This window comes from Schistocerca gregaria, chromosome 7 (assembly GCF_023897955.1).
Source record: "Schistocerca gregaria isolate iqSchGreg1 chromosome 7, iqSchGreg1.2, whole genome shotgun sequence".
Lineage (NCBI taxonomy): Eukaryota > Metazoa > Arthropoda > Insecta > Orthoptera > Acrididae > Schistocerca > Schistocerca gregaria.
The window spans coordinates 497,928,135-497,995,060 of NC_064926.1; the positions used below are offsets into that span (position 1 = coordinate 497,928,135).

At 42.0% G+C, this 66,926-nt stretch overlaps 2 protein-coding genes across 2 annotated transcripts; both read left to right on the plus strand.

Moving 5' to 3' along the window:
• Window positions 1-5,628: 5,628 nt before the first annotated feature.
• LOC126281653 (armadillo repeat-containing protein 7-like) lies at window positions 5,629-21,141 on the plus strand. Its single transcript, XM_049980789.1, has 4 exons — window positions 5,629-5,848; window positions 9,488-9,655; window positions 20,203-20,340; window positions 20,435-21,141. Exons 1-4 carry the CDS (start codon window positions 5,740-5,742, stop codon window positions 20,584-20,586), a joined length of 567 nt encoding a protein of 188 aa, XP_049836746.1. The 5' UTR covers window positions 5,629-5,739; the 3' UTR covers window positions 20,587-21,141.
• On the plus strand, window positions 20,663-21,130 carry LOC126282448 (hydroxyacyl-thioester dehydratase type 2, mitochondrial-like). Its single transcript, XM_049982104.1, has one exon. It carries the CDS (start codon window positions 20,663-20,665, stop codon window positions 21,128-21,130), a length of 468 nt encoding a protein of 155 aa, XP_049838061.1.
• Window positions 21,142-66,926: the final 45,785 nt, after the last annotated feature.

The window sequence follows — 66,926 nt, forward strand, 5'->3', positions numbered from 1 at the left end:
CAGTGATTCTGTCGCCATTTCAAGTTTTCCAACGCATTCTGGGTGTACCGGTAACGCTAACCATAGCGCAATCATTTCGTCGTCTTTAGTAATAAATTCTCCTGCCGTGCTCCAAAAAACGGTAGGCCTATCTACAAAAGATCAAATCGTCCACCATCTGAAAGAAAAGCCTGTTATTAAGCAAAATGTGGAACCTCGCCAGCCAAAACCGTCACTCACAAACAGAAGCAAGGTAAATTCAACATTCAAGACGACAGTTAATTTAACTAACACCACAAATGCAGCAAGAAACGTATGTTTAATGGGTGATAGTCATCTTAGAGGCCTTGCACTCGAAATAAAAAGCGTAAACAGTGAAGTAAATGCTTCAGGTTTTATTAAACCTGGCGCTCGTCTTGACCAAGTGCTTTCAACTGTAAACAATATCTCTCGAAAGCTAATGAAGGAAGACTTCATTGTAATATGTGGTGGTGCAAATGACGTCGCACACAACGATGGTTTCCATTCTGTTAATGCCCTAAAATCTGCCCTAAACCATCTAATTGACTCAGACATCACTGTTCCCGATATTCAACACAGGTATGACTTGCCTCAATTCTTGTGTGTAAACAGGGCAGTAGCATATACAAACGGTCAATATGCAGAAATTTGCAACCGTTACGCAAATGTACATATGGTTAACATGCAACATTTTAGTAGAGATCTTTACATCACTCACGGCCTTCACCTCAATCGGTGCGGAAAAAGTCGCTTAGCGTCCATTATTTGGGAAATCGTCGTAAATGCTAGGAACAAGGTATACTGAAAACACACACATTCGAAGAATGTGTTCTCCACAACACAAGAAGACTGCAGGAATGGGTATAGACAGACGACATTGGACAAATGGCTGCTGAAAGCATCAGGTAAAACTGATTCTTCCCAGGCTCCCAGTACATGGAAACAGACCACCTTGAATAAATGGGTAGTGAAAAATACCAAACCCACTCAGTCAACCGATATTTCTTTTTTAGGGATAAATGTGTAAGTGGTTCTGCTAGTGAGACATGTCCATCAAGCGTTCAACAATCCAAACTCACTTTCAAATTAATTCAGCAGAACTTTCAATGTCTTGGCAATAAACACAAGGGGTTGGATACCATTGCAGTAATTGATAACCCTGATGTTTTAGTTATAAGTGAACACTGGTACACAGATGAGCTAATTAGTGTTGTAAGCCACTTTCCATGAACTTTTGCTCTGCCTTCAATATAAAAGAGAAACTTGGTGGTGGGGTAGCTATCTTTGCAGCCAGTGGTAGGAATTATAGTGTAATAGATGTAGGTGCTTTCAGCATTGAGGGTGTGATAGAACTAGCAGCAATTAATTATAAGTGGGGGAAAGAGAACTTAATTATTATAGGCCTATACAGACCCTCATCTGGTAGCCCAGATAGTTTCTTTGATGTTCTTAATGGCCTGCTTGTTGACATTGACAGTAAACACTGCAATAAAAATGGCTGGGTTAACATAATACTAACTGCAGATATAAACATTGACTTGCCGTCCAATGACTCTGTATCTAAAAAACTAATGCTAATACTAGCTCAATTTAACTTAATATTTCTGATAAACGAGCCCACTAGAGAGGTCAATAGTGTAAAATTCTTGCATTGACAACATTATAACTAACATGTCTCACTTTACATGCAGTGTATCAGTTCTAAAGCTTGCCATTTCTGACCACCACGCAGTACAGGTATTGATAGAAGCTGAAAATCTTCATGTCATTAGAAAAGAGAAACAATATGTGACAAAAAGAATGACCAATGATGACAATGTTAAAGATTTCAACAGTTTGCTAAAAAGCTTACAATGGGGTGAACGAGAAACTTAGACTTTTCCAATATGCAGTGATAAATAATAACAATAATAATAGACTAAAGGTAGAATTTAAGAACTATCAGGATTACTATAAATATCTTCTGCTAGAAACTAAAAGTAAATATGTAGCCACAATGTTAAGAAACTCTACTAACGCAGGTTTATCTGTTTGGAAAGTAATAAATAGCTTTAGGGATTGTAAGGACAGATCAACAAGTGATTTTACCATAAACCATAAAGGGCATATCATGAAATGTCAATGTCAGATTGCAAATGTTTTAATGAGTACTTTTCTTCTGTTGGAAAATCTGTCAATGACCATTTTAAGAATCTTCAGCGTAGATATAGGGGCATTCCAATCAAACAAAGCATATACTTGGCCCCAACCAATAACAAGGATGTCAAAAATATAGTAATGTCATTAAAAAATACAAAATCAGCAGGCTAATATGGATTGTCTATCAGTACACTGAAAAGATGCATAGACAACATATCTGATGCCACGGCCACAGCAGTAAATGACGTAATTGCACCAGGTTGTTTCCCAGATAGTCTAAAGACAGCACAAGTTACCCCGATTCACAAGAAAGGTGATAAACCTAAAATTGAAAACTACCGCCCCATCTCAATCTTACCTGCATTTTCTTAGGTAGTTCAGATAGTTATTTATACTATACTAATGACATTACTTAGTCGACACAATTTAATATTTGAAAATCAGAATGGCTTTATGAAAAACAAGTCAACATCAGTAGCAGCAGTACAATTAATAGAGAAAATAATAACGGCCATAGAGAACAAGGAGTATGTAACTGGAGTGTCCCTTGATCTAGAAAAAGCTTTTGATTGTGTCAACATCGCCATATTACTTGACAAGCTGTGGAACCTGGGTATCAGAGAAACTGGCTATGAAGTAATAAAATCGTATATGAACAATAGAAAACAATTTGTCTTGCTTAAAACAAACAGTGGGTCTTACAAATCTAAAATTACAGACATCAAATATGGAGTGCCTCAAGGTTCTGTCTTGGGACCCCTTCTTTTCTTGATTTATGTTAATGATATACAGTATCGTTCTCCTAACTGTACAAAAATTTTGTATGCAGGTGAGACATCAATAGTGTGTAAACACAAAGACTATGAGAGTCTGTAGGTACAGTGCAACAGTGTAACTGATGAAATAGTCAAGTATTTTAATGAAAGCCATCTAAATGTAAGTGATTCAAAGACTGCAATGATGGAATTTAAGACAAGGAAACAAACAGAATTTGACATGAAATTATCTATAGGAAATGCCATTGTAAAAAAGGAAAAATGGACAAAGTTCTTGGGAATTACAATCCAAGACAGCCTCAAATGGGAAATGCATATTGATTCCTTAGCATGTAAGCTGTCGAAGAATGTGTTTGCTATAAATATGATTAGCAAATATTGTATGGACATGGGTGTACTAAAAACTTCTCATCAAACTTAAACTATGCTGTAGAAATATGGGGTGCAACAACTCAAGCCAACCTAAGTACATTATTAATACTACAGAAAAAAGTTATCAGAAACATGTCAGAATCTGTCCCAAAAATTAGGTGTGCTTACCATTATAGGTGTGTGCATATTGAAAGTTATATTGCTTGTGAAAACAATAAATCCAAATTTCAACTCTGGCCTGCACCAATATGATACAAGGCAAAAGTTCAGATACCATGTAAATAGCCACAGAACAGCTTTATATGAAGCTAGCCAATGCCATACCAAAAAGTCTCACAACATTTCCTACTAGCAAATTAAAAGATCAGCTAAAAAGAATTCTAATTGAAAACCCTTTTTATTCCCTAGACGAGTATTATATCTGTATGAAAAGTGTTTCATAAGTATGTCAAGCTCATAGTTTTAAGTAACCTACAACTAATATAATGTTGATAAAAACAATATTTGTAATATCGTGATTGTATACTACCAGACGTAAAATCCAACAAAATGTAAAATTTATTAATACAAACAAATCTTTAGTTTGTAATTTATAAACTGACATATTCAGAAGAATAATCTGTATGATGTCCTGAAACTGTATTATTTCTAGGGATTGTATCTGGTTATTCGATGTTTAATAAATATTGTTATTATTATTATTATTATTATTATTATTATTATTATTATTATTATTATTATTAAAGATAATTATGACAAGGCTACATTCTGAAAACACATAATTCTTTCCATTTTTCAAGCATACTAGACCACTGTGGTAAGCAGCATTCTGTGTGCAAGAAACTTACACGATGTGAATTACAGTATATTGTTTACTTTTGTTTATTTTGTATATATCTGAGTATACTGATATGTCTGCTTAGGACTACAAAGGGCGAACTTATTCTCGAAATTAAGTGAGAAATTATTTATGCTTGAAAAAACACTGTGTAACAGTTAGAACTAAGGTTGAAGAAGTACAAAACTGCTGAGAAGAAACCAGCCACTGACTCCAGCACTCATGCTACATTTAACATTAAGATTTTGTGCTACAGATGACGGCTGGCGATTTGTTCAAACAGATGTTGCCACAGCTTGCAGAGTTGTCCCAAAGGTATCAGCCTGCGTTGCCTGACCAAAGAAAGATTTCATCAAAATACATATGGAAAAAAATATCATGACGAAAACGCAGCATGGTTTTTATCAAATATAGCGTTTGTATTTTAGGCGCTGTGGACTGTACTAATATCCCCATCATATCCCCTAGTGACAAAAGTGCAGAGATATTTAGGAATCGTCACTGATACTTCTTGTTAAACATACAAGCAATCACAGATGCTAAGCTAATTAGGGACCACTAAAATGTATCAAAGCATCGCACATAACTTTAGGATGAAAATCTTTCTATGAAGGAAGTCCAGGACCAACAGAGAATGAAGCTAACAGGAGTTACAATGCAATGAGTGCAAAATATACACTGAAGAGGCAAAGAAAGTTGTACACCTGCCTAATACCGAGTAGGACCCCTGCGAGCATGCAGAAGTGCTGCAACACGATATAACATGGCTCGAATAATGTCTGAAGTATCGCTGGAGGGAATTGACACCATGAATCCTGCAGGGTTGTCAATAAATCCGTAAGAGAAAGATGAGTTGGAGGTCTCTTATGAACAGACCATTGCAAGGCATCCCAGATATGCTCAATAATGTTCATATCTGAGGAGTTTGGTGGCCAGCGGAAGTGTTTAAAATCAGAAGAGTGTTCAAATAAAATCTCAAAAACACTTTAAAAAACCTTTCTCTTATTTCCATCAAGGTGGACTAAAACTAAATCATTATAATGGAGTGAAATAAAAATAACTTTTAATCATCAGGATTAAATGAGAGTGGCAAAAACAGGGAACTTCCGATGTTAAAAGACGACGACGCCGTCAAAATTTCCTTCCCAAGAATCATTGACGCGAGGTAATGTCAGGTGAAAGTTTGTTGGCGGTCTGTGTGAATTCCGCCGTATTAAATGCAGTTTAGAATGTTCTAACGTGACGTGACAGCGAGTGTTAAGTGGCCGTTATGACATAACATTTCAAAAAGTTTGTTTACTAAATCCAAGCGAATTACTCGGTAATTACATGCACAGGATTCGAAATACCAAATAAAAACATTTACTTTTCTCATTCATTCTAAAAGCTTATGTATTCATACCCGGGTACAGGCTTGTTAGCATCGACAATTCTAAATCGAATAAAACCAAGGATGTTAGATTCTTCATATTTCAACTCTAACATACATCAAAATGTTGTCTTCTACCACTATTAAGGTCATTGGAGTGTTGTTGTTTTTGTAGGCGCCTGACAAGTAATGTGTGTAGGTTGTTGAGGTATGACAAAGGATAATTAGGCTCAATCGTAAGTTACATGTTTAGTACTCCAGAAAAACTAGCGAAAAGAACTGGCAAAAAAGATGCTAATAGACAGGAATATTTAGGACAATTGGTGAACGAATTCCGAACCACCAAATCGAAAGGTACTGTATTTTCGTGTAAGCTTAGCATATTGCCCGATTTTTGTTGATTGAATTGACTTTTTAATCAACACCAGTGACTTCAACATTGTGACTAGTAAAGTGTCGTCTTTAAATCATGTAGAAAATACGTTGAGAACTCTCACTAAAATGGTTAAAACATTTTTTTTTAAGTCACTAGAGCATTCAAGTCATGTAGAACGAATTGTGCTTTCTTAGGTGGAAGCAGGCACTGTGTTCAAGAATTTCCGATACGCACAATATGGATATATGAAAATACTTAAAAACCAACAGGACTGAGAAAGCCAGCAACCCAGACATTGTTTTTGCTGACATGAAAAAGGCTGACTCTGTTGTGTTGTACCTGTTAGAATCATTCGGTGTAAGCATAGTCGGGGGGAAGGGTACCCGATGGCTTGGGGTTGTCATTGTGGTCCATAGGGTGCCGGAATTACAGGCCAGTCAGTCCAACCGTAACTGGTCAAACAAAATGATGACGATACTAGTAACTGTCTGTGTACATCTACACAATGTGCAACACAACACAATGGCTTAAAGAATCTAAGCAGTTTTAAATTCTGCGCTCTTATCCGTACAATGCTAACTTTTTTTTCTCCTGATGACACCATCATCAGGTAGACTGCACCAAAGAATGGATTGGCAATCAATACACACACTAGGTCTTAAGAATTCAGATAGCTCCTTTGTTGCTTTCAGTGTGAGCCCTGTAGATATCACTCCACTGTTGGTAACATCAGCCTCCTGGAGGGGACTATACAACAGGCTTTCCTGTACAAAAATTAACATGGCAGTACTTGACAGCATAATATCTTCCTCTCCCCCTCCTCTGTTATTTTAGATACCCTGTTGGGCATGTGTTACTAGGCCATTTTATACAAAAGTGTGTCCATACAACATTTTAACTGTGACCCTACTTTTACGATGTATTATGTATACTGTGAAGAGTCCTATCAAGTGCTGTTTCTTTGTGGACAACTTTTTTTAATTTTTAGTTCATTTTCCAGTCTTGCAGCAAGTCTACTCTTGCTTCAAATGACAATTAGAAGGCAGCAGGGGTGTACACTAAAAACTGGTTTTAAGTGTGTGTTAGTTTTAACTGTTCCCTTCATACTTTGTCTTCCAAAATTATATTTGGGGGTCACCATTTTAAAGAATCGATGAGGTATGTAGGCCTCACTTTTGTGTAGAAGCTTACAGTGCTGCAGACCAGGTATCTTAAGGGGACTACGTATACCTGCTGTTCTATAAAGCTTTAGTGCAGTCCCAGGTGAGTATTAGTGTTTTACACCAAGGGTAGAGTAAATCACCCAGAAGTTTTTATGTGGAAAAGAATGCACTCCAAATGTGATTTTAAACTTCGTTTCAAAATTTTGGTGTCTGTTAAAAAAAAAAAAAAAAAAAAATCTATACATTTGAATCAGTACAGGGAGACTAACTTGGCTGCTAAGCCTTTTTCAACAAACATGTCTTTAGGATACACTTACCAGATGTTTACAGTGAACCGTGCTGAGTTATATGTGATTCTGAAAGCACTGGAGCAGATGATTTGAGACTAAGTGAAGGTATTACACATCCTCTCCAGTTCTTTATGTTTCGATGGGAGGACGATAGACAGTGGGTGAGGAGCAAAAATGTTTGTATTGTGAAACCAACTGTCTGTGTCATACTTCCGTGTGGTCATAGAGATAAAATGAAGGCTCATTCAACCTTCTCCTTATATGTGCCTTTTTCCTCCATTGGAGGAGCCCACTCATTTTTGGTGCCTGTGATTATAAATTTTGAGGAATCATATTTTAGTGCAATTTATATTTTAACAAGATAGCCACTAAGAATTTACGAAAAGGATAGTTTCTACGTGCCAAGTAATGGAGATGCCGAGTCACAGATAACCACCTGCCGATTGCAGATAACAACGACAAAAAGACTGTCGGAAAGTGAGCTGTTGGCCAACAGGGCGCGCGCACACACACACACACACACACACACACACACACACACACACACACACACACACACACACACACACAAAGACCACAGTCTGGCAGCTGGAGCCAGACTGCAAGCAGCGGCACATGATGGGAGAGGCAACTGGGTGTAGGTGGCTGGGAAAGAGAGGGGGAGGGATACCAGGGTAGGGGTGGGGACGGTAAAGTGCTGTTAGTGGAAGTGTGCAGGGACGAGGTGGAAAATAGAGCAGCCAAGTGCAGTTAGGAGGTTAGATGGAGGATGGGGCAGAGAGGGAGGGTAGCAGAAAAGAAGTATAAAGACTGAGTGTGTTGGTGGAATAGAGGACTGTGTAATGCTGGAATGGGAACAGGGAAGGGGCTAGATGGGCAAGGACAATACTAACGAAGGCTGAGTCCAAGAGGTTTAGGGGAATGTGGAGGGTCCTGTTGGAGAAAGCAAGAGCATGAGATAGGTGTGGCACACACCCAGAAGGGAAGACGTGTGGTAGAGGAAAGAACATGCTGAGAATAGGCAAAGGATCAGTGACTAGCTGAATAGGGGTATGGCAGGACAGGCTAGATGCCATTGAAGACATTCAGAGGTGCGCAGTAAGTGCCGAGAAGCAGTGCTGTCTGACCATTGTCACTGAACATTGCAGAGTCAACTGTACAGTGTTCTAGGTTAAACGGTACAACTGCTGTTGATTTCCAGTGAAGAGATGCACTCACTGTGGGGCTGTACAGTCCACTTTGAAGAGATCCATTCACTGTGGGGCTGAACAGTCCACTTCATCATTCTTGCATCTTGGCTTTTTTGAGGTGACAAGGATGACATGTAAAAATGTTGGTCCATAGGTTGCAATGAAAGGAATACTTTGTTAGTAATCACATAAATGAACTGTTCAGTGTTCTGACGTGAATCAGGAAATAATATCTGCTTCTGGTAAAATGATTGTGTCTCACTGTAGAAGATAAAGTCTTTAATTTTTATCCAGCTTGATGTGCTGGCTCAGTGTCCAGCTTGGTTAGTACCTTGGTTGGAGTGTTGTGCTGCACTGGATTGATGTCCAATCAGTGATCTGGGCGACACTGAAGACTGCTGCAGATGATGCTACTGACAGATAAGCCACAGGTAGCAGCTGGCATTGACCTGGAGCATAAGCGAGTGCTGTCGACTAGCGCATGTGCAGTGTCCTAAGTATCTGGCAGAACGACATCCGGGCAGTGTTATGTGACATGCAGAGTTATGCCACATGGCGTGTGGATGAAATGTAGTGCCATATTCCCGGTGCTGTATTTGTCTGCACGCACATCTGGCAGGTGATGCAGGTGTCTCTCATGGAGCCCACTGGAATCTGGCATGTATTCAGAATGGTATGTTGCTGTTGTTTTTTGGCATGTATGCAAAGTGATGTATTGCTTTTGTACAATGAGAATTGGAATTTCTGCACGTTTCTGGCTTTGTCCATGGATGTGCTCTGTAGTGACGATGTCCAGATACTACACAAATGATAATAACAATCAATTGTTTTAATATGATCTTTGATATCTCCAGCCAGCAATGAAGGAGTTAATGTGATATTTCTGCTTGTACTTAAAAAAGGTATCTCATGTGTTACTTGATACAGATTTAGTACATTTAAAGTATTGATTGTGTGGTTGCAATTTTTTCCAGAGGCTAAAGAGCAGGTGCTTGCTAATTTGGCAAATTTTGCATATGATCCAATAAATTATGAATACTTGCGCCACCTGAAAGTGATTGATCTTTTCCTTGATCAGCTTTCAGAAGCCAATAGCATCCTTTTGGAACTTGCTCTGGGAGGTCTTTGTAACTTAGCTTTAGGTGAGTAAATAAAAAGTTTTTTCTTGGTAATAATTAAGTGGAGTACCATGACTCACCAGTAAGATGAATTATTATATATAGGATAGGTATGTGAAAAGTAGAGATGACATGTAGATGTACTTTCCTCTCTGCTTCAACAGATTCACAGTCCAGACAACTTTAGTGCTCTGTGTTTTTGTAAGCATCTCTCAGCTTTTTTTGTCATACAGAGAGAGACCAGCCCTGCGACCTACAGATTTTGATGAACTTGAGCATGATATTGGGAGCCACTCGAAAATAACTCCTGTGAAAGGTTTCTGGATCACTTTGTGTTAATTTCAAATAAATTAATCTCCTTGGCCATGATGCAGAGTCATTGTTGGATCAAATACAATAGGACATTAAAAATAAATAATTTATATATAGTCAGCCTGCAAACTGTAGTTTCCAAAAAGTTGAAGGGTTAGTGTTTTTATGTGCTGTTATTGATCTAACTGTGGTGGCAGCTGTGTGGTACAAGGACTCTGTTCAAATCACAGTCAACTTTCATTTGTGTGAGTATGTCAGGTGGCGGCTCCTCTTACACAATGCTTTCATAAACATTGTGCATGTCTGAATTAATTGCCAATAGAAATGTCTTCGTAAATGTAAACGAAGTTTGCTTTCCTTTGCATCCTGGGCTGCAAATATGTGCCTGCAGGGAAATGGTTTGTATCCAGTGCGCTTGGTGCAGAAAAATTTTCAGCATTCATACTTTTGTTATGAAAACCAAGAGTAGAAAATATTCCAAGTAATGTGATTCAAAGAAGCACTCACAGAAGTTGGGATCTAGGGTGTTCATTTGTCCCGTTTTTCCCGGGACAGTCGCGTTTTTTACCAAAATGTCCCGCTGTCCCGAAAGTTTTTTTTGGGGATGCTCAAATCTCTCATTTTTTGTTATGATTCTGTTTGGTTAGAGTATTTTATGCTGCTGGTTGTTTTACTTGCTATTAACTGCACAATTATTTATGCTAGGAAGCGTGTGATGACTGTCAGCATACTCCAAACATGTACTGAACTGTCAGAAATCGCAAATAATTTTAAATGCCCCATAGTTTACGACGCAACCCCCCCCCCCATGAACCATGGAACGATACAGATAGTGCCGTACCGTAGGTGCAACCACAACGGAGGGGTATATGTTGAGAGGCCAGACAAACGTGTGGTTCCTGAAGAGGGGCAGCAGCCTTTTCAGTAGTTGCAGGGGCAACAGTCTGGATGACTGACTGATCTGGCCTTGTAACACTAACCAAAACACCCTTACTGTTCTGGTAAGGCGAACGGCTGAAAGCAAGGCGAAACTACAGCCGTAATTTTTCCCGAGGGCATGCAGCTTTACTGTATGATTAAATGACGATGGCGTCCTTTTGGGTAAAATATTCCGGAGGTAAAATAGTCCCCCATTCGGATCTCCGGGCAGGGACTACTCAAGAGGACTTCGTTATCGGGAGAAAGAATGGCGTTCTGCGGATTGGAGCGTGGAATGTCAGATCCCTTAATTGGGCAGGTAGGTTAAAAAATTTAAAAAGCGAAATGGATAGGTTAAAGTTAGATATAGTGGGAATTAGTGAAGTTCGTTGGCAGGAGGAACAAGACTTTTGGTCAGGTGAATACAGGGTTATAAATACAAAATCAAATAGGGGTAATGCAGGAGTAGCTTTAATAATGAATAGGAAAATAGGAGTGCGGGTAAGCTATTACAAACAGCATAGTTAATGCATTATTGTGGCCAAGACAGACACGAAACCCACACCTATTACAGTAGTACAAGTTTATATGCCTACTAGCTCTGCAAATGACGAAGAAATTGATGAAATGTATGATGAGGTAAAAGAAATTATTCAGGTAGTGAAGGGAGACGAAAATTTAATAGTCATGGGTGACTGGAATTCAAGAGTATGAAAAGGGAGAGAAGGAAACGTAGTAGGTGAATATCGACTGGGGCAAAGAAATGAAAGAGGAAGCTGCCTGGTAGAATTTTGCACAGAGCACAACTTAATCATAGCTAACACTTGGTTTAAGAATCATGAAAAAAGGTTGTATACATGGAAGAACCCTGGAGATACTAAAAGGTATCAGATAGATTATATAATGGTAAGACAGAGATTTAGGAACGAGTTTTTAAATTGTAAGACATTTCAGGGGCAGATGTGGACTCTGACCACAATCTGTTGGTTATGAACTGTAGATTAAACCTGAAGAAACTGCAAAAAGGTGAGAATTTAAGGAGATGGGACCTGGATAAACCGAAAGAACCAAAGGTTGTACAGAGTTTCAGGGAGAGCATGAACGTAACAATTGACAGGAATGGGGGGAAGAAATACAGTAGAAGAAGAATGGATGGCTTTGAGGGATGAAATAGTGAAGGCTGCAGATGATCAAATAGGTAAAAAGACAAGGGCTAGTGGAAACCCTTGGGTAACAGAAGAAATATTGAATTTAATTGATGAAAGGAGAAAATATAAAAATGCAATAAATGAAGCAGGCAAAAAGGAATACAAACGTCTCAAAAATGAGATTGACAGGAAGTGCAAAATGGCTAAGCAGGGATGGCTAGAGGACAAATGTAAGGATGTAGAGGCTTATCTCACTAGGGGTAAGATAGATACTGCTTACAGGAAAATTAAAGAGACCTTTGCAGAAAAGAGAAACATTTGTATGAATACCAAGGGCTCAGATGGAAACCCAGTTCTAAGCAAAGAAGGGAAAGCAAAAAGGTGGAAGGAGTATATAGAGGGTCTATACAAGGGTGATGTACTTGAGGACAATATTATGGAAATGCAAGAGAATGTAGATGAAGATGAAATGGGAGATACGATACTGCGTGAAGAATTTGACAGAGCACTGAAAGACCTGAGTCGAAATAAGGCCCCAGGAGTAGACAACATTCCATTAGAACTACTGACCGCCTTGAGAGAGCCAGTCCTGATGAAACTCTACCATCTGGCGAGCAAGATGTATGAGACAGGCGAAATTCCCTCAAACTTGAAGAAGAATATAATAATTCCAATCCCAAAGAAAGCAGGTGTTGACAGATGTGAAAATTACCAAACTATGAGTTTAATAAGTCACGGCTGCAAAATACTAACGCAAATTCTTTACTGACAAATGGAAAAACTAGTAGAAGCCGACCTCAGGGAAGATCAGTTTGGATTCCGTAGAAATGTTGGAACACGTGAGTTAATACTGACCCTATGACTTATCTTAGAAGCTAGATTAAGGAAAGGCAAACCTACATGTCTAGCATTTGTAGATTAGAGAAAGCTTTTGACAATGTTGATTTGAATACTCTTTCAAATTCTGAAGGTGGCAGGGATAAAATACAGGGAGCGAAAGGCTATTTACAATTTGTACAGAAACGAGATAGCAGTTATAAGAGTCGAGGGGCATGAAAGGGAAGCAGTGGTTGGGAATGGAGTGAGATGGGGCTGTAGCCTATCCCCGATGTTATTCAATCTGTATACTGAGCAAGCAATAAAGGAAACAAAAGAAAAGTTCGGAGTAGTTGTTAAAATTCATGGAGAAGAAATAAAAACTTTGAGGTTCGCCGATGACATTGTAATTCTGTCAGAGACAGCAAAGGACTTGGAAGAGCAGTTGCACGGAATGGACAGTGTCTTGAAAGGAGGGTATAAGATGAACATTAACAAAAGCAAAACGTGAATAATGGAATGTAGTCGAATTAAGTCGGGTGATGCCGAGGGAATTAGATTAGGAAATGAGACACCTATAGTAGTAAAGGAGTTTTGCTATTTGGGGAGCAAAATAACTGATGATGGTCAAAAGGATATAAAATGTAGACTGGCAATGGCAAGGAAAGCATTTCTGAAAATATTTGTATGGAGTGTAGCTATATATGGCAGTGAAACAGCGACGATAAATAGTTTAGACAAGAAGAGAATAGAAGCTTTCGAAATGTGGTGCTACAGAAAAATGCTGAAGATTAGATGGGTAGATCACATAACTAATGAGGAGGTATTGAATAGAATTGAGGAGAAGAGAAGCTTGTGGCACAACTTGACTAGAAGAAGGGAACGGTTGGTAGGACATGTTCTGAGGCATTGAGGGATCACCAATTTAGTATTGGAGGGCAGCATGGAGGGTAAAAATCGTAGAGGGAGACCAAGAGACGAATACACTAAGCAGATTCAGAAGGATGTAGGCTGTAGTAGGTACTGGGAGATAAAGAAGCTTGCACAGGATAGAGTAGCATGGAGAGTTGCATCAAACCAGTCTCAGGACTGAAGACAACAACAACAACATAGGGTACGAATAACAACGAAGATTCTTCTCTTCTAAATCGATCTACTGAAACTGTCCTTTCGTACAAAGATACTCTACACCACTGATACTTGCTCTCTGGCTTTCGTCACCACACTGTTAATGTTTTGCACTGTGCAATCACTGTTTCATTATGCCAAAACGAAAGTGTAATTTTAACAGAAATATAGAAAGCAAGTTTCCTTTTATCACTGGTACTGGAGAAACTGGAGAATGTACGTTGTGTAGATCAAAATTTGCTATTGCTCATGGTGGAAGGTCTGACATTGTGAATCACGTTAAGACAAAGAAACATCGCATGAGGAATCAAACAAAAAGAGCAAATAAATGCGTGAGTGACTACTATGTAAACTGAAAATCAGTAACAGAAATGAATAGGCAGTTGGCAGCACAAGAAGCTACGTTTTCATACCATAGTGCAATGCGTAACCATAGCTTTAAGTCAATATACTGTGCTACAGCAGTTGTTAAAAAAAACTTTTCAATCTTTAATGCACATGTTGACACACAAAATGTAATGCAATCATTTCAAATGTTATTGCACTGTATGCAGCTCAGCAGGTTTGAAATCAACTGAAAAGTGCTCGATTCATTTCTGTAATGACTGATACATCGAATCATCTGGATTTGTAGTTGGTTCCTCTCCTTATCAGGTATTTTCACCCTGAAAATGGCATCATGGTGAAAGTGCTTGAATTGGTTAATTCAGCTGGAGAAACTTCAGATTTACTTCAGGATTGTGTGTTTGAGGTTTTAAAGAAATATGATCTTGAGAGAAAGGTGATTGCAGTTTCTGCAGACAACACTAACACCAATTTTGGTGGTAAGCAGAGGAAAGGAAATAACAATTTCTTCTGTAAACTGCAACAGAACACAGTGAAGTAATATGGTAGATGTTGGCTGTCCAGCACATGTGGTGCACGATTCCTTACAAACTGGCTCATATTGCCTACCCAACGACTGCCAATTAATTGTAAACAAAATCTACCAGCATTTCCACATATATACAGGTAGGATTGAATCTCTGAAGTCATTCTGTAAGTTTACTGAAACTGAATTCAAAACTGTACCTGGGCTCAGCAAGACAAGGTTGCTATCTCTGCTACCAGCACTGGAAAGAATTGTAGAGATATTTCCTGCTTTGAAATCATATTTCATTTCCCTTGATAAGCGTCCTGTTGTCCTTAAACTATTCTTTGATAACCCTGTGTCTATTGTTCTTCTACATTTTCCTGTTAGCCAGCTAAAACCTTTCTCCACAACAATTAAATGTATTGAGGAACAAGAAATCACAATAGTGGAAGTTTATGAAGAAATAAACAAATTATTGGGCAAATTTCAATGTAGAAAATCTGAAAGATTTCTCACATCCTTTGTACATGAGACTCTAAGAAAGCTGGAAGAGGAGGGTGAAATTACTGTAGAACAATTTCATATTTATGCTGACATCTTCCATGACTCTTGCATTGAGTATATTAAAGAATGATGTTTAGCATTTCTCAAACCTTTTAAAGCATTTGACTGGGTTAATGCTGAAAAGGAGCAGCTACAGTGGAAGGATATTCAGGACTGTTGTGTTTTTGTTAAAAGTATTGTACCAAATTTTCCTGTTGATGAAGACGAACTGTTCGATGAATTTTCATGTGCACGGAACTTCATAAAAAGTGAAGGAGGAGACAAAGAAAGTGTTAGTTCAACAATGTGTAAAATATTTGCTTATTTCAAAAGCAAAAACATTAACATGAAAAACATGATTCATTTGGTGGAGTTTTGTCTCAAAATTCCTGGGTCAAATGCTGCTGTGGAACGTGTGTTTTTGTTAGTGAACTCTGGTCAAATAGACAGAATGAAAGTTGAAACAGTGAGGGCCTTGCTCAGTGTCAAAACACACTTTAATGGTGTATCATGTACTGACTTTTATGATACAATTTCAGATGTAAATGCACTTCTCGATAAAATACATGAAAGTGAAAATTACGGTGATAGTGTGGCAGAATAATTGTAAAAAGTGATTTGGGATCATCTGAGTGCACATCGTAAAGGTAAACTTGTATGTGTATTAAATTTAGTCAATAATTCTTTTTTTTGTCCCAGGTTTTTCTCAAATTTATTTCAAATGTCCCCTTTTTCAATGAAAATGAAATGGACACCCTACTGTGATCTAACACAGGCCTTATACTGGCTACCATCTCAGTTAGCAGACTTTCCTCCTTAGTGTCTCTGGTTTCGGGTTCCGCTGAATAGGTCAGGAGTCCACTACACCCAGCCGTTGGCTATATACGTAGCAGAGGCTGTGTGGCATGGACTGGGCAGTTTTTTAGGTTGGATGGCCTCGGGCAAGTACAGAAAGGGCAACAGCCTCAAAGGGTGAGGGGCAAAGTCAGGACATGTGGGGACCAAGCAGCAATCGGTATTGTAATTGTAAACTGTCGAAGCTGCATTGGTAAAGTACCGGAACTTCAAGCGCTGATAGAAAGCACCGAAACTGAAATTGTTATACGTACAGAAAGCTGGCTGAAGCCAGAGATAAATTCTGCCGAAATTTTTACAAAGGCACAGACGGTGTTTAGAAAGGATAGATTGCATGCAACCGGTGGTGGCGTGTTTGTCGCTGTTAGTGGTAGTTTATCCTGTAGTGAAATAGAAGTGGATACTTCCTGTGAATTATTATGGGTGGAGGTTATACTCCGCAACCGAGCTAGGTTAATGCTCCTTTTTCCGACCTCCCGACTCAGCAGCATTAGTGGCAGAACAACTGAGAATTCCATTTGGAATACATTTCACATAAATTTCCTCAGCATGTTATAGTCTTAGGTGGAGATTTCAATTTACCAGATATAGACTGGGACACGGGTGGTAGGGACAGAACATCGAGTGACATTATACTGAGTGCACTATCCGAAAATTACCTCGAGCAATTAAACAGAGAACCGACTCATGGAGATAACATCTTGGACCTACTGATAACAAACAGACCCAAACTCTTCGACTCTGTAAGTGCAGAACAGGGAATCGGTTGTCATAAGGCAGTTGCAGCATCCCTGAATATGGAAGTAAATAGGAATATAAAAAAAAGGAGGAAGGTATATCTGTTTAGCAAGAGTAATAGGAGGCAGATTTCAGACTACCTAACAGATCAAAACAAAATTTTCTATTCCGACACTGACAATGTTGAGTGTTTATGGAAAAAGTTCAAGGCAATCGTAAAATGCGTTTTAGACAGGTACGTGCTGAGTAAAACTGTGAGGGACAGGAAAAACCCACCGTGGTTCAACAACAAAGTTAAGAAACTACTGCGAAAGCAAAGAGAGCTTCACTGCAAGTTTAAATGCAGCCAAAACCTCTCAGACAAACAGAAGCTAAACGATGTCAAAGGTAACGTAAGGAGGGCTATGCATGAAGCGTTCAGTGAATTTGAAAGTAAAATTCTATGCACTGACGTGACAGAAAATCCTAGGAAGTTCTGGTCTTATGTTAAATCAGTAAGTGGACCGAAACAGCATATCCAGACACTCTGTGATGATGATGGCATTGAAACAGGGGATGACATGCGTAAAGCAGAAATACTAAACCCCTTTTTCCAAAGCTGTTTCATACAGGAAGACTGCACTGCAGTTCCTTCTTTAAATCCTCGCACGAACGAAAAAATGGCCGACATTGAAATAAGTGTCCAAGGAATAGAAAAGCAACTGAAATAACTCGACAGAGGAAAGTCCACTGGACCTGACGGGATACCAGTTCGATTCTACACAGAGTACGCGAAAGAACTTGCCCCCTTCTAACAGCCGTGTACCGCAAGTCTCTAGGGGAACGGAGGGTTCCAAATGATTGGAAAAGAGCACAGGTAGTCCCAGTTTTCAAGAAGGGTCGTCGGGCAGATGCGCAAAACTATAGGCCTATATCTCTGACATTGATCTGTTGTAGAATTTTAGAACATTTTTTTTGCTTGTTTATCATATCATTTCTGGAAACTCAGAATCCACTCTGTAGGAATCAACATGGATTCCGGAAACAGTGATCGTGTGAGACCCAACTCGCTTTATTTGTTCATGAGACCCACAAAATATTAGATACAGGCTCCCAGGTAGATGCCATTTTCCTTGACTTCTGGAAGGCGTTTGATACAGTTCCGCACTGTCGCCTGATAAACAAAGTAAGAGCCTATGGAATATCAAACCAGCTGTGTGGCTTGATTGAAGAGTTTTTAGCAAACAGAACACAGCATGTTGTTCTCAATGGAGAGACGTCTACAGACGTTAAAGTAACCTCTGGCGTACCACAGGGGAGTGTTATGGGACCATTGCTTTTCACAATATATATAAATGACTAGTAGATATGGTCTGAAGTTCCATGTGGCTTTTCACAGATGATGCTGTAGTATACAGAGAAGTTGCAGCATTAGAAAATTGTAGAGAAATGCAGGAAGATATGCAGCGGAGAGGCACTTGGTGCAGGAAGTGGCAACTGACCCTTAACGTACACAAATGTAATGTATTGCGAATACATAGAAAGAAGGATCTTTTATTGTATGATTATATGATAGCGGAACAAACATTGGTAGCAGTTACTTCTGTAAAATATCTGAGAGTATGTGTACGGAACGATTTGAAGTGGAATGATCATATAAAATTAATTGTTGGTAAGGTGGGTGCCAGGTTCAGATTCGTTGGAAGAGTCCTTAGAAAATGTAGTCCATCAACAAAGGAGGTGGCTTACAAAACACTTGTTTGGTGTATACTTGAGTATTGCTCATCAGTGTGGGATCCATACCAGATCAGATTGACAGAGGAGATAGAGAAGATCCAAAGAACAGTGGTGCGTTTCGTCACAGGGTTATTTGGTAAGCGTGATAACGTTACGGAGATGTTTAGCAAAATCAAGTGGCGGACTCTTCAAGAGAGGCGCTCTGCATTGCAGTGTAGCTTGCTGTCCAGATTTTGAGAGGGTGCGTTTCTGGATGAGGTATCAAATATATTGTTTTCCCCTACTTATACCTCCCGAGGTGATCACGAATGTAAAATTAGAGAGATTCGAGCGTGCACAGAGGCTTTCCGGCAGTCATTCTTCCCGCGAACCATATGTGAGTGGAACAGGAAAGGGAGATAATGACAGTGGCACGTAAAGTGCCCTCCACCACACACAGTTGGGTGGCGTGCGGAGTAGAAATGTAGATGTAGAACCAATGAAAATCACTGATTCTTCAATTTCTAGCAACTGGCCTCAACTTTCTTAGAAACGGTAGTTTCATACTGAACAGTAAACCCCCAAGTCTTTAAGAATCAAACTCCCATGTATAAAACAGCTTCAAACATCTGATTGCCTTACAAATGATTTAATGTATTAAATATTTGATTTAAGCATGTAAGCAAGAAAAAGTTTGAAATTATGCTTAAAGTTCGTTTGAAGTCACTGATTGGTCTCATTATGAAATGATCGATGAATATAGTCTCGGCAATTTGCTCTCCATTTTTAGCCAGAGCTAGCTTTTCACACATCTCAATGTGTGTGATATCTCCTGAACTGTTTGTTGTATAATGATACAATGTTGCAGGTACATTCAGTGGTATATGTGGATACTGTCTGTGAACAGTTTTGTGAATATAGTTGGTAATAGTGAAGTAATAAATTAAATCATCATATCTGCTGCTAACTTTTTACTGCATGTACAGCTAAAATGTAGTAAGCAATAAACTTTTATCCTTTCATCATTTTGTGGGGGTTTCAAAGAGAAAAAAGTTTCATCATATCCTTTCATCATCTTTCTCAAATGCTGGATGAATCAAGTCTGGGTATTTGCATGCCATCAGTTAATGCTACCTCAAGACAAACACACAGCTTTGTAACTAGTAATTGTCTTATTGTAGGAACTTTCAACATAAGATTACACCTCTTAATGAGTAGATTATGATAGCATTTTAAATTTTTAAATTTGGTCAGTGATTACGCAAAATACTGAAATTAAAATTTTTAGCCCCTTTGAAGTTATTAGGCAGGCAACCTGCAACTACTATGGGCTCCTGGATAGCTGTCCAGCAATATAGTTAGCCCTAGAGCAGTATAATGAAGTTCCTTGAAATCGGTGAGGAACAGGGTCTGGCCTCTCTTTGCTAAACATGGCCAAAATATGTCCTCTATGATTATTTAAATTTGATCCAAAACTTCTGAGCATCATACGCGTGTTCATATTGAGAAATTACTCATTATTATTAAAATTATAATTGCACTCACTTTGGTGTATAAATTTTTAGATGATGAGAATCGGGATTATATTTTGCATAATAATGGAGTCCATATCATCAGCTCCTGCCTGTCATCCCCCAGGGAGGAAACTGTCATAGCAGCCATAACAACTTTAATCTTCTTGGTAACACCAGAATCAAAACTAGGTAATGTATGATGATAGTGATTATGATGAGCTACTGTAATATACTTCCTGCTGAAGGCAGTCAATATTTTATATACTGCACTGTTTCTTTTCAGTTGTAGCAACACCAGAAGTGGTTTCTTGCATATCACAGCTGTGCTCAAGTCCCAATCCAAGAATTACAAATTTAGCTAAAATATTTATTGAAGACTATGTCAGTGAGCGCAGTCAACTAGAAGAAACGGTCGAAAATAGTCCGAGCAGTTGAAATCAAAAAAATTATGTGGAAGACATTTTTCGTTTGCAACAAAACTGTATTCAAGTGCAGAAGTGTAGTGCACAAAATGCTTTTCAGTGATTTACTGATAGAAACTTCTACACAACACAATTGTGTGTATTCCAGTGAAGTGAAAAATATCGAAAAACTAAGTTCTGCAGGGAAGATGACAAAGCTGGAAGTAGGAAATGAAGCATCTGTGAGAAGAACCATAACAGTTGAAGATTTAGATAAATTTGGCAGTCTTATTGGGGATTACAACACAGTACATAGTGGAGTGAGACCAATTGTCCATGGTGCATTTCTGAATGGCCTTGTTTCTGGTGTTATAGGGACAAAACTACCTGGTCCAGGGTCCATTGTAGTCCAAGAGCTTTTAAGGTTTCCTAATTCATGCCATGCAGGAGATACTGTAAATGTTACTGTTAGAATTACGGAAGTTAGGAAGCTTGTATCTTGCTCATTCTTGTGTGTCTGTGAATCTGACAACAAGGTAGTTATGGAAGGCACTGCAAAGCTAATAATAAAGAGTTAAAAGTGGTAAAATTTATTTCTTTTAAGTAAAATATATAATATGACCTTAAATCTATTGCTGAGTTTGTAAGAGGTTGCCCTGAATTTATGACAACTTATCATTTAGCTCCAGGTGTACCGAAATATATTTTGATTTCACTGTCATTTACTGGAAATTACTTCAATTAAAATGATTTCAATCATAATTCTTTTTAATTAGTTTATGTAGGTTACTTAGAAGAGCACTTCGGCAATAGCTTCTTCATAGCTGCAACGTACTGTCAACTTCCTTCTTAACATTAGACAGCAGATTTCTCAATATTTTTAGTAAATAAAAGAAAATAAATTGTTTATAATAGAGGGAAACATTCCACGTGGGAAAAATATATCTAAAAACAAAGATGATGTGACTTACCAAACAAAAGCGCTGGCAGGTTGATAGACACACAAACACATACATACACACAAAATTCAAGCTTTCGCAACCAACGGTTGCTTCGTCAAGAAAGAGGGAAGGAGAGGGAAAGACGAAAGGATGTGGGTTTTAAGGGAGAGGGTAAGGAGTCATTCCAATTCTGGAAGCAGAAAGACTTACCTTAGGGGGAAAAAAGGACAGGTATACACTCGCTCGCGCGCGCGCGCACACACACACACACACACACACACACACACACACACACACACACACACACATCCATCTGCACATACACAGACACAAGCAGACATTTGTAAAGGCAAAGAGTTTGGGCAGAGATGCCAGTCGAGGCAGAAGTACAGAGGCAAAGAAATTGTTGAAAGACAGGTGAGGTATGAGTGGTGGCAACTTGAAATTAGCGGAGGTTGAGGCCTGGCAGATATCTAGATGAGAGGATATACTGAAGGGCAAGTTCCCATCTCTGGAATTCTGACAGGTTGGTGTAACACTGTGCCAAGATGTGCTGGCTGTGCACCAAGGCATGTTTAGCCACAGGGTGATCCTCATTACCAACAAACACTGTATGCCTGTGTCCATTCATGCGAATGGACAGTTTGTTGCTGGTCATTCCCACATAGAAAGCTTCACACTGTAGGTAGGTTAGTTGGTAAATCACGTGGGTGCTTTCACACGTGGCTCTGCCTTTGATCGTGTACACCTTCCGGGTTACAGGACTGGAGTAGGTGGTGGTGGGAGGGTGCATGAGACAGGTTTTACACCGGGTGCGGTTACAAGGGTAGGAGCCAGAGGGTAGAGGTGGTTTGGGGATTTCATAGGGATGAACTAAGAGGTTACAAGGTTAGGTGGACGGTGGAAAGACACTCTTGGTGGAGTGGGGAGGATTTCATGACTGACATATCTGCCCAAACTCTTTGCCTTTACAAATGTCTGCTTGTGTCTGTGTATGTGCGGATGGATGTGCGTGCGCGTGCGTGTGTGCACGCGCGCGCGAGTGTATACCTGTCCTTTTTCCCCCCTAAGGTAAGTCTTTCCGCTCCCGGGATTGGAATGACTCCTTACCCTCTCCCTTAAAACCCACATCCTTTCGTCTTTCCCTCTCCTTCCTCTTTCCTGACGAAGCAACCATTGGTTGCGAAAGCTTGAATTGTGTGTGTATGTTTGTGTCTGTGTGTCTATCGACCTGCCAGTGCTTTTGTTTGGTAATTCACATCATCTTTGTTTTTAGATATAAAATGAATTGCTTGTAACAGTATGCATATTATCATGCATTTTAATCACATATTCCCTGTTTAAGAAAAATATTTTAAAATAGCAGTAATAGACATCATCCAGAATGTACAGTTCATTTTGCAGTGCACCCCCAGGGGGTCCACAATTCTTTTGTGGATACAAGCATAGCGAGCACGGGACCCCAAGCTAGTGCAGTACTCTTTCCTTTCTGGGCTGCATACCTTCCGTTTCCACATCCCTCCCTGTCCCCGATCCTTCTCCTTCCCACCCCTGCCCCTTCCCTTCCCCTTATCCCTCTCTTTGGGAGTATGTTTTGTGCCTACATTTGGAGACAGACGCTTGTGACTGTGTGACATGGTTACTCTTCTTTTCTCTCTATACTGGTAATTCTCTGTCCTCACTTTGTCCTTCTCTTTTCCTTGATTCTTCTCTTTACCTTCTTCTCCACTGCGGCATTTGCGAGCTCTTCTCTTCTTACCTTGTCTTTGTTCCTCCCTTTCTCTTTCTTTCCTCCCTGTGCATGTCTGAAGGCTGACCCACGCTTAGCCGGTGACAGGGTAACACGTAATTCCCCGCCCTGGGTAGACAAGTAGGACACTTACATAATCCCTGGTGAAGGCCAGCCCCAGGGAGGGGTGAATACCCAAGCTGGTACCTTCTGAACATGCCAATTGATCTCTCCATCCATTTCTCAGGAGGTGTGACTGAAGGTGTGGACAATCCCCTAAGGCGGGAGTGCCCTCAGAGAGGGCCCCCCACTAGGAAGGAGCACGCCATCAGTCGTTTCTCGGTCTGACGAATGTCAAGACTTCTCCACAGTCAAGAAAGTTCAGAAAGTTGTCGACACAGTTGCAGGTCTTGTAAAGTCTTGTCCCTGGTTACAAAATACCACCTTGTTGTTAGAAACAGACAATGCCCTTCAGGCACATAAATTGCTTCGAACTACACTGCTACACACCTTCCCTGTCTGGGTGGAAGCTCACCGTCCTTTAAATTCATTGCGGGGGGTGGTTTATATGAGGTCACTCAATGGGTTATCCAATGAGGACATCCAAAATTACCTGTCTGACCAGGGCGTAACGGCCTTACATTGAGTCATGAAAAGAGTTGACAAGGAACTGCTTCCGACTCACTCTCTCTTCTTAACGTTTGAAAGAGTTCAACTTCCATCGAACATTAAACAGGATATGAGCTCATTTCAGTTGTGATCTCACCTTTAGCACCACAGTCGTCAGATCGCCCGTTCAACCTCCCAAGTATCACCTGCTCACTCTAAGGCTCAACATTTATCGGCTCCTGCTAAATCACAGGCTTCAAAATCAGACACCCGGACTTACAAAAAAGAGCCTACTCGCGAAGATTTTTATGTACGCAGCCCTCACAACCATCAGCTCCTCCCTCTTTTCAACGTCCTGCTTCCAAGAAGGCTCAGAAGATAGAATATTCCTCTCCTTCTCTGCCATGGCGTGTGTTTTCTACAGCGCCACCCTGCGGTAGCCACCCTCGGCTGTCTTTCGTGTCGCCGAGGCGCACTGCTGGTGGCCGATCAACCAGCTCACCACTGGCAGCAGGAGCTACCCCGAACAACCTATGGATCAGGATCTTCTGCCTTTGGCTGAGTGCCTTTCCACACTGTCGGCCGCCGGCTCTCAGCAGTCATTGAGTTCACGGCAACCATGTTGAGATTTTTCCCTTTTATGTCCACCCTATGTCAATTATCCATTTAATATCCACATAATTCACTCCAATCGGATGAATTGTCAATCCTCTTACGATCCTGCTTCCTGGTCGTGTTCTGTCTTCAGGAAACAAAGCTACACCCCCATGATCGCTTTGTCTTCCCTCATTTCCAATCAGGCCGGTTGATCTCCCCTCTGGTGATGGCACTCCAGCACATGGTGGACGTATCATTCGTCTCCATGATACTATTCATTATCACCCAATCCCCTTAAACAGTTCCTTGCAAGCTGTTGCTGTGCATCTTCCCTTTTATAGGTACACATTCTCTCATTGTACCATATACTTTCCATTGTTCACACCAATGGCAAGAGCCGATCTCCTTCATTTCCTTGATCAGCTGCCTCCCCCCCCCCCCCCCCCACCCCCGTCCCCTACCCATACCGCTGGTTGGGGGACTTTAGTGCTCCCCACCCGCTTTGGGGATCTCCACGTCCTTGTCTGAGAGGCTCCCTATTGATTGACCACTTCCACCAAGCGGATCTTGTTTGCCCCAACACTGGCGAACCTACATTTTTGTCTGCCTTCATGTAAATCGTCTCTTATTTGGACCTTTCAGTCAGTACTGTTTAGTTAGGTCGGCGCTTTGAATGGTTCATTCTTGCTGATACACACTCGAGTGACCATTTTCCATGCGTCCTTCGATTACACCCACAACTGCCATCTATGCGTCCAAGATGCTGGAAGTTTTCCCAAGCTTTTTGGACACTTTCTCCTCTCTAGCAACATTTGATTACCATCAATTTCCTGTCATTGACAATCAGGTCGAGCATGTTACGGAAGTTATTCCATCAGCCACAGAATGTTTAATACCTTGTACGTCTCCTTTGCCCCAGTGGAATAAGGCATGCCGTGACACAATACGCTAGCAGGGACATACTCTTCACTTTTTCTGCCACTATCCTATGTTGGCCAACTGTATCTGCTATAAGCAGCTACGTGCGCAATGCCGTCGCATCATCTGCAATAGCAAGAAGGCAAGCTGGGACTTCTTTACCAGCTCCTTTAACACTATCACTCCTCCGTCTGTAGTTTGGAGTTGAATTCGACTGTTATCTGCCACATCTAGTTCCTCCCCAATCTGTGGGCTAACTTTTGGGCAAGATACCTTAGTGGACCCAGTCGCAATTTCTAACTCACTGGGTCAACACTTTGCTGAGATTTCGAGCTCTTCAAATTTCCCGCCAGTCTTTCTCCCGAAGAATCAAGCAGCAGAAATGTGACCTCTTGCTGTCTCCTCCCAAAATCGCGAAAGCTATGATACAATTTTTTCTATGCGGGAACTCCAACAAGGACTCTCTTCCACTCCAGAACCTGATAGCCTCCATGTCCAAATATTGCTGCATTTATCATATTGTAGTACGTGTTACCTCCTTTGCCTTTACAGTCGAATTTGGACCGACAGTACCTTTCCCAGACAATGTCGGGAAGCTATCGTCATTCCTGTTCCAAAACCTGGAAAGGACAAACATCTCTAGCTATCACTGCATCTTTCTCACAAGTAGTGTATGTAAGGTTTTGGAGTATATGGTAAATTGCCATTTAAGCTTGTGGCTGGAGTCCCAAAACCTTTTAACACCTGCTTAATGCAGTTTCCAAAAGCATCGTTCTGCAGTTGACCATCTTGTTGCTCTGTGCCCTTGTAGCATAAACAATTTTCTCAGGAAACGCCAAAGGTAGCTATATTTTTTGATCTGCAGAGGGCATGCAATACCTGTTGGAGGACAGATCTCGTCCACACACTGTTCTCTTGGGGCTTTCAATGTTGGCTACCCCTTTTCATTCAAGAATTTATGACAGCGTTCACATTTAAGGTGCGGGTGAACACTACTGTCTCCCGTACTTTCTCCCAAGAAAACGGGATGCCCCATGGTTCCGTGCTAAGGGTTATACTGTTTATCATTCCCGTAAATCCAATTATGGATTGTCTCCTTGCCGGGATCCTTCTTTTTCGACGATTTTACACTCTACTACTGCTCTCAACAGACAGACTTCTTGAGCGTCTCCAAAGATGTCTTAATTGCGTCACTCGTGGAGCATTAAAACTGGCTTCCAACTTTCTCCCAGGAAGGCTGTCTGTGTAAATTCTTGGCACCATATAGAGTTTTATCTGCCTTCCCTTTGTCTAAGCCCTGTTCGCAGACGTCGCCAAATTCTTGGGACTTATGTTTGACAGAAAACTGTGCTGGTCTTCACATGTTTCATATCTTTTGACTCGCTGTCTGCAATCCCTCAACTTCCTCTGTGTTCTGAGTGGTACCTCCTGGGGAGCAGACTGAGTGGTCCTCCTCCACCTGTATCATGCCTTAGTGCACTCAAAATTGGACTGAGGAAGCATAGTTTATTCCTCCACATGGCCATCTATTTTTCAGCACCTAGAATCTGTCCACCACCGTGGATTGCGTTTAGCATCTGGAGCTTTTTGCACCAGCCTCGTGGAGGGCCTTTATGCTGAGACTGCTGTACCTCCAATGTCCAATTGGTGAGCTGCCCTTCTGAGTCGTTACACTAGTCATCTGTCTTCCATGCCTGCTCATCCGACCCACGTCCTTTTTCTCGACGCCTCCTTGGATTTAGGGTACGCAGGCCACCATTCCTCTCTACTTCCACTGGAGGCCCCATTTCGTCAACTGCTACATCCTCTTTCCTTCCAATTTTCTAAATTTTTCTTGACCAATAGGGTTACGGCGCCACCTTGGTTTTGCCCCCGGACCTGCCTTCTCCATGACCTGTGGCAGCGTCCCAAGGATAGAACCCCTCCTACAGTTTATTGTCGGGCATTTGATTCTCTATGTGTACAAATGGAGGATACCACATTTATTTACACCTATGGCTCTAAGACCATGTTTGGTGTTGGGAGTGCCTATATTGTTGGCGACACCCCTATTAGATTTCAGCTTCCTGGCCAGTGTTTGGTTTTTACCACGGAGTTTTATGCTGTTCTCCAGGCTGACGAATACATCCGTCACTATAAGCAGATACAGTATATTATATACTAGGATTCACTCAGCTCTCTTCTCAACCTCCAAGCTCTTTATCCCCCCCCACCCTCAGGTCCACCGAATTCAGGACTGCCTCTACATGCTCCACTTGGGTGTATCTCTGTGGTATTCCTCTAGATCCCAGGGCATGTTGGTATTTGCAGAAACAAGGCAGCTGATATAGCGGCAAAGGCTACAGCCTCTCTTTCTTGGCCCGCTGTTCGCTTGGTTCCCTTTGTCAATCTACAGAACATTTTATGTTGTCTTTTTGCTCTTTAATGGCACACACATGGTCTGCACTTTCTGATAATAAATTACGGGATGCAAAACCACTTCCCTGTGCTTGGACCACCTCCTCCTGGTCTCGTTGTCAGGAGGAGGTAATTTTAACTAGCCTCCAGACAGGGCACTGTCCTTTTAGCAAATGACATCTTTTAAGTGATGATCCTTCCCCATTTTGCCCCACTGCTCACAACCATGGATTGTGAGACACCTTTTACTTCAGTACCCGTATTTTAATCCGCTACGCGCCCATTTACAGCTGTCGCCAGATATATCTTCCCTTTTAGCAGATGACATGTGCTCAGTCGATTGTGTCCTTGAGTTTAGGGACCGATGACCAAGTAGTTTGGTCCCTTTCGCCCTCTTTTAAACCAACCAGCCAACCTTGAGTTTATCAGTGTCAGTAAGATGACATCAGTCATTTGAATCTCTTTTTCGGGGAAAACAACCCCTCTTCAATAGCGGTTTTCTCGGATTTCCTTTCGTTTTTAGTTTCCCTCCTCCGAGAGTCTCACTCCCATTGCTGCTTATTTACAGTTCGGTTTTTTACTCTTCACTAAGCCACATGACCATAGCAGTTTTGCGCCCTAAAACAATAATATTTAAAAAAAATTGCAATGCACTAGCTTTGAGCTCATGTGATATTGTGTCCTGGTTCTGATAGTGTGGCAATATGATATGTGGTGAAGATAACACAACATACGAAACTTTTGACCATTACTACCACAAAATTTGAAGTAATGTATAAAAAGAAAAAAAAATTGTCTGAAAACAAGAGACTCATATATCCTGCAAAAGGAGAGAATGGTGGGGGTTGAGATAATGAGATTAATTAGAAGCTAATTGTAAAGGGTAGACAGGACAAGTAGAAAACAGTTTGTTAATTTCCCTCGTATCCGTGCTGCTGCTCACTCATTGTCATTCTAGCTTTCCCATTCAATGCAAGTTTAAATAAAGATTTTTGCTCATTTGAATTAAAATTCACAATATGAAGCAATTGCATAACAATATAGTACTGAAAAAGCTGCCACTACCTGCATATCCTAAGGAAAGTGCTTCAATAAACTGTTTCACTCATAATAGAAAACATTCGTTTAAACCTCGTCTGGGCACGCCATTTTTTATAACACGAGTGGACACGTGGCATATTTTATATACACATATAGAGTAGCTGTCTTTATGTTACCAAGGTAAACATGAATGAGCAAAATCACAGTTTAATCTTAGTTTAATTAAACAATAATAAAATAAACTTCCACTATATCACTCTGTTGCCATGTGTAAGTATTATCGCACAGTAAGGACTCACTTGAAGCATTACACAGCACAATTGCATCAGACCCAGCTAACCACTTGTTTGATTGCTAATTAAACAACTGCCTCATTGTGGGTTTGTGTTGCTAGCTCAGAATCTGGGTCATTTTCTTGCTCTGATCCTAAATTTTTTCTCACCTACCTCATTGTGTATTCTATATTACTGCTGCTCACTTGGACATGTGACAGCAAACTCAGCACTTTTCTACCTGAAGCAGTAATGAAGGAATGGGTACAGGCTTGCAATTGTAAAACAACAATGGGACGGTACAAGACAATGTTGTTTGTGGATGATGCCTTCTATACATGCGCAGTAGCCTCTTGAGAGTTAAAAAGTAATACGTAGAATACAAATGGTTTTATGAGTAGCTACTCAACTTGATCTGTCATACATAATCTGATACAATAATAATTAAATCGGATACAAAGAAAGAGTGGCTTGCTTTTCCTGGATCTGTCAAGTGCACTTGGCACAGTTTGTCATGAAATGCTTCTTTTAAAATTGGAAATTTGGAGTACCAGAAGAATCTAAAACATATGTTTTGATCATAGCTGCAAGACGGCTATCAGATTACGCAAACCAATTAATGTTAGTGAGAAGTTCAGTTCTAGTTCAGCTTTTATAATGTTTGGTGTATACCAGCAATCAGTTCTGATGCCTTCATTCTTCACATTACATGGGTTATTTCAGGAGGAATTGAAAATATTTTAGGAGGCAGTAGTATAGACTAATTCAAACAAACATTACATAGAACATGAGTCATCCAAATCTAGTGGTCCAATAAAAATTAAGTTGGTTGCTTGACCATTTTTAAATATTTTAATTTGTTTATATGTGATTACCCTATAGTTGAGAAGTTCAAAACAGTTTTAAAAAAAAATTACCTTTCACCTTTACTGAATGGTGGCCATTTTCATTTGTAAAGCGCGTTCGACGTTGATTCAGTTTATAGACGTTAGCAAAAATATGAATCTCTCTGCACTGGGTTAAGTTACAACATTGCAATTGACATGATTGTTTTTAGAAAAGTGTCCTCTACAATGTTGTCTATTACACAAAATACCCTAAATTCAAAAATAACCAGTCAAAATTACCCCCAATGTTTGGTATCCAATTTTTCAAAAATCCACCTTTTAGGCCCAAAAATAACAAACAAGGGGTGATTTATGAGAGTCTATTTTTTTTCCTGTAGTTAGATATCATACACTGCTAGCCTCATATTGAGTAAGAACATTTGCAAATGTTTCCTTGATTTTTTATGAATTTTTGAACTTTGAAAATTGTCAAACTGATGATTGCAGGTGCAAAACTCAGTGATCGTAACTACAAAGAGTTACTAGATTTAATGGTCTGTCACACTAACAGTTATGACTGCATGATAGGTTTGTGTAATAAATGCCCTGGTAATGATGATGAAGTCCCATGCTCATTGACTGAGCATTGGGGAACGATGCGGGAGAGCTGCACCACCGTACTAAGCAAGGTCCTAGTGGAGGTGGTTTGCCATTGCCTTCCTCCGGCCGTAATGGGAATGAATAATGATGATGATGACGACACAACACCACCTAGTCATCTCAAGGCAGGCGAAAATCCCTGACCCTGGTAAGGGAACTGTTACTGAATTGTTTCATGAATGTGACGACGAAATGCCAAACAGTATTACCTTCAAACAGTGGGCCACAACTGACAGGGCAGAAATGATAACAGTGGTTAAATTTCAGAAGAGTACTTGGAATCTTTAATTTATAACTAACAAAAACTCTAAAGTCACCACTGTGTTTCTAAAATCCAAAGTAAGTTTTTGATGGACAGAAAAGTAAAACTTCATGAAACTGAATGCATAGTGCTAGCTGATTTTGCAGAAAATTTTACATTTGTGATTCCGGATGCAATATAAGGGTACCACTGGGTCAATGACCAGGCAACAATGCATCCATTTATTCTCTACTTTAAAAATGAGAAAGGTAAAGTTTGTAGTTCTTCAATTTGCATTCTAGGCGACTACTTGGAGCACAACAGTTTGGCTGTACATGTGTTTCAAACGTATGTAATAAATTACATAAAAGAAAATTTTCCCAAAGTTGAGAAACTTATATACTTTTCAGATGGAAGTGGTAGTCAGTATAAGAACAAAAAGAATTTTTCAAATCTGTTAACCACAAAGTAGACTTTGGGTTGGAGGATGAATGGCACTTTTTTGCATGTTGCCATGGAAAAAATGCATATGATGGAGTAGGAGGTACAGAAAAACGTGAAGTAAGTAAAGCCAGCCTACAAAGACCAATCACAGACCAAATTCTCACAGTAAAGGACATGTATATCTTTTGCAAGGTTAATATTAGAGGCATCACCTATTTTCTGATCAAGAACGAAGAAGTGGTTCTGCATACAAAAACAACACTTCAAATAGGATTTGAAAACTGCAATAAAAGGAACAAGGGATTTCCACAAATTCCTTGGCATTGCAGAAAAATTAGTTCGATGTTATGTTTATCAGAAACCGAAATTTATGAGGATCATTGTGTCAGTAAAATTACATATCTGTCTTTAACATTGAATGACATAGTGGCATGTGTGTATGATGGACAGTGGTGGCTTTCAGTGGTTGAAATAATAAGTTTGGAAAACAACGATGTTTCTGTGCATTTTTACCACCCTGCTGGCTCAAGAACATCATTCAAGAAATCTACTAGTGACAAAGTTTGGATACCAACGAAAAATGTTTTAAGGAAACTTTCAGTGCTTGAATTTACCACAGCAATTGGAAGGTCTTATTATGAATCACAGAAGCTGTCTGAAGAAATAAGTGCTCTTAACATTCACCACCTGGTTTAGGAACAGTCGCATCTCAAAGGATGTTAGTTGGAAATAATTATTTTAAGTATGTCAAAATAATATAAATGTTAATTTCAGTGATGTTTCCACTTTCTATATATAATTCAGTACCTTACTTCAATAATAATTGATTATATGCCACCAATATCATACATGAGTAGGCACCAGCCATAAGATTAGTTGTAGAGTAATGTGAATTATCTCCTAATTAAAAAAAATCATATCTTTGTTCACAGTCAGATATCAATGGTGAAATTTTTACAGTATGTTGCTATCAAATAGGTGTACAAACTGTGCAAAAATCATATTTTTATATTCAGTCCCAACTGAGATAACTAACCCCAAACTTAACAAAAAATGAAAATTTTCAAAGTTCAAAAATTCATAAAAAATCAAGGAAACATTTGCAAGTGTTCTTACTCAATTTGAGGCTAGCAGTGTATGATATCTAACTATAGGAAAAAGAGACTCCCATAAATCACTCCTTGTTTGTTATTTTTGGGCCTAAAAAGTGAATTTTTGAAAATTTGGATACTAAACTATGGAGGTCATTTTGACTGGTTATTTTTGAATTTAGGGTATTTTTTGTACTAGACAATGTAGTAGGACATTTTTCTAAAAACAAGCATGTCAATTGCAGTGTTGTAACTTAACCCAGTGCAGAGATATTCAAATTTTTGCTAATTTCCCCAGACTGAAAAATCGTCGCGCACCTACAAATAAAAATGGCCGCCATCCAGTAAAGGTGCAAGATAAATTATTTTAAAAACCTGTTTTGAACCTTGCATATATAGGGCAGCCACATATAAAAAAAATTAAAATATTTAAAAATGGTCAAGCAACCATCACTGGACCACTTCATATGGATTGACCCACTTGTGACCAATTTTAATTGATTGGAAAGAATAGCTGCTTACTGAGAGTAGTTTTCATTTCATGTGTTGGTAGTATAGTTCTGTGGGTCTAATTGTTGATTGTCATATTTGTTTTGAAGTTCAGATTGTAAAATTGTGCTTGGGATTCCGTAGTTGAATTTTTCAACTGTGATTGTGATTTGTTGGCCAATTCTGTGCTGTTTGAGCATGCCACACTCATTTACAAATGCTGTGTATGTCAGCATGGTATTTCTGTGTGGTTTTTTAAGAGAAATCCTGCCGCTGCTTTCGGATGATTTCCTAACTGCCAAGTATGAGAATCAGGGGTGTTTACTCGTGTTTTCACTAAACTTTGTGAGACGTGTGTAGTGCCCAGCTGTCATCCTTCATTTGAAGATGCAAATGAACAAAGTTTGAATGAAGTAGAAGACTTTGTTCAGTTAGTTGAAAATATACCTTCAACAAGCACACCCAGAAGTTAAACATTTATCTGTGTTTCAAATATAACAATTTGGCTGTGGAAGCTCTCTTCTTATCATCTACAATATATTCAACATCTTCATCATTGGCTAGTAGCTGAGAAATCCCATGAATCCTGTTTACTGATTAACCATTTCACTCATGATGCTATCAATGACACTCCTCATCCACATCAGTGGTCCAACAAAAACTCACATGTCTTTGTACACATGTAATTCCAAGAATGCTTTTCTGCAAATGTGTGTTGTTGTGTTAGAGAAAATTAGTTGACTGTGTGTGTTGTGTTGCTGCATCATCTCCCAAGGCTTCATTATCGTGACATTATTAGACAAAGTTCCTTTGGCTACAAGGATGAGTATATTCTTGCAGAGTGATGGGGCTCATGGAAATTTAGTTGTCAGGCGTCTCACCTAAAGCTGTTATTTCCTGGAAGATGGATCAGCAGAAATGGTCACATTTCCAGACCACCACAGTCCTCTGCCCCTACAACTTTTAATTTTTGCCTTTGAAGATGATTAAAAGGTGAAGTCTACAAAGAAAAATTAAATACAAGAGACAAGTTGACTTTTCAAATCATGAATAGTGCTGCACTCATAAAAGAATGCCAAGGTGGTCTCTGAAGATGCATAGTGTTGTCAAGAGGATTCAAAAGTGCACTGAAGTTGTATGTAGGATTTATGAAAATTAACTTTGAAATTAATCATTTGCATTTGGTTCACACCTTTGGTGTGTGTTTGTCTGGATTATAGTCTAACAGCTGTAATTTTGGAACAGATAAAAGCTGGACACATGTTACATGAAATGTATTCAAATTAGTATATTCCATCATCTCTTTAAAATATTTACTGTTCCTGCTGAAATACTGTGTACATCATTGGTAGCCACCAAGTTTCCCAGGGGAGGCTGCAAATTTATGGAACTTACTCAAAGACTGCCACATTGCTTAGAGAGTAATAGTTTAATAAAGAAATACTTTTGTTTCATTAATGAAGATACATTTTTCATTATTTTGAAGTAATCGTCATTGGACAATAGATAATTACATAAAAAGAAATAAGTTATTTTTATGAATGCTCAATTTAGCTGTTAGATGTTTGAAATGTAGTGATAACTGGGTGCACAGTTTAGGGTATTTAGATTTAATGAACTTGAGGGCCAAGTACAGTGATCCACACACAAAGTGATCCCAAAAGTCAGGATATGTTGTGTCAGCATTTAAAAGCCCTCACAAGTCATTGTTAGCTGTTGTAGATAGTGCATCTTTGTTAGCAATACTGCCAATCCTCTTGATAGGCAATTAATTTTCCCCTAAAACATCATCCAGGGCTTTAATGTCATAGTGTATAGTAGTAAATGTTACCAGGTCTAAGAGCTCTTCCACCACCTCCAAGTCATCTGATATATGTCTTATAAATATGGCAAGTTGTGGTTGCCAAGTCCAAGACCAGACTTATCACTGAACACTCACATATTTGTGGTGCAGATTACTTACAATATTGATATTTGAGGAGAAATACACAGGCTATAGGAATTTTCCGTATTTGCATCCCATTTAGAGAGACTTTGCTCATTAGTTGGAGTCAACTGCAAAAATGTATTGCCATTTACTTTGGGCACATAACAAAGAATGTTCCTCACACTAATGTGAAGATTGTCACATCATACTTTGAGTGATTTGTCAAGGCCAGGCTGCAACCTCCTGTTGAACATGGAAATCCAGAGCTTCAGGAATAACTCAACAGATTGGGGCATTTTCTCAGAAATGTGACTGATGCATCACCCTCATACAGTCACACCACACACGTGTGGTCTACATCAGTGTGTTTGTGGTAAATGGTTACTTGCATAAATAATATCCAAAAGCATTCAGTGTGACGAGAACAGTCTGTCAAATCTCTGAGTTTTCCTTTATTTTAACTGGGCCTTTTAGAGTAATTGTTTTCATATGATAGAGTTGCTGAATAACAGACACAGTTTGTGGAGAACCGAATAACATCACCACAGACAGCACAAAAGGGAACAATCATAGTACAACTCGACCTTAACATCAGAGCATAAAATGACTGCTAAACAAAAAAGATGAGCGTCTTGTATGACTACAGGAAACTAAGCATATTCGTACAAATTACCTTCCCATTAATACAGGAATAACGTAAGGGAAGGGCAACTCGCTATATACACAAAAAGTGGAATAGTGCCAGACCATTGACATACAGGAACCCAGTTCCTTGAGCTCTGTACTTTAGTAAAAGCCTTGGCTATAAACAAGATAGCAGTTGTGACAGTACACAGCCCCCCAAACAGGAAATGTTTTAAAATACATTAAGAAATTAGGGGTTACTAGCAAGGATTATAAGAAATAATCGTGAAGTCATACAAGTGGAAATTTTGAAATTACTTTCATCTTGGACTGTGCTGATTCAGGGGCACTTGAGGCTTAATAGCACCCAGCTTTGGTTTACGCCCCTTAGTAACATTCTGAACGATGAAAAAAGAATGTAACACAACAATGACTGATGTATTATTTCTAAAACTAACTGTGTTTTAGGAACCAGATGTGACCCCAAAATAATAAATGCTTTATCTGATCATGATGTTCTAGTAGCAACAATAGAGCATCCTTGTGAATTTAGTTTCGTTAAGAAAACAAAAGCAAAATTTAACAGAATCATAAATGCTCACCAAACTACACTATTCAAAAAGCATTTACTGGACAAGAAATGTGAAGAAGTTTACTGAGGACACACAGTAGATGAAAAATATCTCTCCTAAAAATATTTTTACATAATTGTGGATTGTGTTCTCCTTCACAACAGGACAAAGACAATCGCAAAGGAAGCCAAAGAAAACTGTTGCTGACACTAGTAACAGTAGTTGCTAGTTTTGTTTACGTTTTTTAGGCATAAATTTCACGCAAGTGTAGATTTTCGTTTTTGACTACAGTTATCGCTTCAAAGGCAAATTAATTTGTGTCGGTCATACAGAGTTTATGTAGTTAAAACTTTCGAAAGTAAGTTTAAAAGTTTGTTTGCATTAGTGTTTATTTACAGATTAGTAGGCTACAGGTTACAAAATTTCTGTGGTCTTGTGCCAACTTATTCTCTGCTTTTATGTTAAGTTTGTCTATCAAACCATGTGTGACTAATGTGGTGGTTGCCGTAGAAATTTGAAAGGGGGGTGTTCAGTGTAGACAGTAAGTTATGGTTTCATTGGGGTGAATGAAGCAGCGAGGGAACGAGGGTAGAAAATGAGGCTCTTCCATGGCAGTGTAGGTTATGTAGAAAGGACAGGAAAATCGCTGTACAGGAGGCAAAAATTTGTGCTCTTAAGGCTGAATTAGAAAATGTGAACTAGGAATTATATAGGTTAAGGGAGGAAAAAAGAGACTGGGAACTAGGAAAAGGTAGCAAGCAAAGGGTGAAAAGGGAAAACACTTGATAAAACTCCAGAAATTCAATTAGTAAATTAGTTTGGCTTGCTATCTGAAGTGGAAGAAGGGCCTCATCCAGATGTAGTTGAAAGTAGGTTGAAGCAGAAAATTAGCTTAAAGAAAAAAGACAGGTCGGGATCAAACCAGAATAGGAAAAGAAGAATTCTGCTTATAGGCAGCAGTCATGGGAAGGGTGTGGGCAAGCAGCTTCAGGAGAAATTAGGTGCAGGGTACCAGGTCACAAGTTTTGTGAAACCAATTGGTAGCCTTAGCCAGGTGGCAGAAACCTTAGGTCAGCTATGCAGGGACTTTGAGAAGGAAGATCAGGTAATTATAGTTGTGGCAGTAGGAAACAGGCTGGCTATGAATCCAAGATACAATATTAGGAGTAATCTGGATAAAATAGGAGCAGAAACTGAGCACATAAATGTGGGGTTTGTGGAGGTCTTTCAGTGCCATGATCAGCCCTGGGTAAACAATGCTGTAAGGTAAACATACAACACTGAGCTGAACAGGATGCTCCAGACACCAGCAAAATCTCGAATAAGTGTTGTTCCCGTAAATGCTGTTGGTAGGCGGGAATACACTACACATGGCCTGCACCTGACTAGGATGGGGAAAAATAAGTTAGTTTCTCTATTAGCAGAAAATGTAAGGGGGTCCACAGTCACACAAGGGATGATCCCTGTGGTTAATGGGCCCAGGCAGACAGGTTTTTAGGTTAAAGCCAAAGTCCAGACAGATGACAATCAAGATAAATAGAGTAAAAGAAATTTTACATACAGTAAATAGGGGTAAAGCTAAGGGCAGTATCAACTTACTTCATCAAAATATCAGGGGAATAAAAAATAAAGTAGATGAGCTATTAGTGTGTTTAGATGATCTCAAAAATAAGAATGAAATTGATATACTCTGTCTGTCTGAACACTATGTAACTGTGGGTATGGATAGTGTCAGTATAAGCGGGTATAATTTAGCATCTTACACTTGTAGATCTAGGATGGATAAAGGAGGAGTTGCCATTTTCATAAAACAAGGGTATAAATGCAAACTGTAGAAGTAAGTAAATTTTGTGTTGTCAGCACTTTGAGGTTTGTGCATGTGAACTTCAGCTACATAATGTAGTATTGATATTAACAATAGTGTACAGGTCCACATTAGGAGACTAAGAGCTGTTCATAAAAAAGTTTGACTCCGTATTATACTGTCTGTCAGACAAAAAGAAGTAGTTATTAATCTGTGATGATTTTAATGTAGACTTTCTAAGTAATTTTCATAGGAAAAGATATCTAGAAGTGTTATTAACAACATATAACTTAGAATCAGTGATCAATTTCCCTACACGTATAGCTCAAGACAGTAGCACGCTAATAGAGGGGAGGGGTGGGGGGAGTTGTTTGAGGAAGACCAGATAGTGAGGTAATCGGTCTCATTGGACTAGGGAAGGAAGCCGGCCGTGCCCTTTCAAAGGAACCATCCCATCATTTGCCTGGAGCTATTTAGGGAAATCACGGAAAACCTAAATCAGGATGGCCGGACGCGGGATTGAACCGTCGTCCTCCCAAATGCGAGTCCAGTGTGCTAGCCACTATGCCACCTCGCTCGGTAGCATGCTAATAGATAATGTATTTGTACAGAAAGAGGATTTAAAACTAACACATGCTTTCCCTGTGGTAAAAGGATTGTCAGACCATGATGCACAACTGGTTAGCTTACAAAACCTTAGAGGGTGTACAGTTGGGAAACCAGTAAGTAAAAGCATGAGGTTGCTCAGCCCAGTATCTATAGAGCACTTCAGAGAAAGCTTAAGAAATGTTAATTGGGGAGATGTATGTAATGAGCCAAATGCTAATGATAACTGCAACATATTTCTTGATAAATTTATATCCCTTTTCGAACATTGTTTCCCAAAGAAAATTGCTAAATGTAGCACCACACACTTTTCAAAGAAACCTTGGATTACTACAGGTATTAAAGTGTCTTCAGAAAGAAAAAGAAAACTGTGTGATACAGCAATAACTAGTAAAGATCCAGAAGTAGTTTTACACTATAAAAATGATTGTAACATACTGAGAAAAGTTGTAAGAAAATCTATAAATATGTATGTTAGAGAAGAAATTAACAACTCCGGCAATAACATAAAATCAATGTGGAATGTTGTTAGACGGGAAAAGTAACCACTGGGGTAGGTAGTATTACTAATTAAGAGAACAAGACCATTGTAACCAACAGTACACAAGTAGCTAATGTATTCAACAACCATTTCTTAAATGTAGGAGAAAAAATTGGTGAGAACAATTCAAAAGAAAAAGCCAGGCAGTACATGGAAGAGCCTATTTTGAAAAAAAAATTAGTCAGATTAAGTTTCACGTAACAACCTCTTGTGAAATAAGTATAATTATTAAATCTTTGAAAAATAAATTTCTGTTGGAGTAGATGACATCTCTAATTGTTGTTGTTGTGGTCTTCAGTCCTGAAACTGGTTTGATGCAGCTCTCCACGCTACTCTATCCTGTGCAAGCTTCTTCATCTCCCAGTACCTACTGCAACCTACATCCTTCTGAATCTGCTTAGTGTAGTCATCTCTTGGTCTCCCTCTACGATTTTTACCCTCCACGCTGCCCTCCAATACTAAACTGGTGATCCCTTGATGCCTCAGAACATGTCCTACCAACTGAACCCTTCTTCTGGTCAAGTTGTGCCACAAATTTCTCTTCTCCCCAACCCCATTCAATATTTCCTCATTAGTTATGTGATCTACCCATCTAATCTTCAGCATTCTTCTGTAGCACCACATTTCAAAAGCTTCTATTCTCTTCTTGTCCAAACTATTTATCGTCCATGATTCACTTCCATACATGGCTACACTCCATACAAATACTTTCAGAAATGACTTTCTGACACTTAAATCTATACTCGATGTTAACAAATTTCTCTTCTACAGAAACGCTTTCCTTGCCATTGCCAGTCTACATTTTATATCCTCTCTACTTCGACCATCATCAGTTATTTTGCTCCCCAAATAGCAAAACTCCTTTACTACTATAGGTGTCTCATTTCCTAATCTAATTCTCTCAGCATCAACCGACTTAATTCGACTACATTTCATTATCCTCGTTTTGCTTTAGTTGATGTTCATCTTATATCCTCCTTTCAAGACACTATCCATTCCATTCAACTCCTCTTCCAAGTTCTTTGCTGTCTCTGACAGAATTACGATGTCATCGGCGAACCTTAAAGTTTTTATTTCTTCTGCATGGATTTTAATACCTACTCCGAATTTTTTTTTTTTTTTTTTTTTTTTTTTTTTTTTTTTTCCTCTCTCTCTCTCTCTCTCTCTCTCTCTCTCTCTCTCTCTCTCTCTCTCTCTTCACTGCTTGCTCAATATACAGATTGAATAACATCGGGGAGAGACTACAACCCTGTGTCACTCCCTTCCCAACCACTGCTTCCCTTTCATGTCCCTCGACTCTTATCACTGCCATCTGGTTTCTGTACAAATTGTAAATAGCCTTTCGCTCCCTGTATTTTACCCCTGCCACCTTCAGAATTTCAAACATTGTCAAAAGCTTTCTCTAAGTCTACAAATGCTAGAAACGTAGGTTTGCCCTTCCTTAATCTAGCTTCTAAGATAAGTCGTAGGGTCAGTATTGCCTCACATGTTCCAATATTTCTACGGAATCCAAACTGATCTTCCCCGAGGTCGGCTTCCACCAGTTTTTCCATTCATCTGTAAAGAATTCGCGTTAGTATTTTGCAGCTGTGACTTATTAAACTGATAGTTCGGTAATTTTCACATCTGTCAACACCTGCTTTCTTTGGGATTGGAATTATTATTTTCTTCTTGAAGTCTGAGGGCATTTTGCCTGTCTCACACATCTTGCTCACCAGATGGTAGAGTTTTATCAGGACTGGCTCTTCCAAGGCCGTCAGTAGTTCTAATGGAATGTTGTCTACTCCCGGGGCCTTGTTTAGACTCAGGTCTTTCAGTGCTCTGTCGAACTCTTCACGCAGTGTTATATCTCCCATTTCATCTTCACCTACATCCTCTTCCAATTCCATAATATTGTCCTCAAGTACATCGCCCTTGTATAGACCCTCTATACACTCCTTCCACCTTTCTGCTTTATCTTCTTTGCTTAGAACTGGGTTTCCATCTGAGCTCTTGATGTTCATACAAGTGGTTCTCTTATCTCCAAAGGTCTCTTTAATTTTCTTGTAGGCAGTATCTATCTCACCCCTAGTGAGATAAGCCTCTACATCCTTACATTTGTTCTCTAGCCATGCCTGCTTAGCCATTTTGCACTTCCTGTCGATCCCATTTTTGAGACATCTGTACTCCTTTTTGCCTGCTTCATTTATTGCATTTTTATATTTTCTCCTTTCATCAATTAAATTCAATATTTCTTCTGTTACCCAAGGATTTATACCAGCCCTCGTCTTTATACCAACTTGATCCTCTGCTGTCTTCACTATTTCACCCCTCAGAGCTACCCATTCTTCTCCTAATGTATTTCTTTCCCCCATTCTTGTCAATTGTTCCCTTATGCTCTTCCTGAAACTCTGTACAACCTCTGGTTCTTTCAGTTTATCCAGGTCCCATCTCCTTAAATTCCCACCTTTTTGTAGTTTCTTCAGTTTTAATCTACAGTGCATAACCAATACATTGTGGTCAGAGTCCACATCTGCCCCTGGAAATGTCTTACAGTTTAAAACCTGGTTCCTAAATCTCTGTCTTACAATTATATAATCTATCTGAAACCTGTCAGTATCTCCAGGCTTCTTCCATGTATACAGCTGAAATATTGCGCGAAAGGAGTTGTGAAAACAAACACGTTATCGCCCTAAATGATAGCATGCAGGGAAACTAGCGAAATGGGCCAATTCCAACCGACTTTGGCCCAACATTAAAAACTCAGTGCAAGTACTGAAAACGCATGTGGAAGTGCCATTACGTAGTAAAAAAGTTAGTTTTAAAGATGCTTTAGCTGGTAATGTTTGCAGTAGTAATTTCATTATGCATTTGAACATTAGAGGTCTATCTGAAGGAATGATCAGCAAGCTTTATGATATAGAAATTTTGTTAGAAAGTATGAAACAATCTGTAAAGGTAATATGTCTAAATGAGCATTGGCTTGAACCTGAAAATATCAAACTCCTCAATAAACTTACAGGTTACAAACTAGCTGCCTACTTCTGTAGGACTAATGGGTATGGTGGCTCTTGCATACTAGTGCATTCCACAATAGGCTATGAAATAAGACAGAATTTTAGCTATTTAAATGAAGAACATACATTTGAGAGTTGTTGCATTGAACTTAGAGAGTATAACATGCTAATCATCAGTATATATCGCACCCCTGGGTACCACATAAGTTCTGTATTCCTAGAAAAATTTGAGACATTGTTATATAAATTAAAAACAGGAAAAATGCATAAGAAAATAGTTATATGTGCTGATTTCAACATTGATGTAAGAACTGATGACAAATTTTCTTTACATTTAAAGAACCTGGTAGCTACATATGGGCTAAATCTAAATTTTGATCAATGCACAAGAATTACAGCAACCTCTTCAACTTGTATAGATAATGTTGTTAGCAGTTATAATTACAGTGTAAAAGAAAAATTTATTCTAGATCTAGGAGTCTCAGACCATTCAGCACTATTTGTATCACTATCAAAACTAAACCCAGCCTGCCCAACAAAAAGATGTAGGAGCTTTAGTGAAGGAAATGTAGAGGAATTTATTAAAAAACTAAACTCCACTGTGTGGTCAGTCAGCAAAGACACTTCCACAAATGAAAACTACAATAACTTTTTAACTGAATTCATGAGTGTATTCAATGAATGTTTCCCTGTTATAACAGTACAGACTAGGACTCCTAAAAATAGATCATGGATAACAAAAGGAATAAAAGTGTCTAGTGCTACAAAGAGGAAACTGCATATGGAGGCAAAAGTAAATCGAAGTCCTGAATTTCTTAAATATGTAAGCACATACAAAAAAATATTTGACAAAGTAGTTAAATTAGCAAAGCGTATTGCAAATAATAGCTATATCTCAAATGCTAAAAACAAATCAAAAGCTGTTTGGTCTGTTATAAGAAGTGAGGTCGGCAATGAAATGGAGAAAAAATGCCCCTCAAAACTAATGATAAATGGTAGAGCTGTTACAGATCCCAGTACCATTTGTGAATCCTTCAATGACTTCTTCATAAATTGTAATAAAACTAGTGATTATCCACCACCAAGTACAAAGGGTAGTGCTGCAGAGCAAAATTGCACGGGTTTTAAATTTTCCCATGTTTCCAGCTCTGATGTTATAAAAATCATAATGTCCCTAAAAAATTTAAACTCTGTGGGTTGGGATGAGGTCCCCACTAAAATAATAAAAATAGCCTGTCATAGTATTGCGCATCCACTCTCCCTCTTAATCAACCAGTCTTTTGATGAAGGATGTTTCCCAGACCGATTAAAATATGCAGAAGTAAGGCCAATTCATAAAAAAGGCAAACAAGATGAAATGGGAAACTATAGGCCTATCTCACTATTACCAATTTTTTCAAAAATATTTGAAAGAGCAGCATGTGATCAGATGCAAAATTACAATTCATCCCACAGCATTATTTTACGCAATCAGTATGGTTTCAGGAAAGGCTGCAGCACAACTCGGGCAATAAACGAACTGGTCACAAAAGTTAGCAGATGTCTTGACGATAGACTGTGTGTATCGGGCATCTTCTGTGATCTTACCAAAGCTTTTGATATGGTAAATCATGACCTGCTTCTCCAAAAACTGACAAACTATGGTTTTCAAGGAAAATCTCTTAATTGGATGTCGTCATACTTGGCAAACAGGAAACAAAGAGTACTTGTAAACAACAGTAACAAAAAATTAGTCTCTGGCTGGAAACACACTCAGGCGTACCGCAAGGTTCTATATTAGGGCCTCTACTATTTTTGTATTATATTAATGATATGCCATGCCAGGTTCAGTCCGATACCATCCTCTACGCAGATGACTCAACAGCAATAGTATGCTGCAAAACTGATAAAGACTTAATCCATCGTATTGAGCAAACACTTGGGGAAGTGGAGAAATGGGTCAAAAATAACAGCTTGAAATTAAATCTTACAAAAACAGAAATTGTTCATTTCACCACAAAACAATTGGCTCAATGTATAAATGAAATAACATACAAAGACAAAAAATTGGACACTGCAAACTGTGTCAAATTCCTTGGGGTACTAGTGAATAAGAATACGCTGTGGGGTTACCATGTAGACAGCATACTAAGTCGACTGAACAGTCTCGTATATGCCATGAATGTCCTATATAGCATTACTGATTTAGCTGTAAAGAAAACTGTATATTATGCATATTTTGTATCAGTCATAAGGTATAGTATAATTTTTTGGGGGTCTGAGAAAACAAATCTGCTCAAAGCCTTTAGGCTACAAAAAAAGATAATCCAAGCCATGGTAGGAGCAAAAAGGAGACAACACTGCAAACCTATATTTGAGAAACTAGATCTAATGTCCATACCTAGCTTATATATATATGAGCTTCTCATATTCACAAAAAGAAACCCACAACTTTTTGAAGGCAACTGCTTCTTGCATCAGTATGAGACCAGGCATAGAGCAAGTTACATGTTACCTACCCATAGACTAACACTATATGAAAAAACTCCACATTATATGGGCATGAAATTTACAAATACTATCTGGAAGGGGAAATGTGACCCACCTCTAAAATATACTGAAGGAGACTTGGAAACATATCTAAAAAAATAAATGCTACTATACGGTAGAAGAATTCTTGAATGATAACCATGTAAAAATAATTGTATAGATCACCACAATATGTATTATGACAAATGTGTAAAATACTTTATTATGACAAATGTGTAAAATACCTGTATAGCAACACATGTATTATAACCTAAAATTAAGTTTATTAGTCTGTATGTAGTATAAAAACTGACAAGTCACCTATGTCGCAATCCTTGATTGTATAAGGCATGTTACGTGATAATAAAATTTGATTGATTGATTGACAGCCTTCTTTTATGATTCTTGAACCAAGTGTTAGCTATGATTAAGTTGTGCTCTGTGCAAAATTCTACCAGGCGGCTTCCTCTTTCATTTCTTTGCCTCAGTCCATATTCACCTACTACGTTTCCTTCTCTCCCTTTTCCTACTACCGAATTCCAGTCACCCATGACTATTAAATTTTCGTCCCCCTTCACTATCTGAATAATTTCTGCAATTTCTTCATCATCTACAGAGCTAGTTGGCATACAAACTTGTACTACTGTAGTAGGTGTGGGCTTCGTGTCTCCCTTTAACACAATAATGCGTTCACTATGCTGTTTGTAGTAGCTTACCTGCATTCCTATTTTCCTATTCATTATTAAACCTACTCCTGCGTTACCCCTATTTGATTTTGTATTTATAACCCTGTATTCACCTGACCAAAAGTCTTGTTCCTCCTGGCACCGAACTTCACTAATTCCCACTATATCTAACTTTAACCTATCCATTTCGCTTTTTAAATTTTCTAACCTACCTGCCCGATTAAGGGATCTGACATTCCACGCTCCGATCCGTAGAACGCCAGCTTTCTTTCTCCTGATAACGACATCCTCTTGTGCAGTCCCCACCCGGAGATCCGAATGGGGGACTATTTTTACCTCCGGAATATTTTACCCAAGAGGGCGTCATCATCATTTAATCATACAGTAAAGCTGCATGCCCTCGGGAAAAATTATGGCTGTAGTTTCCCCTTGCTTTCAGCCGTTCGCAGTACTAGCAGAGCAAGGCCGTTTTGGTTAGTGTTACAAGGCCAGATCAGTCAATCATCCAGACTGTTGACCCTGCAACTACTGAAAAGGCTGCTGCCCCTCTTCAGGAACCATACGTTTGTCTGGTCTCTCAACAAATACCCCTCCGTTTAATTCACCTATGGTACGGCTATCTGTATCGTTGAGGCACGCAAGCCTCCTCAACAACGGCAAGGTTCATGGTTCACAGTTCCATTATTAAAAGGAAATATATGAACAGTGTAGGACCGATCCTTTTTATGATGAATTTACAGTCAATAATTAATAAATGTAATACATTGCCTGTAGCAACCTATAAATTACCTATGAGATAAAATGTCTACATGACAGCCGAGAAAAGGCAGATCAATGATCAGCACCCTCTGTTGGATCGGCTGCCAGAATGTTATGTAGGCGTTCACCGATCTTAAAAACTTAACCACTAGAGGGCTTTACATACAACGTGATATGTCTCCCACAGAAAATGTTTAAACAATTTTTTTTGTAATCAGTCTACTGACTGGTTTGATGCGGCCCGCCACGAATTCCTTTCCTGTGCTAACCTCTTCATCTCAGAGTAGCACTTGCAACCTATGTCCTCAATTATTTGCTTGACGTATTCCAATCTCTGTCTTCCTCTACAGTTTTTGCCCTCTACAGCTCCCTCTAGTACCATGGAAGTCATTCCCTCATGTCTTAGCAGATGTCCTATCATCCTGTTCCTTCTCCTTATCAGTGTTTTCCACATATTCCTTTCCTCTCTGATTCTGTGTAGAACCTCCTCATTCCTTACCTTATCAGTCCACCTAATTTTCAACATTTGTCTATAGCACCACATCTCAAATGCTTCTATTCTCTTCTGTTCCGGTTTTCCCACAGTCCATGTTTCACTACCATACAATGCTGTACTCCAGACGTACATCCTCAGAAATTTCTTCCTCAAATTAAGGCCGGTATTTGATATTAGTAGATTTCTCTTGGCCAGAAATGCCATTTTTGCCATAGCGAGTCTGCCTTTGATGTCTTCCTTCCTCCGTCCGTCATTGGTTATTTTACTGCCTAGGTAGCAGAATTCCTTAACTTCATTGACTTCGTGACCATCAATCCTGATGTTAAGTTTCTCGCTGTTCTCATTTCTACTACTTCTCATTACCTTCGTCTTTCTTCGATTTACTCTCAAACCATATTGTGTACTCATTAGACTGTTCATTCCATTGAGCAGATCATTTAATTCTTCTTCACTTTCACTCAGGATAGCAATGTCATCAGCGAATTGTATCATTGATATCCTTTCACCTTGTATTTTAATTCCACTCCTGAACCTTTCTTTTATTTCCATCATTGCTTCCTCGATGTACAGATTGAAGAGTAGGGGCGTAAGGCTACAGCCTTGTCTTACTCCCTTCTTAATACGAACACTTCGTTCTTGATCGTCCACTCTTATTATTCCCTCTTGGTTGTTGTACATATTTTATATGACCCGTCTCTCCCTATAGCTTACCCCTACTTTTTTCAGTGTCTCAAACAGCTTGCACCATTTTACATTGTCGAACGCTTTTTCCAGGTCGACAAATCTTATGAACGTGTTTTGATTTTTCTTTAGCCTTGCTTCCATTATTAGCCGTAACGTCAGAATTGCCTCTCTCGTGCCTTTACTTTTCCTAAAGCCAAACTGATTGTCACCTAGCGCATTCTCAATTTTCTTTTCCATTCTTCTGTATATTATTCTTGTAAGCAGCTTCGATGTACGAGTTGTTAAGCTGATTGTGCGATAATTCTCGCACTTGTCAGCTCTTGCCGTCTTCGGAATTGTATGGATGATGCTTTTTCGAAAGTCAGATGTTATGTCGCCAGACTCATATATTCTACACTCCAGCGTGAATAGTCGTTTTGTTACCACTTCCCCTAATGATTTTAGAAATTCTGATGGAATGTTATCTATTCCTTCTGCCTTATTTGACCGTAAGTCCTCCAAAGCTCTTTTAAATTCTGATTCTAATACTGGATCCCCTATCTCTTCTAAATCGACTCCTGTTTCTTCTTCTATCACATCAGACAAATCTTCACCCTGATAGAGGCTTTCAATGTATTCTTTCCACCTATCTGCTCTCTCCTCTGCATTTAACAGTGGAATTCCCGTTGCACTCTTAATGTTACCACCGTTGCTTTTAATGTCACCAAAGGTTGTTTTGACTTTCCTGTATGCTGAGTCTTTCCTTCCGACAATCATATCTTTTTCGATGTCTTCACATTTTTCCTGCAGCCATTTCGTCTTAGCTTCCCTGCACTTCCTATTTATTTCATTCCTCAGCGACTTGTATTTCTGTATTCCTGATTTTCCCGGAACATGTTTGTACTTCCTCCTTTCATCAATCAACTGAAGTATTTCTTCTGTTACCCATGGTTTCTTCGCAGCTACCTTCTTGGTACCTATGTTTTCCTTCCCAACTTCTGTGATGGCACTTTTTAGAGATGTCCATTCCTCTTCAACTGTACTGCCTACTGCGCTATTCCTTATTGCTGTATCTATAGAGTTAGAGAACTTCAAACATATCTCGTCATTCCTTAGAACTTCCGTATCCCACTTCTTTGCGTATTGATTCTTCCTGACTAATGTCTTGAACTTCAGCCTACTCTTCATCACTACTATATTGTGACCTGAGTCTACATCTGCTCCTGGGTACGTCTTACAATCCAATATCTGATTTCGGAATCTCTGTCTGACCATGATGTAATCTAATTGACATCTTCCCGTATCTCCCAGCCTTTTCCAAGTACACCTCCTCCTCTTGTGATTCTTGAACAGGGTATTCACTATATGGCGTCCTCTTGGGTAAAATATTCCGGAGGTAAAATAGTCCTCCATCTGGATCTCCGGGCGGAGACTACTCCAAAGGACGTTGTTATCAGGAGAAAGAAAACAGGCATTCTACGCATCGGAGCGTGGAATGTCAGATCCCTTAATTGGGCAGGTAGGTTAGAAAAACTGAAAAGTGAAATGCATAGGTTAAAGTTAGATATAGTGGGAATTAGTGAAGTTCAGTGCCAGGAGGAACAAGACTTTTGGTCAGGTGAATACAGGGGTATAAATACAAAATCAAATAGGGGTAATGCAGGAGTAGGTTTAATAATGAATAAAAAAAATAGGAGTACGAGTAAGCTACTACAAACAGCATAGTGAACGCATTATTGTGGCCAAGACAGACATGAAACCCACACCTATTACAGTAGTACAAGTTTATATGCCAACTAGCTCTGTAGATGATGAAGAAATTGATGAAATGTATGATGAGATAAAAGAAATTATTCAGGTAGTGAAGGGAGACGAAAATTTAATAGTCATGGGTGACTGGAATTCAAGAGTATGAAAAGGGAGAGAAGGAAACATAGTAGGTGAATATGGATTGGGGCTAAGACATGAAAGAGGAAGTCGTCTGGTAGAATTTTGCACAGAGCATAACTTAATCATAGCTAACACTTGGTTTAAGAATCATTAAAGAAGATTGCATACATGGAAGAACCCTGGAGACACTAAAAGATATCAGATAGATCATATAATGGTTAGATAGAGATTTACGAACCAGATTTTAAATTGTACGACATTTCCAGGGGCAGATGTGGACTCTGACCACAATCTATTGGTTATGAACTGTAGATTAAAACTGAAGAAACTGCAAAAAGGTGGAATTTAAGGAAATGAGGCCTGGATAAACTGCAAGAACCAGAGGTTGTACAGAGTTTCAGGGAGAGCATAAGGGAACAATTGACAGGAATGGGGGGAAGAAATACAGTAGAAGAAGAATGGATGGCTTTGAGGGATGAAATAGTGAAGGCTGCAGATGATCAAATAGGTAAAAAGACAAGGGCTAGTGGAAACCCTTGGGTAACAGAAGAAATATTGAATTTAATTGATGAAAGGAGAAAATATAAAAATGCAATAAATGAAGCAGGCAAAAAGGAATACAAACGTCTCAAAAATGAAATCGACAGGAAGTGCAAAATGGTTTAGCAGGCATGGCTAGAGGCCAAATGTAAGGATGTAGAGGCTTATCTCACTAGGGGTAAGATAGATACTGCCTACAGGAAAATTAAGAGGCCTTTGGAGAAAGGAGAGCCACTTGTATGAATATCAAGATCTCAGATGGAAACTCAGTTCTAAGCAAAGAAGGGAAAGCAGAAAGGTGGAAGGAGTATATAGAGAGTCTATACAAGGGTGCTGTACTTCTGGAAAATATTATGGAAATGGAAGAGGATGCAGATGAAGATGAAATGGGAGATATGATACTGCGTGAAGCATTTGACAGATCACTGAAAGACCTGAGTCGAAACAAGGCGCCGGGAGTAGACAACATTCCATTAGAACTACAGCCTTGGGAGAGCCAGTCCTAAAGAAACTCTACCATCTGGTGAGCAAGATGTATGCGACAGGCGAAACTCCCTCAGACTTGAAGAAGAATATAATAATTCCAATCCCTAAGAAAACAGGTGTCAACAGATGTGAAATTTCCGAACAATCAGTTTAATTAGTCACAGCTGCAAAATACTAACGCAAATTCTTTACAGATGAATGGAAAAACTGGTAGAAGCCGACCTCGGGGAAGATCAGTTTGGATTCTGTAGAAATATTGGAACACGCAAGGCAATACTGACCTTACGAATTATCTTAGAAGAAAGATTAAGGAAAGGCAGATCTACATTTCTAGCATTTGTAGATGAACAGAAACCTTTTTGACAAGAATACTCTCTTTCAAATTCTGAAGGTGGCAGGGGTAAAATGAAGGGAGCGAAAGGCTATTTACAATTTGTACTGAAACCAGATGACAGTTATAAGAGTCGAAGGATATGAAAGGGAAGCAGTAGTTGGAAAGGGAGTGAGACAGGATTGTAGCCTCTCCCTGGTGCTATTCAATCTGTATATTGAGCAAGCAGTAGAGGAAACAAAAGAAAAATTTGGAGTAGGTATTAAAACCCATGGAGAAGAAATAAAAACTTTGTGGTTTGCCGATGACATTGTAATTCTGTCAGCAACAGCTATGGACTTGGAAGAGCGCTTGAATGGAATGGACAGTGTCTTGATAGGAGGGTATAAGATGAACATCAACAAAAGCATAGCAAGGATAATGGAATGTAGACGAATTAAGTGGGGTGATGCTGAAGGAATTAGATTAGGAAATGAGACACTTAAAGTAGTAAAGGAGTTTTGCTATTTGGGGAGCAAAATAACTTATGATGGTAGAGGTAGAGAGGATATCAAATGTAGACTGACAATGGCAAGGAAAGCGTTTCTGAAGAAGAGAAATTTGTTAACATCGAGTATTGATTTAGGTGTCAGGAAGTCATTTCTGAAAGTATTTGTATGGAGTGTAACCATGTATGGAAGTGAAACATGGACAATAAATAGTTTGGACAAGAAGAGAATAGAATCTTTCGAAATGTGGTGCTACAGAAGAATGCTGAAGACTAGATGGGTAGATCACATAAATAATGATGAGGTATTGTATAGAATTGGGAAGAAAATTAGTTCGTGGCACAACTTGACTAGAAGAAGGCATCGGTTGGTAGGACATGTCCTGAGGCATTAAGGGATCACCAATTTAGTATTGGAGGGCAGCGTGGAGGGTAAAAATCATAGAGGGAGACCAAGAGATGAATACACTAAGCAGATTCCGAAGGATGTAGGCTGCAGTAGGTACTGGGAGATGAAGCAGCTTGCACAGGATAGAGTAGCATGGAGAGCTGCATCAAACCAGTCTCAGGACTGTATTCACCCTTTAATGTATCACAATTGGCTTCTATGATAGTTATCAATTTTAAAAGTCTGCTACATGTATTTTACCTAATGTGTTTTTATCAGATTGTTTTTGTGTAAACGACGACATCTAACCCCATAGTAGCGACATCTAGGGAGGATGTAGGCAAACAGCTTTCTGGTAGCTACTGTACTTTAGTAGCCAGTTGCAACAATGACTATGTGGACAATGTGGCCTATTCGATACCTTATTTTAAATCTATGTGACGTTGCTTGCTTATTATATTTATCTGTTTTGACGATGCCATCATGGCCTTATCACTTTAGGACATGGTATAAAAAAAGGTACGTTTTACTGTATTTTATCTGTACATTTCCCTGGTTGTATTATAGTATATTGTGATACATATTGCTATATTATGTTGAAAGACACACTGCTCCCTAGGTGTATATATGTGTAACTGTGGATCTGAGGATGGTCATTAAAGACTAAAACCGGTCCTCATCTAAAGGATTGATTTTGTGATCAAAGACTGGAATAAAAAACATTTAAATAAGTTTGCCATTTCATCTAACTGGTGTAAAAATTACATTAGGTGTTCCACAGGGTTCAATTATGGGTCCCCCCCCTGTGGGTTCGGGGGTAAGAATAGGCCCACGGTATTCCTGCCTGTCGTAAGAGGCGACTAAAAGGAGTCTCAAACGTTTTGGCCTTGTGAGATGGTCCCCTAACGGGTTTGACCTCTATCCTTCTAAATTTTCCAAAGAGCGAGCCGATTGGGGAAGGGCGCCTTACAAGGAGCGATGTGTCCATCATGCATTACCATCTCTAGCTAGGTTTGTCGTCATCGCTTAGCAGTCCCGCTCACCTACCATCTCTTGGGCATGGATTTGTTCTTGGGTGCAGTTTATTGCAGTCTGCTATGCTGTGTCGCTTTATGCGCCAATGTCGATATTGGACTACATCACCTGAAATCCAGCACGGTAGCCAGTCCGTTGTGGTGGGGCCGCCATGTACCCTGTTGGTTGTAGCCCCCTGACTACACAGGGATCGCTCTGCTGATGCCAGCGCCGTTAACTCCCCACGTATGCCAAGGAGTAGATGCCTATCTCCTTGGGGCATTGGGACTCCCGGCAATGGCCATCCTGCCAGGTGGTCGTTGCTGAGGCTGGGTGGCGCCCGTGGGGAGGGCCCTTGGTCGGAGTAGGTGGCATCAGGGCGGATGACCCGCAATGAAGCGTGGTACATCATCTCTTGCTGGCGGCCAGCCGCCAGCAGTCTCTAAGCGTTCCAGGGCTCAATACAACGCAACTACATATGACCCCAAATCGTTCCCCTCCCTGGCTACACCATGGGAGGAACGAAAGACTAAGGATGCCAGCGAACCATACTCGCCCCGCTACCTGGTGTGTACGAGAGCTGATGGTGAATCCTTTACATCCATGAAGCCTCAGTTCTTCGTCGAGCACTTAGAGGACAAGTTCGGGGAGGTGGAGGGCTTGTCCAAAATGCGCTCGGGCTCGGTTTTGATCGAATCGGCGTCCTCCGCCCAGTCCCGCCGGTTACTCGATTGTAACAAGCTGGGGGATGTTCCGGTTACAATCACGCCCCATAAGAGTCTTAATATGGTCCAGGGCATAATATTCCATCGGGACCTTCTATTGCAGTCCGATGACGAGCTTCGCGCCAATTTAGAGCGGCGAGGTGTTCACTTCGTCCGGCGCGTACATCGTGGTCCAAGGGATAAGCAGGTTGCCACCAGTGCCTTCCTCTTGGCCTTCGAGGGTGATACTTTACCTGCGAAGGTCAAGGCGATGGTCTATCGTTGTGACATCAAGCCATATATCCCTCCCCCGATGCGGTGCTTTAAGTGCTGGAAGTTCGGGCATATGTCTTCCCGCTGTACTTCCAGCCTCACATGTCGAGATTGTGGACGCCCATCACATCCCAATACTCCATGTGCTCCGCCTCCCATCTGTGTAAACTGCGGAGAGCACCACTTGCCTTGCTCGCCGGACTGCAGGATCTTCCAGAAAGAGCGCAAAATCATGGAGTATAAGACCCTGGACCGCCTGACATACACTGAGGCCAGGCGGAAGTTCGAACGCCTCCATCCTGTTCGAATGACTGCCTCTTACGCCGCGGCTACTACTGTTATGGCCCCCATTAGCTCTCCCTCAGACTGCCACCTCTCAGAGCCGGAATGCTACACCTGCCCCCTTGATGGTGGGAGGCACTTCACTCCCTGCTGCTCCTGCACTACCTGCCTCAGGAGCAGCAACCCCCCAACCATCGGGGACATCAGTCCCCACTTCTAAGCTGGGGAAGCCTCAAACTTCCCCGGCTCGAATAGCACGGAAAGGGTCCCGTGGGTCCCTTCCTTCCCAGGTTTCCGCCTCTGGGAAGGGTGACGTCAGCCAATGGAAGAAAAGCAGACCAGCGGCTGGTCGCAGGGCTTCCCGCCCCTCCTCCGTCCCGGAGGCTGACTTGCTGGAGCCCTCCCAGCCAATGAAACCCAAGGACCAGAGAGACAAGACGAAGAAGAAGACCTCTAAGGCCAAGGAACACGCGGTGGCATCCACCCCACTGCTCCCTACAGGCTCTGCGTCCGAGGATAAGGTGGAGATCCGGGCGTCCGCTGAGGACCTGGATCTCGCCGGACCCTCAGACACCATGGAAGCAGATTGTACTGGTCCTCCATCGGTGGCAGCAGGTGACCCAGTGGCGTGATCTGCCTCCTCGGCCCCTTCACGCCTTTTTCGGACATGGACAAAGCGATACTCCAGTGGAACTGCAGCGCTTTTTTCCACCACCTTGCTGAGCTTCGCCAACTCATCAGCAGTCACCCTTTCCTCTGCATTGCCCTACAGGAAACTTGGTTTCCGGCAATGCGGACCCCTGCCCTACGTGGGTATCGGGGTTATTACAAGAACCGGGCAGCTTATGAGAGGGTATCTGGTGGAGTCTGCGTCTACATCCTTAACTCTGTCTACAGCGAATGTGTACCTCTTCACACACCTTTAGAGGCTGTCGCTGTAAGGATGTGGACGCCTCAGCCTATTACTGTCTGCAGTTTGTATCTTCCGCCAGATGGTGATGTCTCGCGTCATGTGTTGGCTGCATTGATAGGACAACTGCCTCCTCCTTTTGTGTTACTGGGCGACCTTAACGCCCATAACCCCCTGTGGGGTAGCGCCGCGATTACTGGCCGGGGTAGAGATGTCGAGACTCTTCTCTCGCAGCTTGACCTCTGCCTCTTAAACACGGGAGAGCCGACACATTTCAGCGTAGTCCATGGCACATTTTCGGCCATCGACCTTTCTATCTGCAGCCCCGGACTTTCACCATCCATCCACTGGAGTGTCCATGACGACTTATGTGGTAGTGACCATTTCCCCATCTTTCTGTCACTACCACAGCGTCACTCTTCTGAACGCCCCTCCAGATGGGCTCTGAATAAGGCTGATTGGGGCTTGTTCTCCTCTCTCGCCACTATCGCACCTCCTTCCCATGACACCATTGATGGTGTGGTTCAGTCGGTCACCACCGGCATCGTTTCTGCGGCGGCATCTGCGATTCCCTGTTCATCCGGGTCCCCTCGGCGGAGGACTGTGCCTTGGTGGGCGCCCGAGATCGCCGGCGGGCTCTTCAACGCCATAAGCGGCACCCGTCCTTGGAGAACCTCTTCGTTTTTAAACAGCTCCGTGCCCGTGCCCGACGCCTTATTCGCCAACGGAAGCAGGAGTGCTGGGAACGGTATGTTTCCACCATTGGCGTCCGTACCTCTGCATCGCAGGTTTGGGCTAAGATTAGGCGACTCCATGGCTATCGGCCGCCTGTCTCTGTCCCTGGGCTTTCGCTGAATGGAGTGGTGTGTCCTGACTCCGACACGATTGCGGACCGGTTAGCAGCGCATTTTGCTCAGTGTTCCGCATCTACGAATTACCCACTGGCCTTCCGCTCCCGGAAAGAGCGGTTGGAAAGTTGGAGGCATTCCTTTCACACGCACCGCGCGGAGTCGTACAATGCTCCTTTCCGCGACTGGGAATTCCAGAGTGCACTATCTGCTTGCCCTGATACGGCTCCTGGGCCAGACCGCATCCACAGCCAGATGCTGAAACACCTCTCTGTGAATTGCCAGTGACGCCTCCTAGATGTTTTGAACCGCATCTGGGTTGAGGGTGTGTTCCCGTCTCAATGGCGAGAAAGCATCGTCCTCCCCGTGTTGAAACCTGGCAAGAACCCGCTGGAGGTGGACAGCTACCGCCCCATAAGCCTCACCAACGTTCTTTGCAAGTTGCTAGAACGTATGGTGAACCGGAGGTTGAGTTGGCTCCTCGAGTCTCGAGGCCTTCTGGCTCCGTCTCAGGGTGGGTTCCGTAAAGGCCGCTCTGCCGTCGATAATCTGGTCTCCCTAGAGTCTGCCGTCCGTACAGCCTTTGCACGCCACCAATATCTGGTTGCCGTCTTCTTCGACATGCGGAAGGTGTACGATACGACTTGGCGATATCACATCCTGGCCACACTTCATGGGTGGGGTCTTAGGGGCCCTCTCCCGATTTTTATTCAGAATTTTCTGTCGTCTCGTTCCTTCCGCGTGCAAGTTGCTGCGTCCCATAGTTCCTCCCGGGTCCAGGAGAACGGGGTCCCACAGGGGTCTGTCCTCAGTGTCTCCCTGTTTTTAATTGCGATCAATGGGCTCGCTGAGGCGGTGGGATCGCCCGTCGCAGCTTCGTTGTATGCAGACGACTTCTGCCTCTACTACAGCTCCGCTGGCATTGCAGTTGCTGAGCGCCAGCTGCAGGGCGCTATCTGCAAGGCGCAGTCGTGGGCTGTAGCGCACGGCTACCAATTTTCGGCCGCTAAGACCTGCGTTATGCATTTCTGCCGGCGTCGCACGGTTCACCCTGAGCCACGTCTTTACCTTGACGGTGAACCTCTTGCTGTGGTAGAGACGCATCGGTTCTTGGGACTGGTGTTTGATGCCTGGTTGACTTGGCTGCCTCATATTAGGCAGCTTAAACAAACATGCTGGCGGCATTTAAACGCTCTCCGTTGCCTTAGCCACACCGGATGGGGTGGCGATCGGTCCACCCTTCTCCGGCTGTATCAAGCGCTGATCCAGTCCCGCCTTGATTATGGGTGTGTGGCTTATGGTTCGGCATCGCCATCAGCATTGCAATTGCTGGATCCCATCCATCACTGCGGGATCCGACTCGCCACAGGAGCATTTCGGACAAGCCCTGTTAACAGCTTACTTGTGGAGGCTGGTGTTCCTCCATTGCGGATCCGGCGCGACCGACTTCTGGCCGCTTATGCTGCCCACGTTTGTAGCTTGCCAGGGCATCCCAACTACCGTCTCCTGTTCCCGCACTCGATCGTCCATCTTCCAGACAGGCGGCCCCGGTCAGGGTGTACGATCGCGGTTCGCATCCGGGCTCTACTGTGTGGGATTGAGTTTTTTCCTCTCCCGCCTGTTTTCCGGGCCAATCTCCGTCTGCCCCCTTGCTGTGTGTGCCGACCATGCATTCGGCTGGATTTGGCACAGGGTCCGTAAGACTCGGTCCCTCCTCCGGCCCTCTGCCGCCGCTTTGTTTCTCTCCTTGCCGAGTTTCCCGGATCTGCCGTGGCCTATACCGACGGTTCGATGGTCTCTGGTCTCACTGGTTACGCTCTTACTCTAGAGGATCATTGTGAGCAACGGTCGCTGGCACCCGGGAACAGTGTATACACTGCCGAGTTGGTTGCCATCTATCGCGCCCTAGAGTATATCCGCTCCCGCTCAGGTGAGTCCTTTGTCATCTGTAGTGACTCCCTGAGTGGTTTACGAGCTCTTGACCAGTGCTTTCCTCGTTCCCGTCTGGTGATGGCCATCCACAAGTCGCTCCATGCTCTTGCCCGTTGCGGCCGCTCCGTGGTCTTCGTTTGGACCCCAGGTCATGTCGGCATGCCGGGCAATGAGTGGGTTGACACGCTGGCTAAACAGGCAGTGAGTTCACCGGCTCTGGAACTCGGCCTTATGGAGTGTGATCTCCTGACGCTTTTGCGCCAGAAAGTGCTTGGTGCCTGGGGTGACGAGTGGCGCACCCTGCCCACGCCCAACAAACTTCGGGCGGTGAAGGAGACGACCGGTGTGTGGCGCTCCTCCAAGCGGGCCTCTCGGAAGGACTCTGTCGTCCTCTGCCGGCTGCGCGTTGGCCACACGTGGCTGACGCATGGCCATTTGTTGCGCTGGGAGGACCCACCGCTATGTCGCTGCGGGGCAGCTCTGACGGTGGTCCACATTTTGGTGGACTGCCCGCTTTTAACAGGACTTAGGCAGACGTTTGCGCTGCCTGATACCCTCCCTGCCCTTTTATGTGATGACGTTGCTATGGCGGACCTCGTGTTGAGTTTTATTTGGGCAGGGGGTTTTTATCGTATGATTTGAGTGTTTGTCCTTTTATTTCCTGTATTGACTTGGGCCTTTGGCCTGTGGTTTTAAACTGTGGGTTTTAATGTCATTTGGTGGTTGGCTTTTCCTTATTTTCATGGTCGGCCAACCACCTTCACACTCGGTGTGATTTTAGTTCCGTTTGTCTGGTCTATATCTGTCTTTCTTGTATTGTGTCGTCCCTTGTCTCAGTTCTCCGTTTTTAACGACTGACAGTTTTTATTTCGTGTGATTTTATCGTGGAACAAGGGACCGATGATCTTAGCAGTCTGGTCCCTTCAATCCCACACCCAACCAACCAATTATGGGTCCCCTTCTGTTCTAGATATATGTGAACAACCTCGCTTCCTATATGAAACAGGAAGCTGAAATGACTGTTTGCTGATTACACAAGGATCATTATTAATCAAGTAAAAGAAACTCCAATTGAAATTATACAAATAAGGTCTTTGGAAAAGTCACTAATTGGTTTTCTGCAGAAGGGCTTGCTCTGAACTTTGAGAAAACACAGTACATCCAGCTTTGTGCTGCAAAAAGTTCAGTTTCTTCAATAAAAATAACACATCAACAATAGACAGGGTAGGGCATACTAAGTTTTTGGGTGTACATATAGATGAGAATCTTAATTGGAAAATTCATATTTTGGATCTTCTAAAGTGACTAGGTTCAGCAACTTTTGCAATCAGAATAATTGCCAATTCTGAGGGTATATATATTTTGAGGTAACTCTACATTTAGACAAAAAGTATTAACTGCTCAAAAGAAAGTGGTTAGAATAATATGTGGGGTTCATAGTTGCAAAACTTGCAGGCATCTTTTTTTTTTTAAAAAAAAGTGGGAATTCTTACACAGCCTCACAGTACATTTGTTGTCTTCAATCCTGAGACTGGTTTGATGCAGCTCTCCACGCACAGGTGCAAGCCTCTTCATCTCCCAGTACCTACTGCAACCTGCATCCTTCTGAATCTGCTTAGTGTAATCATCTCTTGGTCTCCCTCTACGATTTTTACCCTCCACACTGCCCTCCAATACTAAATTTGTGATCCCTTGATGTCTCAGAACATGTCCTACCTCCCCCAGCAGGTTCGGGGGTTAGAATAGGCCCATGGTATTCCTGCCTGTCGTAAGAGGCGACTAAAAGGAGTCTCAAACTTTTCGGCCTTATATGATGGTCCCCTGTTGGGTTTGACCTCCATCTCTCAAAATTTTCCGAAGAGCGAGCCGATTGGGGAAGGGCGCCTTACTTGGTACATTGTGTCCATCTTGCGATCAGACCTTTTGCCAGCTTATACACCGTTGACCTGCAGTCCTGTCCGCTCTCTATCTCTTGGGCATGACTCTTTTTCTGTGTGCAGATAACACCTTGCACTGTGCAGTGCCTCTTTCTGCACCGACGGCGACCATGGACCACATGTTACCTAACATCCAGCACGGTAGCCAGTCCGTTGTGGTGGGTCGCAATGTACCCTGTTGGTTGTAGCCCCCTGACAACACAGGGATCGCTCTACTGATGTCTGTGCCGTTAACTCCCCACGTATGCCAAGGAGTAGATGCCTATCCTCCTGGGGTATCGGGACTCCCGGCAACGGCCATCCTGCCAGGTGGCTCTTGCCGTGGCAGGGTGGGGCCTGTGGGGAGGGCCCTTGGTCGGAGTAGGTGGCATCAGGGCGGATGACCCGCAATGAAGCGTGGTACATCGTCTCTCGCTGGTGGCCAGCCGCCAGCAGTCTCTAAGCGTTCTCGGGCTCAGTTTAACGCTCAGAAGTATGATCTGAAAACGTTCCCCTCCCTGGCCACACCGTGGGAGGAACGTAAGTCTCAGGATGGCAGTAGCAGTTATTCGCCCCGCTTCTTAGTTTGTACGAGGGTTGATGGGGAGTCTTTTCTCTCCACAAAGCCTCAGTTCTTCGTCGAGCATTTAGAGGACAAGTTTGGGGAGGTGGAGGGCTTGTCAAAAATGCGCTCTGGGTCAGTCCTGATACAAACGGCATCCTCTGCCCAGTCACGACAGTTACTCGCTTGTGACAAGTTGGGGGATGTTGCCGTTACGATAACACCCCATAAGAGTTTAAATGTGGTCCAGGGAGTTATTTACCATAGGGATCTTCTTTTGCAGTCTGATGAAGAGCTGCGCGCCAATTTAGAGTGCCGAGGTGTACGTTTCGTCTGACACGTTCATCGGGGTCCGAAGGAAAATCAGATTGCTACCGGTGCCTTCATCTTGGCCTTCGAAGGGGATACATTACCGGGAAAAGTCAAGGTGATGGTCTACCGATGTGACGTTAAGCCCTATATCCCTCCCCCAATGCGGTGCTTTAAGTGCTGGAAGTTCGGCCATATGTCTTCTCGCTGCACTTCCAGCCTCACATGTCGAGATTGCGGACGCCCATCACATCCCAATACTCCATGTGCCCCACCTCCCATTTGTGTCAACTGCGGGGAGCACCATTCACCTTGCTCGCCAGACTGCCGAATTTTTGAGAAAGAGCGTAAAATCGTGGAATACAAGACCCTGGACCGACTAACCTATACTGAGGCCAAGAGGAAATACGACCGACTCCATCCTGTGAGAATGACATTTTCCTACGCTGCTGCTACAACACCTGTGCTAGCCCTGTCTGTTTCTCCAATTGTGGCCGGATCGACAAGTAAGAAAACTCCTCCTGCCCCCTCGCCAGTGGGGGGCTCTACCCACCGGTTTGCTCCTGCGCCACCTACCTCAGGAGCAACACCATCCCACCCATCGGGGACGTCCGTCCCCACTTCTAAGCCGGAGAAGTGTCCAACTTCTTCGGCTTCTCACGCTCGCAAGGGGTCCCTTGGGTCCCTCCCTTCCCAGGTTTCCGCCAGCGAGAAGCCTGACGACTGACAATGGCGTAAGTGCCCGCAATCAGCTGGTTGTAGGGCTTCACGATCCTCCTCTGTTCTGGAGACTGAATCGGTGAAGCCTTCTCAGCCAGTGCGACCCAAGGAACGGCGTGAGAAACCTAAGAAGAGCTCTCAGCCCAAGGAACTCGCGGTGGCAGCCATCCCACCGCAACCTTCCAGCTCTGCGTCTGAGGATGCGGTGGAGATTCTGGCGTCCGCTGAGGACCTCCATCTCGCTGGTCCATCAGACGCCATGGAAAGCACTATCACAGGTGCTAAATCGGTGGCAGCAGGTGACCCAGCGGCGTAATCTCCCTTCCCAGTCCCGTCAAGCCTTTCTCAGCCATGGACAACACCATCCTCCAGTGGAACTGCAGCGGTTTCTTCCACCATCTAGCTGAGCTCCGCCAACTTATCAGCCTTCACCCTTTCCTCTGCATTGCTCTGCAGGAAACTTGGTTTCCGGCAATGCGAACCCCCGCCCACCGTGGCTATCGGGGTTATTATAAGAACCGGGCAGCTTATGAAAGGGTGTCTGGTGGCGTCTGCATCTATGTCCTGAACTGTCTTCACAGCGAGTCTGTACCTCTCCACACACCTTTAGAGGCTGTCGCTGTTCGGGTGTGGACGCCACAGGCTGTTACCGTCTGCAGTCTTTACCTTCCACCAGATGGTGATGTCGCGCAGCATGTCCTGGCTGCTCTGATAGCTCAATTGCCTCCACCTTACCTGTTACTCGGCGACTTTAACGCCCATAAGCATCTGTGGGGTGGGTCAGTGGCAACAGGTCGAGGCGCCATCGTTGAGCATTTATTGGCGGAGCTCGATCTCTCGATCTTAAATGATGGTGCCTTCACACACTTCAGTGTGGCGCATGGCACATACTCCGCCATTGACCTTTCCATCTGTAGCCCTAGCCTCTTACCGTCTGTCCCATGGAGAGTGCATGACGACCTGTGTGGTAGTGACCACTTTCCGATCTTTCTGTCACTGCCACAGTGTCAGTCTTCTGGGCGCCCTAGCAGATGGGCTATGAATCAGGCTGACTGGGACTTGTTCTCCTCCACTGCCGCTATTGAGCCTCTCTCTAACGATGCCATTGATGCAGTGGTTCAATCGGTCACCACCGGCATCGTTACTGTCGCCGAATCTGCCATTCCCCGTTCTTCTGGGTCCCCTCGGTGGCGGACTGTGCCTTAGTGGTCGCCTGAGATTGCTGAAGCGATTAAAGCTCGCTGGCGGGCGCTCCAGCGTCACAAGCGACATCCCTCAATCGACCACCTTATCGCCTTCAAACAGCTGCGTGCGCGAGCCCTCTGCATTATCCGCCAACGCAAGCAGGAGTGCTGGGAGTGGTATGTGTCCACCATTGGCCTCCATGTCACTCCATCGCAGGTCTGGGCCAAGATTCGCCGCCTCTATGGCTATCGGACCCCTGTCAGTGTCCCTGCGCTCTCACTGAATGGAGCAGTTTGTACTGACTCTGACGTCATTGCAAACTGCTTGGCAGAGCACTTTGCTATGAATTCCGCTTCTGCCAACTACCCCTTGGGCTTCCGCTCCACTAAGGAGCGGATAGAACGTCGGAGTCTTTCTTTTCGCACTCACCATCCTGAATTGTACAATGTTCCATTCAGTGAGTGGGAATTTCGAAGTGCCCTCGCCGCTTGTCCTGATACCGCTCCTGGGCCAGATAGCATCCACTCTCAGATGCTGAAACACCTTTCAGTGGACTGCCAGCGACGCCTCCTCGATCTTTACAACCGCATTTGGGGCGAGGGTGAGTTTCTGTATCAATGGCGGGAAAGTCTTGTTGTCCCCATTCTGAAACCAGGGAAGAACCCTTTGGAGGTGGACAGCTACTGTCCCATTAGACTCACCAATGTTCTTTGCAAGTTGCTTGAACAGATGGTGAGCCGGCGCTTGAATTGGGTACTGGAGTCTCGAGGCCTTCTGGCTCCGTCTCAGGGTGGGTTCCGTAAAGGCCGCTCTGCCGCCGACAATCTGGCCTTTGCCCGCCGTCAGCATCTGGTTGCTGTCTTTTTCGACATGCGGAAGGCGTATGATATGACATGACGTCATCACATCCTTTCTACGCTTCATGGATGGGGTCTTCGGGGCCCTCTGCCGATCTATATCCGCAATTTTCTGTCGTATCGTACCTTCCGCGTGCACGTTGCGGCCTCATATAGTTCCTCCAAAGTCCAGGAGAACGGTGTGCCACAGGGTTCTGTTCTCAGTGTGTGTCTGTTTTTAATAGCTATTAACGGGCTCGCTGCGGCCGTGGGAAATACTGTCTCCGCTTCCCTGTATGCTGTCGACTTCTGCCTTTACTACAGCTCTATTGGCATTGCAGCTGCTGAATGTCAGCTACAGTGCGCAATCCGCAAGGCGCAGTCTTGGGCTGTAGCGCATGGTTTTCAGTTTTCCGCAGCCAAGACCTGCGTTATGCATTTCTGCCGGCGACGCACTGTTCACCCGGAGCCGCGGCTTTATCATGACGGCGAGCTTCTTAAAGTGGTGGAGTCACATAGGTTTTTGGGGATGGTTTTTGATGCCCGGTTGACTTGGCTGCCTCATATTCGGCAGCTTAAACATGCGTGTTGGCGGCATCTAAATGCTATGCAATGCCTGAGCCACACCAGGTGGGGCGCCGACCGATTTACTCTCCTATGGCTTTACCAGGCGTTAATCCAGTCCCGTCTGGACTACGGGAGTCTGGCTTATGGCTCAGCATCCCCATCTGCATTGCGGGTGCTGGACCCAATCCTCCACAGTGGGATACGTCTTGCCACTGGTGCCTTGCGAACCAGCCCTGTGGACAGCATACTTGTGGAGGCAGGTGCCCCTCCACTGTGGTAACGACACCAACAATTACTGGCTGCTTATGCTGCCCATGTTTTGTAGCTTGCCCGGGCATCCAAATTATCGTGTCCTCTTCCCGCAGTCAGTCGTTCATCTGCCAGAACGTCGGCCCCGGTTGGGTTGTCTGATCGCCGTACGTGTCAAACAGCTTCTTTCCTGGCTTGGGTGTTTGCCTGTTCCACCTCCTTTCCGGGCCCCTCTGCGTACACCCCCGTGGTGTGTGCCTCGCCCTTGCCTTCGGCTCGACTTGGAACATGGCCCGAAGGACTCAGTCCCTCCGACGCCGCTTTTATTCCATCCTGGCCACGTATCAGGGCTCTGGCGTTGTCTACACCGACGGTTCGATGGTTGCTGGTCTAGTCAGTTATGCACTAACTCTAAGGGACCATTCTGAACAACATTCATTGCCGCAGTGTTTACACTGCTGAGCTGGTCGCCATCTTTCGTGTCCTAGAGTATATCCGCTCCTGCTCAGGTGAGTCCTTCGTTATCTGTAGCGATTCCCTGAGCGGTTTACGAGCTCTCGACCAGTGTTTCCCTCGTTCTCGTCTGGTGATGGCTATCCAGGAGTACCTGCATACTCTCGCCCGTAGCGGCAGGTCTGTGGTCTTTGTTTGGACCCCAGGCCATGTAGGTATACCCAGCAATGAAACTGTTGACCGCCTGGCGAAAGAGGCCACCAGTGCGCCATCTCTGGAGATTGGCCTCCTGGCGGCTGTTTTGCGGGCAGTCTTACGCCGCAAAGTTCTCTCGTTTTGGGATGCTGAATGGCGCGGTCTGACCACCCCTAACAAATTCCGTGCCGTCAAGGACAAGACGACTGTGTGGCGGTCATCCATGCGAGCCAACCGCAGGGACTCAGTCTTTCTTTGTTGGCTCCACATTGGCCACACCCGACTCACGCACAGTTATTTACTGTGTCGTGAGGATCCCCCTCTTTGTCGTTGTGGGGCGTCCTTGACGGTGGTCCATATTCTGTCGGAGTGCGCCCTTTTAACCGTGCTCAGGCAGACTTTTGCAATGCCTGACACGCTCTCTGCTCTTTTATCAGATGACTCTGCCATGGTGGACTTGGTTTTGTGTTTTATTCGGGCAGGGGGTTTTTATCCTTTAATCTGAGTGTTTGTTTTTTAGTGTTGATTCTGGCTTTTAGCCTCTGATTTTAAACTGAGTTTTTAAAGTGTTCTTGGTGGTTGGCTTTTCCTCTTTTTCTCTACGGTCGGCCAGTCACCGTCACACTGTGTTTTTTAATTTGTTTTGTCTGGTCTCTGTCAGAGTATTTCATGTTCTGTTTCGTCTGCTGTCTTTCCTGTTGTTCGTTTTTTATTCTCTTCGGGTGGTTTTAGTTTTTATGGAACAAGGGACCGATGACCATAGTAGTCTGGTCCCTTTAATCCCACAAACCAACCAACCATGTCCTACCAACCGATCCCTTCTTCTAGTCAAGTTGTGCCACAAACTCCTCTTCTCCCCAATCCTATTCAGCACCTCCTCATTTGTTATGTGATCTACCCATCTAATCTTCTGTAGCACCACATTTCAAAAGCTTCTATTCTCTTCTTGTCCAAACTATTTATCGTCCATGATTCACTTCCATACAAATACTTTCAGAAATGACTTTCTGACACTTAAATCTATACTCGATGTTAACAAATTTCTCTTCTTCAGAAACGCTTTCCTTGCCATTGCCAGTCTACATTTTGTATCCCCTCTACTTCGACCATCATCAGTTATTTTGCTCCCCAAATAGCAAAACTCCTTTAGTAATATAGGTGTCTCATTTTCTAATCTAATTCCCTCAGCATCACCCGACTTAATTGGACTACATTCTATTATCCTCGTTTTACTTTTGTTGATGTTCATTTTATATCCTCCTTTCAAGACACTATCCATTCCGTTCAACTGCTCTTCCAAGTCCTTTGCTGTCTCTGACAGAATTACATTGTCATTGGCGAACCTCAAAGTTTTGATTTCTTCTCCATGGCTTTTAATACCTACTCCGAATTTTTCTTTTGTTTCCTTTACTGCTTGCTCAATATACAGATTGAATAGCATCGGGGAGAGGCTACAACCCTGTCTCACTCCCTTCCCAACCACTGCTTCTCTTTCATGTCCCTTGACTCTTATAACTGCCATCTGGTTTCTGTACAAATTGTAAATAGCCTTTCGCTCCCTGTATTTTCCTCCTGCCACCTTCATAATTTGAAAGAGAGTGTATTCCAGTCAACATTGTCAAAAGCTTTCTCTAAGTCTACAAGTGCTAGAAACGTAGGTATGCCTTTTCTTAATCTAGCTTCTAAAATAGATCGTAGGGTCAGTATTGCCTCACGTGTCCCCATATTTATACGGAATCCAAACTGATCTTCCCCAAGGTCGGCTTCTACCAGTTTTTCCATTCGTCTGTAAAGAATTCACATTAGTATTTTGCAGCCGTGATTTATTAAACTGATAGTTCGGTAATTTTCACATCTGTCAACGCCTGGTTTCTTTGGGATTGGAATTATTATATTCTTCTTGAAGTCTCAGGGTATTTACCTGTCTCATACATTTTGCTCACCAGATGGTAGAGTTTTGTCAGCACTGGCTCTCCCAAGTACATTTACTCACTAATGAAATTTGTTCTCAAAAACATGGATCAGTTTAAAAACAACAGTATAGAATACCAGAAAAAAGAAAAACTTACACTATCCATTACTCAACCTATCTTTGGCACAGAAAGGGGTAAAATATGCTGCTACAAAAATTTTTGACAAATTACCAGATGAAATAAAATGTCTGACAGACAGCAGTAATAGCTTCAAAAATAAATTGAAATCATATCACCTTGACAACTCCTTCTATACCACAGATGAATAAAAAAACTATGAATATAGTACATGCATTTTGTGTCTTTTAAGGGAATGGGGTAGATAATATAAATATTAATCTCTAACTCTGTATTGTTATAAATCTTGTTTCATACGTGCATTTCTTGTGCACTTGACATGTTCCACAGCATAACAGCTACTGTACCGTGTGATTGATCAATGGAACACGCAACCAACTAAAATCTGTTAGACAGTTCTGAACAAATGAAAATGACTTTACCAGAAGTAAGAATCAGTGGACACACACTGAATGACACATCATATATGAATTTCTTGGCATCCAGGTGTTTAGTAAACTGAAGTGGGACCAGCACATGGATATGTTTACCAAAGAGCTTAGTTCTGTATGGGCAATGCAGCTAATGTCCACAAACTATTTTCCAGCAGAAGCGTGCAGTAAGTATATTGTTTACAGCAAATAACCAAACATATTGTAGAAACTTCTTCATGGCCATAGGTATTTTTACATTTATTTACTAATGGTATTTGTGGTTAGTAACAACAGTGAATTTAAGATGAACTGTGGAGTTCACACATAACCATAATTTCTTTGCGAACTACGCATCCTTACCCAGGAATTTTATACTGTCCTACCAACCGATCCCT

Excerpts from the sequence above, each read along its gene's own strand:
- LOC126281653 (XM_049980789.1), top strand. The coding sequence starts at position 5,740 with ATGTTTAGTACTCCAGAAAAACTAGCGAAAAGAACTGGCAAAAAAGAT. Across the intron at positions 9,656-20,202 it reads TCTTTGTAACTTAGCTTTAG|ATGATGAGAATCGGGATTAT; the intron begins GTGAGTAAATAA and ends ATAAATTTTTAG. Across the intron at positions 20,341-20,434 it reads AACACCAGAATCAAAACTAG|TTGTAGCAACACCAGAAGTG; the intron begins GTAATGTATGAT and ends GTTTCTTTTCAG.
- LOC126282448 (XM_049982104.1), top strand. The coding sequence starts at position 20,663 with ATGCTTTTCAGTGATTTACTGATAGAAACTTCTACACAACACAATTGT.